The following is a 64,680-nucleotide window of genomic DNA, read 5'->3' on the forward strand; positions in this document are numbered from 1 at the left end:
GGGTCACCCCAATCTCAATTGCAGCCTATTTGGAAAGGACCGTACCCTGTCCTTATGACTACCACCTCAGCTATCAAGGTCCCTAAAGTCACCAGCTGGATCCATCATTCTTGTGTAAAGTGGGAGAAAAATTCAACAGTACAAAATCATGAGAACCAAGAATCCAGCTACACCTGTAAGCCTGTGGAAAATCTAAAATATCTCTTCAAGTGACAGCCACTTAAGAAAAGTGCTCCATAACTCCAATTCCATCACTCTTTCTGGTAATCCTTGTGAGAGTGGGACTTATTATTCATTTCCTATGCTATTGTGAAACTCCTTTCCTTTAGCCAGCAGTATTTCCATCCCTTTTGGGATTAAACCTTAAAAGAAATGGCCTTGAGAGGGGGATTCAAGATGTCAGCATGAGAGGTGAGACAGAGAACTCCAAAAACCACATATATTGTGCAAATATAGTTAATACAACTAATCCCAAAAGAGCAACAGGAAAGAAGGCTGCACCAGACTGCATACACCTGGAGAACAGAGCACACCTCACAAAATGGGGTAATGTACCAAAGCCTTGATCAGGTGGAAACCACGCCCTTCCCTCACCCCAGATCACTGACAGCAGGAAGAGAAATGGAGCAGGGAGGGGGTGCAAGCCTAGGGCTGCTGAACATGCAGCCCTGGAGATCTGCTATGGGAGCACAAACCTACACTGCATGGTGGTCTGGAGATTAGTGGGGTTGGAAAGCTAAGACAGGTGGAATACTTGAGGAGACTGAGATTCCAGCCATTTGTGGAGGACAGGGATCCACATCCAGCTGCTCTGGGACAGAGGAAAGATGGGCAATCTGAGAGGCTTCCTAACAGCGAGAGGGCTACGGAAGGGATGGGGTTTGCACGGAGCTCGCTACACGGGAGAAGGGCTAGGTGGACAAACTTGTCTGGGTGTGCTCTGCCCAGCAGGTTGGGAACTTTCAGGAGCTTCAGGCGCTCCATCTCCCTGGCTGGCTACTAAGCTCAGAGGCACCTCACTGTGATATGCAGCCTACTGTGCCTTCCTCCTGGCCTCCCAATATCAGCTCACAAACCGGAAGTCACTGATCTGGTGTCAGGCCAGCCAGAGGGAAGCCCCACCTATGGCAGCTACAGAAGCACAGAGACTTACACCTATGTGCTGGCCCACTGGTTCTGACGGTGAAGACAGGCACTGCAACCAGGAAACAGGAAACAGCTCTTTCCTCACTCCAGGCACCAGTGCTGCTCCCGTGCAACCCCCAACATCACTCCAGAGGCTGAGCAGCTCCAGAGACTAGAGCTACTGGGCACTAGAGGGTGCCACATACAAATATGAAACATCAAAGGAACCTGATTCAGACCAAAATCTCAAAAACACCAGAAAAAGTCCCAAATGAAACTGAACTCACTAATCTTCCTGAAAGTGACTTCAAAATAATAATCATAAACATGTTCATGGAGGTACAGAAAAATATTCAAGAACTCAGGAACGAATTTAGGATGGAGATTCAATCATTAAGAAATTCCATATCTGAAATGAAACACACAATGGAGGGATTTAAAAGCAGATTAGATGTAGTAGAAGAGATGGTAAATGGAATAGAAATTAGAGAAGAGGAATACAAATAAGCTGAGGCACAGAGAGAAAAAAGGATCTCTAAGAATGAAAGAATATTGAGAGAACTGTGTGATCAATCCAAATGGAAAAATAGTCATATGATGGGGGTACCAGAAGAAGAAGAGAGAAAAAAAGGGAGAGAAAGTATCATTGAAGAGGTAATTGCTGAAAACTTCCCCCATCTGGGGAACAAGATAGCCTCTCAGGCCTGGAGGTGCACAGATCTCCCAACACAAGTGACCCAGGGAAGACAACACCAAGACATATAATAATTAAATGGTAAATATCAAAGATAAGGACAGACTTTTAAAAGCAGCTAGAGAGAGAAAAAAGATCACATACAAAGGAAAACCCATCAGGCTACCATCAGACTTCTCAGCAGAAACCATACAGGCCAGAAGGGAATAGCATGATATATTTAAAGCAATGAAACAGAAGGGCCTTGAACCAAGATTACTCTACCCAGAAAATTATCATTTAAATTTGAAGGAGGGATTAAACAATTTCCAGATAAGCAAAAGCTGAGAGAATTTACCTCCCACAAACCATCTCTACAGTGTATTTTAAGGAGATTGCTCTAGATGGAAGTGCTCCTAAGGCTAAATAGCTGTCATCAGAGAAAATAAAACCACAGTAAAGGAAGTAGACCAATTAATTACAAAGAAATGGTAAAATTAAATCAACTACCCCCAAAGTCAATCAAGGGATACACAAAGAGTACAGAATATGATAGCTAATATATAAAAAATGGAGGAGGAAGAAAAAGGAGGGAAAAACAAAAACTACAAAAGAACCTTTTGATTGTATTTGTAATAGCATAAGTGAGTTAAAAACTGTTACATGGTAAAAAAGTTACTCTTGAACCTTCAGCAACCACAAATATAAAGCCTGCAATGGCAATAAGTACAGATTTATTGATAATCACCCTAAACATAAATTGTCTGGATGCACCAAGCAAAGGACATAGAGTCACTAAATGGATAAAAAAAATAAAAACAAAATCCATCTATATACTGTCTACAAGACACTCACTTCAATTGCAAAGACACACACAGAGTAAAAGTGAAAGGATGGAAAAAAATATTTCATGCAACTAATAAGGAGAAAAAAGCAGGAGTTGCAGTACTTGTATCAGATGAAATAAACTTCAAAACAAAGAAAGTCACAAGAGACAAAGAACATTACATAATGTTAAAGGGGTCAGTCCAACAAGAGGATATAACCATTGTAAATATCTATGCACCCAACACAGAAGCACCTACATATGTGAAACACATACTAGCAGAATTAAAAGGTGAAACAGAATGAAATGCATTCATTTTAGGAGCCTTGACAGATCAACCAGACAGAAAATAAGAAAGGAGACAGAGGCACTGAACAACACATTAGAACAGATGCACCTAACAGACATATACAGAACACTCCAGCCAAAAGCAGCAGGATACATTCTTCTCAAGTGCACATGGAACATTTTCAAGAACAGATTACATACTAGGCCACAAAAAGAGGCTCAGTAAATTCAGAAGGATTGGAATTTTATGAACCAGCTTCTCAGACCACAAAGATATGAAGCTAAAAATAAATTATGCAAAGAAAACAAAAAAGCCCACAAACACATGGAGGCTTAAAACCATGCTCCTAAATAATCAATGGATCAATGACCAAATTAAAACAGAGATCAGGTAATATGTGGAGACATATGAAAACAATAACTTGAACACCACAGAATCTGTGGGATGCAGCAAAGGCCATGCTAAGAAGGAAGTATATTTAGTACAGGCTTACCTCAGAAAAGAAGAACAATCCCATATGAACAGTCTAAAATCACAATTAATTAAACTAGAAAAAGTACATATGTGGCCCAAAGTCAGTAGAAGGAGGTACATAATAAAGATCAGGACAAAAATAAATAAATTGAGAATAAAACAATATAAAGAATCAATGAAAGCAGGAACTGGTTCTTTGAGAAAATTAACAAAATGGTAAACCCTAAGCCAGACTTATCAAGAAAAAAAGAGTCTACACACATAAACACAATCAGAAATGAGAAAGGAAAAATCAGTACAGACACCACAGAAACAAAGAATTATTAGAGAATACTATGAAAAATTATATGCTAACAAATTGGATAACCTAGAAGAAATGGACGACTTTCTAGAAAAATACAACCTTCCAAGGCTGACTCAGGAAGAAAAAGAAAAATATGAACAGGCCAATTACCAGCAACAAAATCGAATTGGTAAACAAAAAACTACCTAAGAACAAAATGCTTGGTCCAAATGGCTTCACTGATAAATTTTATGAAACATTTAGTGAAGAACTAATACCCATCCTCCTTAAAGTTTTCCAAAGAGTAGAAGAGGAGGGAGTACTTCCAAACTCATTCTATGAGGCCAGCATCACTCTAATACCAAAACCAGCCAAAGACACCACAAAAAAAGAAATTACAGACCAATGTCCCTGATGAACATAGATGCAAAAATACTCAACAAAATACTAGCAAACCAAATTCAAAAAAGTATCAGAAATATCATCCATAATAACCAAGTAAGATTTATTCCAGGGATTCAAGGATGGTACAATATTTGAAAATCCATCAATATTATACACCATATCAACAAAAGGACAAAATATCACATGATCATCTCCATAGATGCCGAAAAAGCATTTGACAAAATTCAACATCCATTCATGATAAAAAGTCTCAACAAAATGGGAATACAGGGCAAGTACCTCAACATAATAAAGACCATATATGAAAAACCCACAGCCAACATTATACTTAACAGAGGGAAGCTGAAAGCTTTTCACCTAAGATCGGGAACAAGAAAAGGATGCCTACTCTCCCCACTTTTAATCAACATAGTTCTGGAGGCCCTAGCTGTGGCTGTCAGACAACACAAAGAAATAAAAGGCATCCAGATTGGCAAGGAAGAAATCAAACTGTTCCTGTTTTCAGGTGACATGATATTGTACATAAAAAACCCTAAAGAATCCACTCCAAAACTACTAGATCTAATATCTGAATTCAGCAAAGTTGTGGGATACAAAATCAATACACAGAAATCTGTTGCATTCCTATACACTAACGATAAACTAGCAGAAAGAGAAATGAGAAAAGCAATTTCATTCACAATTGCATCTAAAAGAATAAAGTACCTAGGAATAAACCTAACCAAGGAGGTGAAAGACCTATACCCTGAAAACTACAAGACACACATTAAATTGAAGAAGACACCAATATCTTGTGTTCATGGATAGGAAGAATTAATACTGTCAGAATGTCCATCCTACCTAAAGCAATCTACAAATTCAATGCAATCTGTATCCAAAAATGATGGCATTCTTCAACAAACTAGGGCAAATAGTTCTAAAATGTATATGAAACTACAAAAGGCCCCGAATAGCCAAAGCAATCCTGAGAAGGAAGAATAAACCTGAGGGAATTATGCTCCCCAACTTCAAGCTCTACTACAAAGCCACAGCAATCAAGACACTTTGGTACTGGCACAAGAACAGACCCATTGATCCATGGAGCAGAACAGAGAGCCCAGATACAAACTCAAGCATATATGGTCAATTAATATACAATAAAGGAGCCAGGGATGTACAATGGGGAAACAACAGCCTTTTCAAGAACTGGTGTTGGAAAAACTGGACAGCTACATGTAAGAGAATGAAACTGGATTATTGTCTAACTCCATACACAAAAGTAACCTCAAAATGGATCAAAGATCTGAATGTAAGTTATGAAACCATAAAACTCTTAGAAGAAAACATAGGCAAATATCTCTTGAATATAAACATGAGCAACTCTTTCCTAAACACATCTTCTCAGGCAAGGGAAATAAAGCAAAAATGAACATGTGGGACTATATCAAACTGAAAAGCTTCTGTACAGCAAAGGAAACCATCAACAGAACAAAAAAGCATCCTACAGTATGGGAGAATATATTCGTAAATGGCTAATCTGACAAGGGCTGATCTGCTGCCAAGGTCACCACTCAGCCTCTCCCATATTAAAGGCCTGTCCATTTGTAATTAATAAAATAACACACAACTGTAGGCTCCATGGAGCTGCCCCTCCCCAGGTTGTGGAGTACTCCATATTTCACACCTCTACCCAGGAAGGGCTGATGGACATGAGCATCCAGTTAGGGCAGAAGCCATCAGAACCTCTGCCTACATGTCTTTTGCATCTCTGAAATATATGGGTAGAAAACATTGTTGTCAGGTTCTGAAATGGGTAGACTCGCTTCCCTGACAACTCATCCTTCTCTCCGGCAGCAATTGCAAAGGCCCATCACACCTCAGGGAATCAAGCACTTCTGGATTGGCTGACAGCAGCCCCGGGGCAGTTTGGCCTAATCAGGATGATTTACCCACTAGCTGGAAAATGTATGCAGAGCTCCAGCAGATGTTTCAGAAATTGGGCATGAAAAATATCATCTATAATATGACCCCCAGGGCCCCAATGAGGAATTGTTCATCATACGAATGAGAAATCTGCTGCTCCATACAGCTGCCCCATCTCTGTTTGGGTCCCTTGTGAGTATTCTTGCTCCCCACAAAGGACAACCCTTAAGTGAAGCTACTCATACTTTAGCAGATCTGGGGGATGTTGAAACAATAAGAGCACGGAAGGAAGTATGAGCTACGACTGAAAGGAGAGGTGCAAAAGGGCCCCGTGAAGGTCTCAAGGACCCAGATGTGGGTTGATTTGATAAAGGCCAGGGTAGTGAAAGAAAAAGTTGATGGGCAGCCCAATAGGATCTTGTTAGATCTGTGGCACCAATTAAAGCCAGAGCAGCAGTTCCAGAAGCTGAGGTCCAGGACATGGAAGCAAGAGACAAAGTCCCATGTCTGGCCTGTGTCCCTGAAAGACTTCCTGGGGGACAGAACTCAGGATCTGCCTGGGCCCTCACCCCCAACAAGAGGATGATTGGGCATCACAGTTTGACTGAGTAGGGAGTCAAGGCCCCCACCCTCGGGGACGTGGTGGGGACCAGAGGCCACATTTAAAAGTAGGATTTCATTGGTCCCCCATGAATGTACAATGTGTCCTGGCACTGGTGGACACAGGAGCTTTGAATATTCTCTGATTTATGGCAACAGAGAGTTTTCCCAAGACCCCTGCTGTGACAGATGGCTTCACTCTAGGACAGTTAGAGTGAAGAAAGCCCAAATCCCATTGGGTATAGGGCATTTACCCTATATTGGGATACGCTGTCTACATTTCTCCCATCCCTGAATATATTTTGGGAGTCAATATCCAGAAGGACCTGTGTTTACAGACCAGTGCAGGTGAGTTCAGATTGAAGGTGCATGTACTAAAAGCAGTTCTGAGGGGACATGCTAAGCACCCCTATAGCTCTGCCTGTACCTTGGCAGGTGATAAATACTAAGCAATATAAATTGCCTGAAGGGCACAAGGTAATTGGAGAAAGCCTACAGGAGCTGGAGAAGGCGGGCATCATAAAGCCCACTTGTAATCCTTTTAATTCCCTAGTGTGGCCAGGCAAAAAGCTGGAGAGCTCCTGGTGTATGATGATGGAATACCTGAAATTAAATAAAGTCACACCCCCCTTGCATGCTGCTGTCTCCTCTATAGCTGCCCTTATGGATACACTCAGTCATGAACTAGGGATGTATCATTATGTTGTGGACCTTGCTAATGCTTTCTTCTCTATTGACATAGCACATGAAAGTCAGGAACAGTGTTCCTTCACGTAGGAAGACTGGCATTCACTGCCCTTCTACAGGGATACTTCCACAGTCCCACCATGGATTTGTAGCCCAGGATTTGGCTACATGGCAGAAACCACAAATGGTGAGGCTATATCATTGCATTGATGATATGATGCTCACATCTGGGCTTTCTTCACTCTAACTGTCCTAGATGCTCACATCCACAATATGGATGAAGGATGGAGAGGGGAAGAGTAGTCAGTGGGCTGAGTTGTGGGCAGTATAGCTTGTGATCACCCAGGAGCCCTCCCCTATAGTTGTCTGCACTGACAGCTGGGCCCTCTATCAGGGCTTGACCCTGTGGCTATTGACATGGTGCCATGCCAGCTGGATGGTTAGTTACAGGCCCTTTGGGGGCAAGAGTTATGTCAAGGACCTAAGGGCCTCTGATCAGAATAAGACAGTTATTATTGTTTATCATTGATTTTCTTGCATATTTAGAAGGGGCAGTTCCCAGTCTGCTGCAACATCTACAGGAGAAAGGATGGGCTGGGAACAACACTAAGGTTCAGGGAACTGATTTGTCTGTAAAGTTCTTGGGGGCTGTCTGGTTGAGTAAAATTAAAGTTATTCTGAAGCAGTCATAGACAGGATCCAGGCTTTCTCTACCCCTACCACTGTGGCAGTATTACAAGAGTATTTGGGTCTTTGGGGCTATTGAAGAGTGTTTGTGCCACACATGGCACAAATTCTGAAGCCCTTGAATTGGTTGGTATGAAAGGGCATCAGGTAGGACTGGGATGAAACATGTGCAGCTGATTTACTGCTGCCAAGCAGGCAGTCAAGGTCATACAGGCCTTGAGTGTAATGGATTCATCAAGGCCCTGTGAGCTAGATGTTCATATAACTGAAAATGGTTATGGATGGGGTCTTGGCAGCAGCTAGAACAGACATGCCAACTTACTGGATTATGGTCACAACTATGGAAAGGAGCAGAGGTCCAGTATAGCTTGATAAAGAAGCAACTGGCTGCTGTGTACCATGCCTTTCTGCCTAAGGAGCCCATTGCTGGAACAGCTCCAACCAAGGTAATGACCACCTATCCCATCGCGAGGTGGGTGCAAGACTGGAAACAATGGCCATGGAGTGATGTGTCACAGACACCTATACAGGCCAAATGGGGAACATAGTTATAGCAGCATAACACCCTCTCCAATAGCTCCTTAAGTGAAGAACTCCATAGCTTATTGGGCCAGTGTTGTATACCAGTGGAAAGCAGGAATAACTTGCTGTTCAGCCCTTGGTAGCAGAAACTCCTTATCAGGAGGGAAAATCCCCTATACCTGAAGATGCTTGGTATACAGATGGCTCCAGTCATGGGCAGCCCCCAAAGTGGAGGGCTGTGGCTTTCCATTCTAAGACTGAGACAATATGGATGAAGGATGGAGAGGGGAAGAGTAGTCAGTGGGCTGAGTTGTGGGCAGTATAGCTTGTGATCACCCAGGAGCCCTCCCCTATAGTTGTCTGCACTGACAGCTGGGCCCTCTATCAGGGCTTGACCTTGTGGCTATTGACATGGTGCCATGCCAGCTGGATGGTTAGTTACAGGCCCTTTGGGGGCAAGAGTTATGTCAAGGACCTAAGGGCCTCTGATCAGAATAAGACAGTTATTATTGTTTATCATATGACTGGTCATTTGCCTTTAGCATCCCAGGGAATGATGAAGCCAACACATTGGTCCAGGTGGCTTGGCTGGAAGGAAAGCTTGCCTCTGATGTGGCCCAATGGTTACACCAGCAATTTTGGCACACAGGGTAAAAGACAATGTCGACTATAGTCTGTCAGTGGGGCTTGCCATTGACCTTTGAAGAAGTCATCAGAGCCCAGAAAGAGTGCCTTGTGTGCTCTAAGAGGGACTTACACTGAGTCCTGAAGCAACATGGGACAATAGTAAGGGGGCCAATACCCCTTGTCAGGTGGCAAATAGATTATATTGGGCCTCTGCCCATATCAGAAGGATATCAATATGCCGTGACTTGTGTGGTCATGGCTACTGGCCTATTGGTTGCTTTTCCTGCATGTCATGCATATCGGCAAACCACCAAAAGGGGCCTAGAGTGTCTCTTTGCAGTCTATGGTCAGCCGCAAGTGATTGAAAATGATCAAGGCACCCACTTTACTGGACATGAGTTATAAGGATGGGTGCAGCTATTAGGGATAAAGTAGAAGTTCCATGTACCATATAACCCTGTTGTGTCAGGCATGATAGAGAAGTACAATGGTTTGTTGTAATCTGACCTGAAGTAGGACACCAATAGTCTACGGGCTGGTCAGTTCACTTATGGACAGTGCTATGGCATTTGAATGAGAAACCCTGAAAAGGAGCCTTGAGCCCTGTGGACATGCTAACACACCTTGCTGCCTCTCCTATATAACTGTGCAAACCAAAGCGGAGTTATTGAAGTCAGGATATGACCAGAAAAGCAACATCCTGCTGCCAGCCCCAACTGCATTAAACCCTGGAGACTGTTGAGTGGACATGGCCCTGGACATTTTGACACATGGACCAGCGATGGCTGGCCCTTCTGGCAGCTTGGGAAAAAGGCCTGGAAGCTGGCCTCATGTGTGTTACTGGGATAACAGTAGAGTGGCCCCCAAAGATCATGGTAGTGTAGCCAAAATGTCCAGGAGGTAAGAGCGTCTTACAGGAAAGTTTTATTTTATCTTTATGGCCAGTGCATGTACCTCCCATAGCCCTATATATTGACCCATCAGTAACTCCCACAGGGAGAAGGGTGAAAGTCTGGTATACTAGACCTGGAAGGGACCCCCTTCCTGCTACAGTCCTATCACAGGACCACTCTTGCATGCATCCTTCTGATGGACAAGATTTGCCTATGCTGGTGTCATTAAAATGTGTATCTTATCACCCTTAAGGTTATTTTCTTCTATAGTCCCTTTAGCCCGGATCCAGACCCACTCCCTGACTGCAGCTGCTGCATGATGATTTTTCTGAAGTCCCTACCTGTTCTGCTACTGACCACCTGTGGAATGGGAGAGCTGTGGACTTAATCTGCATAGGTCTTTGAACTTAGCTGAATCCTCCAACTTGAGGATTATCATGATTTTATTGCTGTTGCTGTTGTGTGTTATTAGTCTGGTTACAATGCTCCAATTTTCTCACACAGGGGCCATTGTGTAAGATGGATAATGAGTAGATTGTGAGGTGAGATTTCTGGAGGGGTGAGCTGTGGGTAAAACTGCTATATTTCCAGAATCTCTCACCTGCCTTTAGTGCACCTCTATATCAATAGGTGCTTCCAAGGAGTGGAGAGAATAATCCATCTCCATATCAACAGGTAATTACATGGGGGAGAGAGGCATATCTGGATCATAGAGGTTAGGTGGGGCCCTTTTCCTGCAACAGGGTCAAGAGAGACAGGAGTGAGCAGAAGTGGACCACTGCTTGTAAGTAATAAAAGTGGGTTTCTCCCACTTTATTTCTCCTTTTGACTGATTTCAGTTTCAAAGGTAATTTGTCCCTGGCTGGGTACAGATTTTCCCCCTGGAGTTACACATTTCATCACTCTTTGTAATAATAAAAGCAAGAAGCTGATCTAGAGGATGCAGCCTGCTCTTCCCTGTTCATTTCCCCCCATGAAACAGTGCACCAGTGGGAGGACAGTGGCTCAGCACAGACATGGTGGTGGGGGCTATCTCATTGTGTGGGTGCCCAGAACAAAAGGTTTCTGCACTTTATGGACCTGGTTTCATAGAGACCTTCAAATGGAAGTGCTGGCCTTGAAATGCAGCTATGCAGAAGCACATGGCAGGCCAGGGGACCTACATCCCTGACTACAACTCCCTTCACAGACTGCAGTGCACTAGAAGTGTATTAGCCAGGGTTCTCCAAAAAACAAAACAACTAAACAGAGTGGATAACATAAATATATACATACATATATAAGATACTGACTCATGTGATTATGGGGGCTTCCCTCTGCAAGCTAAGGTGTCAGGTAGGCCAGTGGTGTAGTTTGCAGGCTGCAAACGAGAAAACCCATGACACAGATACCAGTCTAAGTATGAAGACCAGAGAACCAGGAGCACCCAAGGCAAGAAAAGATTGATGTCCCAGCTCAATCAGTGAGGCAGAGAGAAAATTCAACCTTCCTCTGCCTTGATGTTTTATTCAGGCCTTCAATAGATTGCATGATGACCACCCACATTGGGGAGTTCCATCTGCTTTACTCAGCCCACCAGTTGAAATGCTAACCTCTTCTGATAACATCTCCACAGACACACTCAGAAATAATGTTTAATCAGATATCTGGGCATCCTATGGTCCAGTCAAGTTGACACATAAAATTAACCATCACAGGGTGTAATTTTCCTCCATGAAGCCTGCTAGGTAAACTCTCTGGAATTGCCTGTGGTCTGGCCTGAAAAAATTCACACATAAATTTTTTTGGCCAGTAACTGGACTCCTCCCTTGTGATAAAAGCAACTTCCTAAAAAGGGGCAAAATTGAATGATAGGTGCTTGCTCTTTAATGTAGCCTTTTTAGGAAAGCATTCTGATTCAATGAATGACCCAAGAAAAGTCTCTTGAAACACAGGTGTTTGAAGAACAACAAATAACACCATTTAGGAATTTCAACTCAGAAACAAATGTAAAGTCTAAGAATAATTTGAACAAAATGACAGGTTTTTTTGAATTATGATATGAGGTGATATAGCAAAACTCTTCCTTTAAGAAATACTTTTTTAAAAATTCCAGGAACTACAGACTTGGTTATTATAACTTTCCACATAATATTTAAAATTATTTGACTAGGAAAATACAGACACAGACCCAGAATTCTCATTAGCTCTACCCAGTGAATTTATTGGTGTGGATTCTATCCTTGCCACTTCTTTTAGTCTCTCATCATCGAGAGGGACCTCACCAAGATAGACAGGGCCAAAAATGTGTGTGATTGAGATAGTAAAGGATAAAAATTGGGAATCTTTAGCTGGAAAGAGATTCAGAAGGGTGAAGAGATGATGGCATGATAGCTATCTTCAATATTTCCTGGATTAGACATATTCAGAGAGAAATTAACTGAGGCCAATGAATAAAAGTAACAGGGAAGCATATTTGAGTTACATACCCAAACACACACACACACACACACACACACACACACACACACACAAATATTTTAACGTAGGATCATCCAAAAGTTTTTAACAATGGGCCAATTGATGAGAAAATCAAATATCTATAGCTCCATGAATTTTTTAATGGTAACAATGGTGATGGATAGATTAAAACATGAATGAAAAAGCAATATACACCAAAAGTTTTATCAACTTTATTCATTTAAAGTGTATATTATTTATCAAGTCAATGAAACTCATGGCACTAACAGTAATAAACTGATCTCAAGAAAGTTGAGACCTACTCAAAAATCATGTGTCTAAATTCTGACTCTAGATTTATCTCATAGTTAGTAGCTCTTAACTTGTATCTCAACTTGCATTTAACTTGCATTTGAACACCTTCATGAAAAATAAATATTTTCATAAAATTAGGTGTAAACAAATGTTGCCCAAACTTTAGCCATATAACTATCATAACAGTTCTGGATTTAATTATGACCTTGTAGTATTACAGAGATTCTGTATCACCTTTAAAGTCATAATTATCCCTAATCTCAGCTGAGTGCCCTCAAAACTAAACCAAATTAATAGGATAGATTCTTGAGAATTCATCAAATCCTGAGGTTTATACTTGAAAGCCTATTGCAGAAATTTAATGCATAATTCATACTCCTCAAATATCTGTGAATTTCTTCTGAAATTGTGGCTTCATTTCCATAAAACAGCTCTAGAATTCCACAAAGCATGTGATTCTACTGAGCTTAGGACAGTTCAGAAGAGGAAATGAGCATAGTCTCCAATTACCATCTGCTTAAAAGACATGTGAGCAAGTTAGAATGTCTTCTGTAGCTGGAAACAGAGAACTCAACTCAAACTGGCTCAAACGTTAAACACAATTTACTGGCTCACACAACTTAAAGTTCAAAGGTAGCACAGACCTTAGCCATGAAATGTTCATGACTCCAGCTGAATTCCACTGCACCTCTCTTGACTTTATCATTATCTCTTGTGTGAACTGCTTCCTCAGGATGGCTTCATAGTATGACACCATGATGGCAGCAAGTTCAGTCTTTATATCCATATTCTTCATTATCTAAAAAAGAGAGATAGGTATCCTATGTCCCAGAACACCCAGTAACTTTCCAAGTATCACACTGAACCAATCCCTGGGATTAAGGGAATGTCATGCACTGAATGGCTTAGAACTGGGTTACCTGAAGCAATTATTATGGGGGCAGAGGGGGCAGAGGAAGCAGAGCAAAAACCTGGATTTGTAACACTTGCCCATTTCCATGATGTAATACTTCCACAATAGCCAGCAAAGTGAGAGAAAAAAAATGGAAAAACTATAAAGAATGCCAGTAACATCATCAAAGATGGAAGGAAGAAATAACAACACATTTGAATGGACTGGGGGGAAAATATTTTATTTTCCTGCCTGTACTCAACTAGCCTTCTTGATAAAATGTTACATACATAAAAACTACAATAATAGATATAAAAATATTAACAGTTGTTATTTCTTGATGGGTGGAACTGAGTAACATTCTTCTTTGTGATTTTAAATATATGTATGAATACACAACATATTTTTGTAATAGGAAAAAGTAATATGTTCTTAATAATATTTGCCAAAACCAAACCAAAGTACATCAAGGAACAGATGCCAGCACTCCTAATGCAGCATTCTCTATTTTTATGTACAATCAGTCAATGAGCATTCCTCTCTGGAAACAAATAGAATGAAATTGTTTAGGAATGAAAATGCTACTTTTTCGCATTATATGTTTTCTTCTTCTGCAATTGTCATTCAAATATTTATTGATCACCTTTATCTACTGATAATTTTCATGAATTGTTCTAAAACAGTTTTGTAGACATTCATCTTTTTAACAACATTCCAAAATTTTAATTGGAATAAAAATTCTCAAAATGGGTGTGTGTTTTATAGATTAATCATCTTATTCAACTACTTCTATGGTGCTTCCTCAGAGCTGCAAGACACAAAAGAGTAGAACAAAATGATGTAGTTGATGGAACAGCAAAAATATCTATTAATGAAATGAGGAGTTTAAATTATCAAAAACTAAGTGGTTCCCCATGCTTAAAAAATTATTTCTGAGTAGCGAATGAAATGAAATAAGACAATTCATCTTTCTTCCTCTGCTCCTGATTCATAAACCTTTTTGTTAATTTCAAAATGTAAAGTATGAAGAATTAATGATATTCTGCCTGAAGCACATGCCTCTGAGCCCCTATCCATTTAAACTGGAAATTCACCAACACGGTGTGTGTTTTTTAGTGATTCTTGAAAAACAGTAGCATCCAAATAATCATAAAAGGTAAAGAAATTATACAAATATATTTAAGAAACAACTTCCTTTTGAGTCTTTTTCTAAATTGAAGTGTTCAGATTAAATGTTTGGTAAGTCTATTCCACTTATTTTTGTACATAGCATAAGATCATATTATTTTTCCAGAAAAGCAGCAATAATAGGACTTACAATAGCATGACCTTGAGAGTAGAAGGTTATTTTTCTCCCTAAGTATATGTCTTCCATCTCCTTGAGGCAACAGATCATCCTTATCTAATCAGCATCTTTGCACCTCTACTCTGAAATCTCAGTGAGCCCAATGGCCCAGCAAGGACAGTGGCCCACTCTTCAAGAAATCAGGCCAGTTTCATGGGATTACCATCAACCGGCACTTCATCTTGCACCTGTGTCTCCCACTCTTATCCCCTTCCCTAGGGTCTCACTGCAGACAGAGAGGCATGAGACATCATGGGACCCACTGGCACCCATACACATGTAACTCATGAATAATGAGGGAAACTATGTCCCATGAAGCAAAACATTGATCCAGAGAAATGGAGATGGCAGATAAATTCTTAACCATCCTCCCCCAAAGGACTATTGCAACAAACATTTTTAAAGCCTTCAACCATCACTAGAACCAAGTATTTACTCACATTAATGGTCTCAGCTGACATACCAGGTGGAAAATTGAGGCAGTGACCTGATTAATACAAGGAAAAAAACCTTTCACTTCAAAAGATAATGCAAGAACAGATGATTAAAGATGGCAGCATGAGGTGTGAGACAGAGCAGCATGAGGTGTGAGACAGAGGCTTCCTCCTAAAACCACATATAATATGAAAATATAATTAATACAACTAATCCTGAAAGAGCAATGGGAAAGAGGACTGTGCCAGACTGCATACAACTGGAGAAAAGAGCAGACCTCACGGAATATGTTAATGTACCAAAGCTGTGGCCTAGCGGGACACAAGCCCTTCCCCCATCCCAGCTCACCAGCAGGAGGAAGAGAAATGGAGCAGGGAGGGAGTGGAGGCCTGGAAATGCTGAATACCTAGTTCTGGAGATCTGCTCTGGGAGAACAAACCTACATTCGAAGATGTTTGCATGATACTCTCATGATTATGGGATTGGAAAGCTAAGACAGGCAGAATTCCTAGAGAGACTGAGATTCCAGCCTGTGGAAAGCAGGGATCCATATCGAGCTGCTCTGGGACAAAAGAAAGGTCGGCAGTCTGAGAGACTTTCTAACAAGGAAGCCCTTAGCAAGAGAGCTGCTAAAAGGGCAAGGGTTGCACAGAGCACACTGCTAAGGAGTAAGGACAGGTAGACAAAATTTCCCAGGTGCACTCTACCCAGAATGTTGTGAGCATTCATGATTTTCAGGTGCTTCACCTCCCTGGCTGGCTACACAGCTCCAAGGACCCCCTCAGTGATACACAGCCTACTGCACCTTTCTCCTGGCCAGTCCCACCTGGTTCGCAAACCGGCAAACCCTACCCTGGCGTTAGGCCAGCCAGAGGGAAGATCTGTCTACAGTAACTACAAATACAAAGCACAGAGGCTTATACCTGTGTGCTTAGTCCACTGGTTCAGTCAGTGAAGAAAGGCATAGCAGCCGGGAAGCAGGAAACAGCTCTTTCCTCACTCCAGGCACCAATACCACAACCCTGAAAGAACTGACATTGCTTAAGGAGCTGAGCAGCTTCAGAGAGCAGAGTTTCTGGGCACTAGAGGGCTTCATATACAAATACAAACCCCCAAAGGAACTGGGTTCAGAGTAAAATTAATATAACACCCGAGAAAGATGACGTGGAGCTCATGATTCTTCCTGAAAGGGAGTTCAAAATAAAAATCATTAACATGCTCATGGAGATAATTCAAGAAATAAGGAATGAATTCCGGTTGGAGATCTAATCATTGAAGAGCACAATAGAGGGCACTAAAAGCAAATTAGATATAGTGGAGGAGACGATAAATGAAATAGAAACAAGAGAAGAGGAATACAAAGAAGCTGAAGCACAGAGAAAAAAGGATCTCTAAGAATGAGAGAATATTGAGAGAATTGTGTGAACAATCCAAACAGAACAATATTCACATTACAGGGGTACTAGAAGAAGAAGAGAGAGAAAAGGGATGGAAAGTGTCACTGAGGAGGTAATTGCTGAAAACTTCCCCAATCTGGGGAAGGAGATAGTCTCTCAGGCCATGGAGATCCACAGATCTCCCAACACAAGGGACCCAAGGAAGATAACACCAAGACATAGAGTAATTAAAATGGCAAAGATCAAGGGTAAGGACAGACTATTAAAAGAAGCCAGAGGGAGAAATAAGATCACATACAAAGGAAAGCCTATCAGGCTAACATCAGACTTCTCAGCAGAAACCTTACAGACCAGAAGGGAGTGACATGATGTATTTAATGGAATGAAGCAGAAGGGCCTGGAACCAAGATTACTTTATCTGGATAGATTATCATTTAAATTTGAAGGTGGGATTAAGCAATATCCAGATAAGCAAAAGCTCAGCGAATTTACCTCCTAGAGACCATCTCTATAGTCTATTTTGGAGGGACTGCTATAGATGGAAGTGTTTCTAAGGTTTAGTAGGTGTCACCAGAGGTAATAAAACCACAGTAAAGAAAGTAGAACAACTAATCACTAAGCAAATGCAAAATTAAATTAACAATGCCCAAAGTCAATCAAGGGATAGACAAAGAGATACCTAATACATAAAGAATAGAAGAAGAAGAAAAAGGAGGAGAGAAAAAAGAAGAACCTTTAGATTGTGTTTGTAATAGCATATTAAGAAAGTTAAGTTAGACTCTTAGATAGTAAGGAAGCTAATATTGAACCTTTGGTAACCACAAACCTAAAGCCTGCAATGGCAATGAGTATATACCTATTGATAATCACCCTAAATGTAATTGGACTGAATACACCAATAAAAACACATAGAGTAAATGAATGGATAAAAAAAATAAGACCAATCCATATGTTGCCTACAAGGGACACACTTTAAACCCAAAGACATACACAGACTAAAAGAGAAGGGATGGAAAAAGATATTTCATGCAACTAATAGGAGAAAAAAGCAGGAGTTGCAGTACTTGTATCAGACAAAATAGACTTCAAAACAAAGAAAGTCAGAAGAGATGAGGACATTGCATAATGATAAAATGTTCAATCGAAAAAGAGATATAACCATTATAAAAATGCACCAAACACAGGAGCACCTACATATGTGAAACAAATACTAACTGAATTAAAAGGGGAAATAGAATACAATTCTAGGAAACTTCAACACTCCAATCACTCTGAAGGACAGATCAAACGGACATAAAATAAGTAAGGAGACAGAGGCACTGAATGACACATTAGAACAGATGGACCTAACAAACATCTACAGAAATCTACACTCAAAAGCAGTAGAATATACATTCTTCTCAAGTGCACATGGAACATTTTTAAGAATAGATCATATACTAGGCCACAAAAAGAGCCTTGGTAAATTCAAAATGATTGAAATTATACAAATCAGTTTCTCAGAACACAAAGGTATAAAACTAGAAATAAATTATGCAAAGAAAGTGAAAATTCCCACAAACACATTGGGGCTTCACAACATGCTCCTAAATAACCAATGGATCAATGACCAAATAAAAACAGAGATCAAGCAATATATGGAGACAAATGACATCAATAATTCAATACCACAAAGTCTGTGGGATGAAGCCAAGGCCATGATAAGAGGAAAGTATATTGCAATACAGGCCTACCTCAGGAAAGAAGAATAATTCCATATAAGCAGTCTAAACTCAATTAAGGGAACTAGAAAAAGAAGAACAAATGAGGCCCAAAGTCAGTATAAGGAGGGACATAATAAAAATTAGAGCAGAAATAAATAAAATTGAAAAGAATAAAACAACAGAAAGAATCCATGAAACAAGAGCTGGTTCTTTGAGAAAATAAACAAAATAGATAAACCCCTATCCAGACTTACAAGAACAAAAGGGAGTCTGTACACATAAACAGAATCAGAAATGAGAATGGAAAAATCACCACAGACACCACAGAAATACAAAAAATTATTATAGAATATTATGAAAAATTACATACTAACAAACTGGATAACCTAGAAGAAATGGACTTTCTAGAAAAATGAAACCTTCCAAGGCTGGCCAAGGAAGAAACAGAAAATCTGAACCGACCAATTACCAGCATTGAAATTGACCTGGTAATCAAAAAACTATCTAAGAACCAAACTCCTGTACCAGATGGCTACACCACTGTATTTTATCAAACATTTAGTGAAGACCTAATACTCACCCTCCTTAAAGTTTTCCAAAGAGTAGAAGAAGAAAAAATACTCCCAAACTCATTATATGAGGCCAACATCATTCTAATACCAAAAACCAGGCAAAGAACCCACAAAAAAAGAAAATTACAGACCAATATCCCTGATAAACATAGATGCAAATATACTCAACAAAATATTAGCAAACTGAATTCAAAAATACATCAAAAAGATCATCCATCATGATTAAGTAGGACTTATTCCAGGGATGCAAGGATGGTACAACATTCGAAAATCCATCAACATCATCCACCACATCAATGAAAAGATGGACAAAACCACCTGATCATCTCCATAGATGATGAAAAAGTATTTGACAAAATTCAACATCCATTCATGATAAAAACTCTCAACAAAATGAGTATAGCAGGCAAGTACCTCAACATAATACAGGCCATACATGACAAACCCACAGCCAACATCATATTTAACACCAAGAGGCTGAAAGATTTTCCTTTAAGATCGTGAACAAGAGAAGGATGCCCACTCTCCACACTTCTATTCAACACAGTTCTGAAAGTCCTAGCCATGGCAATCAGACAACACAAAGATATAAAAGGCATCCAGATTGGCAAGCAAAAAGTAAAACTGTCCCTGTTTGCAGAGGACATGATATTATGCATAAAAAAACCCTAAAGAATCTACTCCAAAACTACTAGATCTAATATCTGAATTCAGCAAAGTTTTAGGATACAAAATTAACACACAGAAATATGTGGCATTCCTATACACTAACAATGAACTATCAGAAAGAGAAATCAGGTAAACAATTCCTTTCACAATTGCATCATAAAGAATAAAATACCTAGGAATAAATCTAACCAGGAAGTGAAAGACCAATACTCTGAAAACTACAAGACATTCATGAGAGAAATTAAAGAAGATTCCAACAAATTGAAACACTTATTGTACTCATGGATAGGAAGCATTAATATTGTCAAAATGGCCATCCTGCCTAAAGCAATCTATAGATTCTATGTAATTCGTATCAAAATACCAACAGCATTCTTCAACAAACTAGAGCAAATAGTTCTAAAATTCATATGGAATAATAAAATACCCTGAATAGCCAAAGCAATCCTGAGAAGGAAGAATAAAGTTGAGGGGATTACACTCCCCAACTTCAAGCTCTACTACAAAGCCACAATAATCAAGACAATTTGGTACTGGCATAAGAACAGACCCATAGACCAATGGAACAGACTAGAGAGCCCTGATATAAACCCAACCATATATGGTCAATTAATATATTATAAAGGAGCTATGGACATACAATGGGGAAATGACAGCCTCTTCCCCAGCTGGTGTTGGCAAAACTGGACAGCTACATGCAAGAAAATGAAACTGGATTACTGTCTAACCCCATACACAGAACTAACCTTGAAATGAATTAAAGACTTGAAGGGAAGTCATTAAACCATAAAACTCTTAGAAGACAACATAGGCAAACATCTCCTAAATATAAGCATAAGCAACTTCTTCCTGAACACATCTCCTCAAGCAAGGGAAACAAAAGGAAAAATGAACTCATGGCACTATATCAAACTAAAAAGTTTCTGTATGGCAAAGAACACCATCAACAGAACAAAAAGGCTTCCTACAGTATGGGAGAATATATTTGTAAATGACATATCTGACAAGGGCTTAACATCCAAAATATATAAAGAACTTACATACCTCAACACCCAAAAAGCAAATAACCCAATTAACAAATGCACAGAGGATATGAAGAGACAGTTCTCCAAAGAAGAAATTCAGATTGCCAACAGACACATGAAAAGATGCTCCACATCACTAATCATCAGGGAAATGCAAATTAAAACCACAATGAGATATCACTTCACACCAGTAAGGATAGCCAGCATCAAAAACACTAGGGACAATAAATGCTGGTGAGGATGTGGAGTAAAGGGAACCCTCCTACACTGCTGGTGGGAATATATGCTAGTTCAACCATTGTGGAAAGCAACATGGAGGTTCCTCAAGAAACTAAAAATAGAAATACCATTTTATCCGGGAATCCCACTCCTTGGAATTTACCCAAAGAATACAACTCAGATTCAAAGAGACATATGCACCCCTATGTTTATCACAGCACTTGTTACAATAGCCAAGATATGGAAGCAACCTAAGTGTCTATCAGTAGATGAATGGATAAAGAAGAGGTGGTACATATATACAATGGAATACTATTCAGCCATAAGAAAGAAACAAATCCTACCATTTGCAACAACATGGATGGAGTTGGAGAATATTATGCTCAGTGAAATAAGCCAGGTGGAAAAACACAAATGCCAAATGATTTCACTCATTTGTGGAGTATAACAATGAATCAAAACTGAAGGAACAAAATAGCAGCAGACTCAGAGACTCCAAGAAGGATCAGTGGTTACCAAAGGGGAGGGGTGTGGGAGGGCAGGTGGGGAGGGAGGGAGAAGGGGATTGAGGAGTATTATGTTTAGTACACATGGTGTGGGGCATTACAGGGAGTACAGTGTAGCACAGAGAAGACACATAGTGGATCTGTGGCATCTTGCTGCACTGACAGTTTCTGCATGGCGGCATGGGTGGGGACTTGATAATATGGGTAAATGTAGTAACCACATTGTTTTTTCATGTGAAACCTTCATAAGAGTGTATATCAATCATAACAATAAAAAATTTAAAGAAAAAGAAAAAAAGATACTGCAAGAATTTTTGCCTATAATGAGATTTTTTTTCTTTCCTCAGTAGAGGCAGCATTTTTCCTAAAGAGTTCTCTCTTAGTCAACTTTGAATTTTTCCCAGTCTCTGAGCAGCACACAGAAGCAATTTGACACCAATCCTTTCATTGAAGTTGTAAGGCACTGCTCTAGTCTAAACGAGTCCCAGATGAACAGTAAGTTAACAAACATTAACTCCTTTGTTAACTTCATATAGGCTGTCATTTCTGTAACTTCCATGGAGTGAGAACTACCTTGTCTCAACAGTTGAATCAGGAACCTAGTAGACTTCACAACAAAGAAAGCATCAAGCATAAGAAGCCAAATGTATATGCCTTAAATGTGTAACACCTGACGTCAAAAATAAAGTTCAAAATAAAAATTATTCTCTCCACCCAAAGGAAGAAATACATATTCCCAACTACACTTTCAAAAAAAAAAAAACCTTCTGCCAAATGTTCCATTCATTCCACTAAGATCATCAAAAAAAAAAAGAAAAAAATCAGCATGTTCTTCAAAAGAAAAGAATCTGAAGCATAATTTATCCAATTTGCACTGTCTAGTTATAACAATGTTCAAACTGACTTTCAAATAATAGTAAGCCTCTTATTAAATATGGCAATGGTTCAAGAATATAAATTCAGCCTCTTTGAAGATACTCTGATTCCCCTTACCATAAACTCTTCCTTTTCTAACTTAAGTATGCCATTTTAATTACAGAGGAAATGACTGTGAAAAGTTAAGTTTTGCCTATTTTTGTATACTGAAACCTCCTAGGACATAAATTACAGGTGCAGCCCACATGTGCTGTGCTAACAATAGACCTGGCTTAGCAGCAAGAGAGGAACATCACTGAGACACAAATATATCTCAAAGATGTTAGTGGTTACTAAGAAACAAAGCAAAATCCATCTGGCCTTTTTTCTTTTCTTACAAGTCCCACTACTGTTGAAGTTACGAGTGATGCACTCATTTTTTATTAGCATTTAAAATGGGCAGAAGATGCATTACTGAATTTCCTTGCTAGAATATAAGATACAAATCTTACTTGTGGAGTGGATTAAAGTTGGCGGCATGAGAGGTGAGACAGAGGCTTCCTCCTAAAACCACATACAATACGAAAATATAATTAATACAATGAATCCCGAGACAGCAACAGGAAAGAGGACTGTGTCAGACTTCATATACCTGGAGAAAAGAGCAGACCTCACAGAACATGGTAACACACCAAAGCTGTGGCTTGATGGGACCCAAGCCCTTCCCCCACCCCAGCTCACCATTGGGAGGAAGAGAACAGGAGCAGGGAGGAAGTGGAGGCCTGGGACTGCTGAATACCTAGCTTGGGAGATCTGCTCTGGGAGCACAAACATACATTCCATGGTGCTTTCATGATACTCTTGTGATTATGGGGTTAGAAAGCTAACAGAGGCAGAATTCCTGGAGAGACTGAGATTCCAGCCACTTGTGGAAAGCAGGGATCCATATTTAACTGCTCTTGGACAAAAACTCACACCTGTTTGCTTGGCCCGCTGGTTCAGGCAGTGGAGACAGTCATAGCAGCCTGGAAGCAGGAAACAGCTCTTTACTCCGCCCAGGCACCAATACCACTCCCCTGCAACCCCTGACATTGCTTCAGGGGCTGAGCAGGTCCAGAGAGTAGAGCTTCTGGACACTAGAGGGCGATACACACAAATATGCAACACCAAAGGAACCTAGTACAGAGTAAAATTAATATAACCCCTGATAAAGATGATATGGACCTCATGACTATTCCTGAAAAGGAGTTCAAAATAAAAATCATTAACATGCTAATGGAGCTATGGGAAGATATTCAAGAACTCAGGAATAAACTCCAGTCAGAGATGGAATAATTGAAGAGCACAATGGAGGGAATTAAAAAGATGTGCTGGGTACTCTAAGGGAAATAGAATAGTGAGATGTAAGCCCTTCCCTCTGCTAGTGGGTAAGTTCAAGTGTGGACACACATAACCACAAAAAGAGAAAGAAGCCACAATGTGCAAGAGAAATGTGCTAGGAAGGGCAGAGGAGGAGGCAGAAAGCACTGGGGCTGGTTTAGAAGCCTTTCACAGAAGGCTTAATATAGAGGACACCGGAGGTCAGGGATACACATTGTTGAAATATGAAATAAGTTTTGAAGATGGAAAAATTGTGGACACCTCCCATGTACCAAATATTATACATATTCACTTATTTAATCTCCCCAACTTCCATCTTTAATAAGTGGAACAAAAGAATTAGGTAAACACCCAAAATCACAGTTAGTGGATAAGTCATGGTTCTTTCATTTCAAGCAATAAAAATAACACCTTTAACACAAACAGGAGCATGGGTAGTAATTTAAGAATTAAAGGGAAAGTTTCAGAATTAGACTCAGAAATTTCAGTCAAGAACCAAGGTGGTAGCTGCTGAGATGAATTCACCTCAGCTGTTTTTAATCTCTTGGTCACTCTACTCAGGATACAAAATCTAGGCAAAAATCATCTGTACCATTCTTAGCCACGGGAAGGGAAGGCATCTGTATTGCCAATGGGTTTCAGCCCCAGACAAGTTTAGTATGGATCCAGTGAGACCAAGGAATGACAATGGAATATTTTTGGGATGGAAGGCTTTATTACCCAGCTTGTTTTCCCAGCTATAGGTCAAGCACTAGGATTACATCTGTAATCCTCCATCATCTCTGCCTCCACCCAGAGCACTGGACAGAGCTCTTTATATAGTAACTCAGTCAATAAAGCTTATTGCCTACGGGTGTGGAAGCAGTAGCCTAGCAGCAGGCCAGTTACATCATCAAGTAGTTTAGGTTCAGGTGAGGATCCTTCCCATTGGAACCTTCACATTATCCACACTCCATCCCTCCAGGATTCTTGCCTCACAATCTACATGTTCTCAGTCTTCTACAATGGTCCCTGAGCAAGAGAGCTGGAGCATTGTAACCAGAATCCACAACAACAAGAGAGGATAACAACAACATAGAGATAATAACAAAAATTAAGATGCAACAAGATTTTGATACATGTAACAAAAATTTTAATAATCCTCAAGCCTGAGAATGTTATTTCAGCTATATTCAAAACCAGTTCTATTCAGATGAGTTCATCAGTCACACTTAGTAATGGGACAGATAGGGAGTTCCATGCACCCCAGCAAGTAGCAGTTTTTTGCAAGGGTATGTGTCCAATCCACAAAGACCTTAAGGGCAATAAGAAACATGTTTTAATAACACCAAAATAGACAAATCGTCCATCACATAGGATAAATGCAAGAGAGTGGCCCTGTGATAGGATGTAGACCTTCCAGGTCTAGTATACCACAATTTTACTGCTTTCCCTGTGGGGGTTACTGAAGGGTCTATATATAGTGCTACTGGAGGTGCATGCACTGGCCATAATGATAAAATAAAACTCCCTGGTAGGATGCTCCTACCTTCTGGTCATTCAGGATATACTACTGTGATATTTGAGGTCCATTCTGCTGTTACTCCAGGAATACACAGGAGGCCAGCTTCCAGGCCTTGTCCCCAAGGTGCAAGGAGAGCCAGCCATCATTGGTCCATGTGTTGAAAGGTCCAAGGCCACGTCCATTTAATGGAGTCTCCAGGGTTCAGTGCAGTTGGTGCTGGCAGCAGGATATTATTCTGGTGGCCAAACCTCAGCTTCACTGATTCTTCCTTGGTTTGTACTTGCAGTTGTATAGGGGAGGCAGCAATAAGTGTTAACATGTCTACAGGGCTCAGGGCTCCTTTTTGGAGTTTCTCATTCAAACACTGTATCATGGTCCATAAGCAGACTGACCATCCCCACAGACTACTGGTGTCTGTTTCAGTCCAGATTTTAAGAAACCATGGTACCTCTCTATCATGTCTGCCATGGTAAGATTGTATGGCACATGAAACTTCCATTTACTTCCCAGCTGTTGCACCCATTCTTGTAGTGCATGTCCAGTAAAGTGGTTGCCTTGATCACTCTCAATTACCTGTGGTCAGCCATAGGCTGCAAAGAGACACTCCAGGCCTCTTTTGGTCATATGTTGGTCTGTACAATGTGTAGAAAAAGCAGCCAGAAGTTCAGTAGCTGTGTCCACACAAGTCATGGTATATCAGTACCCTTATGACATGAGCAGAGGCCCAATATATTCTATCTGCCACCTGACAATGGTTATCAGCCCCTTAGCTATTGTCGCATATTGCTGTGGAACTCATAAGTCCCTTTAGAGCATATGATGCACTCTGACAGGCTCTGCTGACTTCAAAGGTCCAAGGCAAGCCCTACTGATAGACTACAGCCCACATTGTCTTTTGCACCACATGCAACAAATGCTGAGTAACCACTGGGCTACATCACAGGCAGGCTTTCCTTCTAGCCAATATACCTGGGCCAATTTGTCTTCTTCATCATTTCCTGGGGATGGCAAAGACAAATGGCCTGTCATGTGATATACTATAACTATTTTCGTCAGACTGTAAGCCCATATGTCTTGCCACAATTCTTGCCCCCAAAGGGGTCAGTGAACAACCAGGCAGTTGTCATAGTACCAGGGTGGTAGCCACAGGGTCAAGCCCCAATAGACAGCCCAGCTGTCAGTGCAGAAAACTACTGGGGACTGCTCCTGGCATATCACAAGCCACACAGCCCAGAACTCTGCTTGGCTACTCTTCCCCTCAGCATCTTCTGTCCATATTGTCTCAGTCTTAGGATGGAAAGCTATGGCCATCCTTTTTGGGGGCTGCCCATGGCTGGAGCTATCTGTGTACCATGCATCTTCAGGTATAGGAGCACTTCTCTTCTGATAAGAACTCTCTGCTACTAATGGTTCTAAATTAAATTCTTCCTGCTTTTCATTTATATATGTCACTGGCTCCAATAAGCTCTGGAGCTCTTCACTCAAGGGACTATGAGAGAGGGTGCTATGCTGCTATATATAGGCATGCAACTTGGCCAGTGTAGGCATTTGTGCCACACAACTACTTGGCTTTGGGTCCAGTCCCATACCCACCCCATAATGGGATAGGTGGTTATTACCTTTATAGGGGCCATTCCAGTGATGGGCTCCATAGCCAGCAAGGCATGATATATGGCAACCAATTGTTTTTCTACCAAAGTGTATCATAGCTCTGCCTCATTCTAGAGTCATGAGCAGAATCCAATAGGTTGGTGAGTTCATTCAAGCTACTGCCACAGACCCCAGCCATAACCGTCTTCAGTCACATGAACATCCAGTTCACAGAGCTTTGATGGGTCTATCACTCTGAAGGCCTGCACAGCCTTGACTCCCCATTTTGCTGTAGTAAAGGCAGATGCACATGTCTCATTCCAGTCCCACCTGACGCCCTTTCATAACAGCCAGTAAAAGGCTTCAGAATTCATGCCAAGTTTGGTATAAACACTTTCCAGTAGCCTAGAATATCAAAAACTCCTGTAACAATGTTCAGTTGTAGGGTTAAGAAAGGCCTGGACTTTATCTATGACTGTTTCTGGTATAACGTTGGTCTTACCTGAACAGATGGCCCCAAAAATTTGACTGACAAACCACGTCCCTGAACCTTGGTGCTGTTAACAGCCCATCCTTTCTCCTGTAGATGTTGCAGCAGTCTAGTTGCTGTAGCTTCCAGGTCTGAAAGAGAATCGGATGTGAACATGACATCATCAATATAAGGGTACAGCCATACTGTTGGTGGTTTCTCCCATGTAGCCAAGTCCATGACAGATGGTGGGGCTGTGGAGGTATCCCTATAGAAGGATGGTGAAAGTCCATTGCCATCCTTCCCACATGAAGGCAAACTGCTCCTGAGTTTCCTGCTCAATGTCACTGGAAAAGAAGGCATTAGCAAGATCTACCACATAATGGCATGTTCCTAGTTCATGACTGAGGGCATCCATCAGGTCTTCAACAGAGGGGACAGCAGCATGCTTAGGGGGTATGACTTTATTCAGTTATCTGTAGCCCACAGTCATACACAAGGAGCCACCTGGCTTTTTCACTGGCCACACAAGATAATTGAAAATACTATGGGTGAGACTTATAATACCCACCTTTTCTAGCTCCTGGAGAGTTTCTCCAATCTCTTTATGCCCTCCAGGCAGTCTGTATTGTTTGGTATTAGTCACCCACTGAGCCACAGGCAAATATGGGTGGGTGCCTAGCATATCCCCTTGGAACTGCCTTCACCACACATACTCTCAGTCTGAACTCACCTGCAGTGGTCTGCAACCATATACCCTGCAGGATATCAATCCCCAAAATATATTTGGGGATGGGAGAAATATACACAGTATACTTCTTTGGGGGTAAATGCCCTATTCCCAAAGGGATTTGGGCTTGTTTCACTCTGATAGCCTTTCCTCCGTATCCATCTATGATAGTGGGGGTCCCGGGGAACAGCTCAGGGTTACCATGAATCAGTGAACATTCAGCCTCTGTGTCCACCAGAGCCAGGACACGTTGTATGTTCACTGGGGACCAATGGGTAGCTATTTCAACATGTGGCCTCTGGTCCTCCCTGGTCCCTCAGAGCAGATAACTCGACCTTCCCCTAAGTCAAACCGTGTTCCCCAATCACCTTCCTGTGTGGGCTCAAGTGAGGTTGGCTCACTCTCCAGCAGGAAGTCTTGCAAACACACTGGCTGGATTCATGGCTCTGTCTCTGGCCTCTACCTCTTTGTTCTTATTGGCAGAAACTGATGCTCCAGTGTCAGTTGTTGCAGACAGATTCTATTTGACTTCCCATTTAATTTCCTTCTTCCTGCTCCTGCCCATTTTAAATCAACCCACATCTGAGCCCTTGTAACTTTCATGGGGCCCTTTAAATTCTTCCTCTGAGTAGAAGACCTTATTTGTTATCATGCTGTCATTGCTTCAGCCTCTCCTAACTAAGTTTGCTACTGTATGTGTCACCTTGCTTATGGTCTTCCCTAAGTGAGGGGAAAGAATGGCCACTAGAAGCCCAAAGAGGGATGTGGGAGCCATTTGAAACACAACATTTCTCACCCCTGCAGTAAAAGTCTCCTCATCTGGACCATAATTCTCAGACTATAGATGGCATTTTTTATGCCTACCTCCTATCACACCTGTTGGAGCTCAGCATTCATCTGCCATCAAGGAGGGAGAATGGTACATCACCCTGATTGGGCCACACAGCACGAAGTGCAGCCATAAGCCAATTGACAAAGGAGTGATTTCCTGGGGTCTGATGTGCATTCTGTAATCGCTGCCTCAGGGTAGAATGTACTATCAGGGAAGCCAGCTTTCCCATCTCTGATCCACACAAAACAATTCCATCCACCTCTAAGTCCCACAGATGCAGCAGCCAAACTGATCTTGACTCTGACGGCTTCTGCTGACCGGGGAAGCCCAAATCTACCAGCTCAGCCTCAGTATAGGGTGGAGCATAGAGTGCACCATGACCTGGGGAGGGGGCTGCACCTCTCCTGGAGGAAACCTCTGTTGCTGTGTCTTTATTTTCTTTACATCCACTGGGCGTGTTTTCAACAGAGGAGGGGTCAGTGCCTCCAACACTGTCCCTTCATCCTTCGCCAGCTCCTCCATTTCCAGGGCTGATGGCACCTTTCTCTTCTCTCCCCCAAGTGCCTCCTCTGCTACATCCTTTACCTTTTCTACACAGCAATGCTAGCTCAGTCTTCAGCAGCTCTCTTAACCTTCACCTCAGTGCTTCACATCTGACGTTCTTGTGCCACCTCCACCTGTGCTTCCCTCAGGAATATGTCTCTCTCCTCCACTGCCTTTGCCTCCTTCAGAGCACCTGGCAGCACTGCCATTTCATTCTGTAAGGAATCTTTTACCTCCTTTACTGGACCTCACAACCCACATTCTCACACTGCCTCTTCTTGTGGTTTTTTTGCAAGGATCCATCCTGTTCCTTCATGGGCTTTACCTCTTACACAGCACCTCTTAGTGATGCCCTTCTGTCACCAATAAATTTTTTACCTCCTCAATAGCACCTCACATTCTTGTGCTGCCTCCTCTCACATCAGTGCCATTTCCTTCTTCAGGGAATCCACAAAAGTTTGCAGCTCCCGTTCTTGTGCCACTGTTGCTTGTGCTTTTTTTCAGGAGCATTTCCTTCTCTTCTGTAGACTTTTTTAGTACTGTGAGAAGCAGCCAACCCACTGTCCCTGCTGCCTCACAGGCACTCTGTTTCTCAAAAGACCTACTTACCATACCAAAGGCCATTCCTACTGCCTCAGGTATCGCCTCCACTTGCCTCCAGGCCTGGGGTGAGGCCAAGCCCTCTAGGAGGAAAGACACCTCAGACCACATACCCATTGGGGGACAATCCACTGTCTCTCCTTTCATAGTGTCAGCCCACTGAAGCACCCTTCCTGTAAGGGCAGCCTGTTCTTTTCCTTAGTCAACAATGAACCCTGTTGATGTCACTAATTGTCTTGCCAATGGGTTTCAGCCCCACCCAAGTTCACTATGGATTCAGTGAGACTGAAGAATGACAGTGGAACATTCTTGAGGTAAAGGGTTCATTACATGGCTTGTTCTCCTAGCGATAGGTCAAGCATTAGAATCTGCAGCCAACAGTCTGCAGGTCTGTAATCCTCCTTCATATCTGCCCAGAGCACTGGACAGAGCTCTTTATATAGTAACTCAGTCAATATAGCTTATTGCCTACGGGTGTGGAAGCAGTAGCCTAGCAGCATGCCAGTTACATCATCAAGTAGTTTAGATTTAGGTGAGAATCCAGGTCATGGGAACCTTCACTTTATTCACAGCCTCCCAATATGATTCCCATCATATTATATCCATGGGGCTGTAAACACAGAATATGTTTTTAGACGCTGTGTGCCCATGAAAACAAGCCACTCAGATCATCTGCTTCAAGGATATCCGGCAGCCCCTGCTGCTGTCCTCTGGACCCAGCACCATGTTTCCTCACAGTTTCTCCCAGCCAACCACTGAGCACGCAGTGGATACCAAATAATGCAAAAAAATGTAGTCATTTCTGTGAGACACAGGATTCCACCACCAACTCCTTAAAAACTCCCCATAAACCTGGCCAAAATTCCCTTTCAGGATGGCAGTTCACACTTCCCATGCAGCCTTTCTTTCCTCTCCTTCTCCAGGTGTCAGACTTGCATAATATCTGCTCTGCTCCACCTGCCCCTGCTCCCTCTCCCATTAAATCTTTCTACAGCTAATCCTGCCTGTCATCTGATTCTCAACAGATCAGAATTTATGCACCAGTAAAGTGACCTCTAATGTATTGACCTTAAATCTATGCTTTATCCACTATCCTCACAAGTAGTTGCAGGGAGGAAAAAAAAGTGGCTATTTTAATAATTACAGATTAGACCCCACTCTCTCTTACGTGTCAAAATAGAGGAGGAACTTATTCATAACAATAAAAAGCTACATATGAAACTCATTTAAAAAGTAAAGACCAATAGAGAGGTAATTTTTATATTTCCCAAAGTAATTGGGCAGGGGATTGTTTCAAAATACAAGCTCCCCAAATACCCAGTGACTTACCACTACTCTCCTAGCTACCTGTCCAGTGGAAATTCTGCTCCTGAACTTGTAACAGTAGGCAGGAAAGGACAGTACTGATCTCTCTCTCTCAAACCAGAAACAGTTGCAAGAGTCAAGTCCCATGAAGGACAGAGAAAAAAAAATGGCAGGTATCAGACAGCCTCAGCCCTGCTGCCACTGTCAAGGTAGAGGTTAAAAAATGTCTTTCAGACAAGGGAAACCACTGTATTGTATCTCCAAACAATCCAACCAGATCCCAGTGAGGATCCTGCGCCAAGAGACTGCAGAGACATCATTCAGAAAGACCCTTGAATGCGTCACTCACCTCGGCAGTGGGAGGCCCCAGAATGGGAAAATCATTTTTCACTGGTCACGTGGGAACTTGTTTTGCCAATGGGTTTCAACCCCAGGCAAGTTCACTACAGATTCAGTGTGACCAAAGAAATGACAGTGCAAAGTTTTTGGGGTGAAAGGGTTTATCACCCAGCTTGTTCTCCTGGTGGTAGGTCAAACACTAGCATCCCTGCCTCCACCCAGAGCACTGGGCAGAGCTCTATATACAGCGCAATAATAACTTATTGCCTACGGGTGTGGAAGTAGAAGCCTAGCAACAGGCCAGTTACATCATCAGGTGGTTTTTATCCTGGCCATAGGAACCCCAACTGCTGCACAAAACTACATTTAATGCGCTATTTTAATTTGTTAGTCTTTTCCACAAAATCCAACCAATAAAAGATATTTTTACTACTGGAGCTTTGCTTGAGGAAAACTGAAGGTATTCATAACAGAACAAAATAAGAATTGAGAAGTCTTAATAGAAAACCTTGATTAAAATCAGGAACTTTTATCCATTCATTTACATAGCAAATATTTATTGAATACTTCCTAAGCATATAGCTACATAAAGACTCCTTTCTGCAAAAAAATTTTAATTCAAATAAGGATGTGGGGAAAGGGGAATGGAGCTAACGTTTATTGAGCAGATAAGGCATAAGTGCCAGAGAAGATACCTACATATGAAAATTTCAATAGCAGTATTCTGAAATGTCTCCTAACCTGAGACATTTACAATTAAACACAAAACACAGGGCACACAGATCAAGTGCTCTTGAAGTCCGGCTTGGGCACCATGCCAGCAGCATCACAAGGGACTTCGTCAGAAACACAAAGCCTCCAGCAACCCAGACCCCCCAGCACTTAGGGTTGGGCCCAGAAGTCTGATTTTTCACAAACAGTCTGGGTGACTGTGGTGCAAGCTCAAGTTTGAGAACCACTGATACAAAGAACAAGGACACTGAGCCTCCAGGAAGGTAAACCTCTGAGAGTGGAAGTGGTCAGAGAAGATGTCTCAGGATCTGAGTTATGCTTGGGAAATGGGGATGAGAGGTGGAGGGGAGGCAGCAAACCAGGGTGGGGAATGGACACTGCTGTCCCTGGGTCTTGAAGGCTTTGTTTTGATCATGCAGCAAATCTTTAACACTTTAAGCATGATTTTACCCACTGAATAACCCAGTCCAGTCCTGGACCCTGATACTAGATCCAATTAATCTCAGTTAAAAGCATTCAAGGATTCCTTAAAGGCTAACAAGATGACATTATAAATTCCTAACCCTACAGATGAAATTCTCATCCCAGCCAGCCTTCCAGGCTATTCCTACCTTGGTTATGTTGCAAACTCCTTTCAGTATCTCTTGCTCTCCTCAATCCAAGTGGAAGTGAGTTTTAAAAGGAAAATGTTCCAAAGTATAGAAAATAGCATGAATTTTAATCTACCATCCCCTAGAGAATTGCACATTTAAACGATTTTTTAAAACTTGGATGGGAGCTTGTTCCACAGTTGCAGCTGCAACTTAATAGCCAATCACAGTGCAGCACTACGTGGGAATTTCTAACAGTTTTGCAAATAGTTCTAAGGCTCATAAACCTGCTGCCCGAAAATGCCTCTCCACTCTCCCAGTAAAATTTGCATTCCATCTGCCAATGTCCTAGCCTCCTACACACCCATATTTCTTCTAGCACTCCTCAGGGTCCCAAGGATAGTGAGAAGTCACAGTTCAAATTGCATAGTTAAAACTACACACTACAAGAGAAACAAGTTTTCCATTCCAAGCCACCCAGTGAAATCTGATGAAGTACTCCCACTTTAAGAAGAGCCCACTATTCTCATTTATTCATTCAACACTTAAGAACACCTCCACCTCCTGTTGGGAGAGGCCACCCATCCTGGGTTATAAGCATCCTGTATGTTCTTCCTGACTGTACCAGACCACAGGGTTCTCCATGGCTTGATCCTGAGCATGATGAAGGTGTGGCCAAGTGTAACTACCTTACAATGGCTTGCTTGCTCCCCTTGGTGAGAAAGGAATTAGCTTGTTTCTCGCTGAAATATTTACTGCTTGCTCAAAAACGTGCTGGGCATTTGGCCCTGGGTTGCTCAGCTACAATGTCCATTGTGTGTAGCACCCATCAGACTCATCATACCCCATAAGAGACTCAGGGCTGGGGAACTGGTCCCACATTGCTAATGCTACAGCTGTTTGCTCTGCAATGATTTATAAACCATGTTGCACTGATCCCTTAAGTCTGGTTTGGTTTGGGCATCCAGATAGTGGCAGTAGTTTTGCTCCATGTAATCCTCTGTGAGATTGGGGTATGTCTTTGACACGCCTTTTATGCCAGGATCTGTGACAGGTGCTGCTACCCAGCACCCCAGCACAGAAGGACTATGGACCCCACCCTCCAGGAACCACAAGGCTCCACAAGGGATGCTTGGATGAGACTTGGACTGATAGGCAACCTCTTCCAAATAAATCTTCAAGGAAGGTCTTAAAAAGAAAAAGAGTGAGTAAATGCAATGGGGATCTTCCTTGTAGAGAAATTTTATATTTTCATTTATGTAAAATTATCAGCAATATCTTTACTGCTTCTGGGTTTTATGTCACAATTTTGGAAGTCTTTCTCACCAAGATGATTTTTTTAAATTCTTCCATAGTTTTTTTGAGTACTTTCATTTTTTTAATTGAGATCTAATTGTCATATATCATATTATTTACAGATATACAACATAATGATTTGATATTCATATATATCACAACATGATCACCACAGTCTTTAAACATCCATCACCATACATAGTCTCAGAATATTTTTCTTGTGATGAGAACTTTTAAAATTTACTCTCTTAGCAACTTTCAAATATGTAATATGCTGTGCATTTCATCCCCAGGACTAATTTATCTTATTACTGTAAGTTTGTATCTTTTGACCACCTTTACTCTCACCCTCCCCCTACCCAAGCCTCTTGAAACTATCAATCTGTTCTCTGTATCTATGAATTTGGTTTTTTTTCAAGTATTTTTATGATCTCATTGGTTAAATTTAAGTATTTGCCCACTGAGAATTTATTCTTGGTATAATGGTGTGTCCCAACACCACTTGTCCATCTTTACTCCACTGATTAGAAACACCCACCTTTTCATGTTATAAAAATGAATAATGTTTTATTAATTTTATAATTATTTTATAACTAAAACAGCTACATCCTCATGTGTTAAAATATTTCCTTATTAAATTTAAACATGTGAACTTACAAGTTTCAACACCACATCTTGGTGTCTCTTCACTTTTAAAGATGCCCTGGGAGCCTCACACAGGAACTGGCCACAGCTTCTTGCAGCTGCGGAGGGGCCCCTGAGAAATGTGACCAGCACCTCACAGCTCCACCTACACCAGGTCACCTACATTCCTCTCCTCCTTTTTCCATTCTCAGCTCAGAAATATGGAGAGAAAGTCCAGTTGTCATAGAGAAAAAAAGTCTTGGCACCAGAGACTTTTGAACGAAACCAAGGAATTCATGTCACAAAGGCAATGATTGTGGAAACCTCAGAGTCAATGATGGCAAGGGATGACATGTCAACGACTGGAGGAGAGCAATAAAGACCATCTACATTGCTTATGCTTCTGTCCACCACTAGGAAGCCCTCAGAAGTCAGAACAGCAGAATGGAGGGGAGAAGGTTCTGACAAGCACAGGATTCCTGATGTAGAAAGTGGTCAGCCCTCAGTGGGATGGCAGGAGATGAGGGAGCGACAGTGCTTCTGCTGGTTGGTTGTGGTTTGGGGCAGGTTTTTTGGTTTTGGGTTTGGGTTTTGCTGTTTCCTTGTTCCATGAAGGGGTCTACACCTGCATGTCTTTCTTATTATCCCGAGTTGTTTTGACTGGATCCCAAGATGCTTTCCCCAGGCGCTGCTTTGGGAAAGCGCTCAGAATAGTTCATTTGGATCTACTTTTCTTGATTATTAAGTGACAGAGATAGGATAATAAAAGTTTGCTTTTTATTTTTTGTTCTCTTGAATCTGAAACAAGTTTACTGCCAGAAGGAATGCAGATAAAAACATATTCAAGTGACTGGGACTTGGAATAGCCTGCATAAAAGATTCTATTTAATGTCAGAAAGCAAAACAAGAAGAATGTTGTTTTTTTTCATAATGAATGTTCAGCTGAATTATGTCCATTCCCCACGGGGGTGGCTGAATAAAGGAGGCAGGATAAACACTCCAGTACCTCCCGCTCCCAAGGAGGAGTTAACATTTAAGACACACTGGTGAATAAAAACAATGCCTTGACCTCTAGCTTACATTCCAGGGGATGTTAGGATATAAGAAATGGCTTTTATTTTTCATAACATAATAACTAGAAGAACATTAGAATACCCATCTGAACAGCCTTCTTTTAATAGATGAAGAAACAAAACCATCCCAAAATAGTTCATGAGCATGGTGAGACTCCACAGGGAGCCCTCTTATGGAGTACTCATTCACTCATCACCACAGCCACATGGAGTAGACCATGTCGTCAGGCCCACTTTCAGAAAGGTTCAGTCATTAGGTGGTCAATAAATAACTGATGAATGAATGAATGAATGAATGAATGAATGAATGAAGAACTCTAATGCATTTACTCTGTTGATGTATTATTGTTATGTTCTTTCTCCAGGAGCTCTGGATAAGTCATCATTCTCCCAAAAAGCCTCATCCTCTTCTGGGGCTCCCTGTCCCTGTGAATGGTCCACATGCATCGTTGGCAAAAGCCATAAACCAAGGAGTCCCCCTATTATCTCTTTCTCTGACATCTGCCTTCAGAATCCCTCACTATGTGCTGATGGCTTCACCTCCTAAAGTTCTCCTGACTCCGTCCACAGCTCTCTACCTCCACCACCTCCTCCTCATCCAAACTGCCGTCCATCACCTGAAGTCAACAGCCACCTCCTGACTGGGTCCCCACATGGATTCTGGGTCCCTTCAATCTGCCTTCCACATTGGAGCAAGACAACTCCAAAAGACAAATCCCTCCATTCTTTTCTTCTTCCTCTTCCTTTATCCTTTTCCTTTCCTTCCTGAACAGTTCAGGCCCAAAGCTACTAGGTGGAATGAAATAAGGCAGACATCTCAGATCCAAAAAGCCACTGAAAAGAGGATGCAACACTCACACAGATAGGTACAGAGGACCCAGACCATCTCTAGTCTTATTTCTAACCCAATAGGATTAAAAATCAAGGATTTCAACAGCAAAGGGACCTGCTGACAAGGCTCTTGGAGGAGAAAAGATGGCAGAACCCAGCAACAAAGCAAAAGCTCTACAGACATTGGTTTTTTTCCGCCTCTTGGTGCTGATGCCATCTATAGCATTCCCTCTCGTTTTTAATTTCTTGCCCTTCCTACCAAATGCTTTGCAGATGCCCTTGCCACCACCTTTACATTCAACCCAGAGGTGACAAAACTCACAGTAGGCAGCAACACCTGTCCTCCACCCAGCCCAAAGACAGACATTTGAAGATTAGTGAGTCAACCCTTACACCCCATAATTTGTATTTTCAAGGCCTTAGTCTTAGGTGAGGGCTAATGGATGAGGCAATACGTACTCTCACTTACATTTTCAAATACTAAAGAACTATTTGGAAGGATGCACAGGAGACTGATGGCAGTGGCTGCCTCTGGGAATGGAAAAGCTGGGCTGGGGCATAAGAATGTGTGGAAAACTCCATTGGCATTTTCATTGCAGCAATAAAAACAACTCTGACTGATATAAGCAGGAAAGGAGATTGTTGGAAGGATATTGGATGGCTTAGATGCTGCCGAACCAGGTTTGAGGGACTAAAGAGTCAGGGGCAATGCCCAAAATCAATTCTCCCTTCTGCAATGAAAAGCAGGCTTTGCCAGAAGGAAGGGAGACTCCTCCACAGCAGCATGGAAGCTCAGAACCTGAGTAGCCAAAAGGAATTGCAACCCAGTATTTACACTTGTAGGTATACATTCAAAATAATTGAAAAAAGAAACTCAACAGTTATTTGCACCAATGTTCATAGCAACATTATTCACAATAGCCAAAAGGTGAAAACAACCCAAATGTCCATTGATGGAAGAATGGATCAACAAAATGTGGCATATACATATTCAGCCTTTAAAAAAACGAAATTCTGACACATGCTATAACATGAATAAACCTTCAAGACGTATTAAATGCAATAAGCTAATGACAAAAGGACAAATACTATATGATTCATCTTTTATAAGCAAACTCCTAAACACAGAAAGTAGAATAGGGGTTACCAAGAGCTGGAAGGAGGAAAGAGAAATTATCTTTTAATGGGTTCAGAGATTTGTTGGAGATAGTGAAAAAGTTGTGGGTATAGATAGCGATGATGGTTACACAACCTTGTGAGTGTACTTAATGACATTGATTGTACATTTGTGAGTGGTTAAAATGATAACTATTATGTATTTTTTTTACCACAGTAATAAAAAAAGAATTGCAAACACCATGACACTCACTTTCCCTGTATACTTCTGGGCTGTATACATTTATATTCCTGGGCTTGTGTTAGCTATATAAGTCCTTTAAATCAAGGAATCAACTTTATACAGTCACAAGATGTGCTTTCAACTATATTAAAGTGGCTCTACTGTATTTTAGAAATGGCAAATTATTGAGAAAAAAACCCCACAAAAGCCAGAAACTGTATTTATGTGTAAATATATTCATCAATGTAAATAAATTCATCTATTGCTGTTGTTTCCCACAGAAGCAAAGTACAAACTCTCTCTTTTTCCCCTTTCCTCATAGCCCAATCCCTGCTCCTTGTCACACACACTGAGAATTTCATAATTCCAGCAATCTCTCATCCAAAAAAAGGTTCTTGGCACAAGATTTATCACTACCCCAAATCAAAATGAAAATTATATTTTTAATGCCTGGCATGTTAATTTGAGAATGTGAGTAATAATTACAGGACTGTCACAAAAGACTCTCGTTTTTTCCCTCAAAGTAGTGAACAATGGAGGCTGCCGAAGCTGTGACTGGCCTGAAGAGGGCAGACAGCCAAAATGGATTTCTAATAGTAGTAAGATGAGCCACAAAGGAATATGTTAGTCAGCTACTGTTTCTTGCCTACTACTCTGCCCCATGATGCCACAGTGTTCATCCAAGATATTATCAACAAAACTTCAGAAGCCTAGTATGCATTCAGCACTGTAAATTCGAGTATTTATTCTACTAAATCAATGACATCAAATGGAAAAGAGAAATTTTCCAGGTGGGCAATGTTCCATGTTGAACTCCTTGGGAATAGGAACTATGTGTTGTTCATTGTCCAATGACTAACAAACAGTAGGTGTTTAACTGATGTTTGAATTGATGAACGAATGAAGAAATGAAGTGCAGATCTGGAGCACATGTCTCTTAAGTTCATGGTAATAGATGATGATGGCATTGCCTTCAGTACTCAGACTGACAGCAAGCTGATCATCAGCCTAAGTCAAGCCGCGACTGTGCTGAGCACAGAAATTAGGGGTCTCCCTCATTCATAGGCCTCTGAATGGCTGCTTGGCTCCAGACATTGTACTGAACTCTGAGGGTGCAACAGCAAAGGGGATGCTGCCCCTGTGCTTCAGCTGCTTACAGTCCAGAGGGAGGCCATGCTGTCAGCCTGCAAATGCAGGGTGAGAAGTTCTATAAGGAGATGTGAGCCGAGGGCAGGGGGAGCAAGGGGAGCGCCGGATGTGGCACCACTGAAGATCCCGGTATTTGACACCCAGCCCGTGGGGGAGTTTGGAGTGGCAGGAGGAGACATGCTTGGAAAATGCCCACAGGCCCAGCCTGGTGGGGCTGAAACAGGAAAAGGCGCTGGGCAGGAAGGAGCTGGGAGGTGCCAGCAGAGGCGGAGAGCTAAGAAAATAAGGTGGGGGCGGGCAGCTCGAGGCAGTGTTGCTTCTTGCGTGCTTTCCCTGGGAGAGCTCTGAAGAGAAGTTGGTCTGGCTGGCCTGCTGTTCCGTGGGGGACGCCAGCAGCGCGAGAAGGTGAGGCGGAGAGGAGCATGCCCATGGGAGGTGGGAGGTGAGTGCCAATGCCCTCCTGCCTCTGGGCCACAGCAGAGGAGGTTTCTGAGTGACTGTCCTTGGTCTCCACAGAGGGCTTGTAACTTTAGCCTGAACTGCAGCCAAAACAGGTTGGGTTGTGGAGGAAGGAGGTTGTGATTTTTTTAATTCAGATTTTTCTAGCTCCCCTTCTTTAATTCAGGTTCCTCATCTGGAAAGTGAGCTGTAGGACAAAGTGTCTGAGGTCCATTCCAGTCCTAATAGTCTCTCACTCCTAGATTTAGGATCCATTCCAGGTACGGAGATGCACAGGGCTATGAGCTGAATTGGGTCCCTCTCACCCCCAAATTCATATGCTGAAGCCCTAACTCCCAGTACCCAAGAATGTGATTTATTTGGAGATGATGTCTTTAAGTTAACTAAGGTTGAATGAGACATACGGTGGGTCCTAATCCAGTCCAACTGGTGTCCTTATAGAAAGAGACTAGGACACAGAGACAGCAGGGGCACCCATGCACTAAGAAGAAGCCATGTGAGGCCACAGTGAGAAGGCAGCGATCCACAAGCCAAAGAGAGAGGCCTCAAGAGAAACCAGACTGACAATACCTTGATCTTGGACTTCCATCCTCTAGAACTGTGAGAAAATTAATTTCTGTTGTTTTACTCAGTTAGTGATATTTTGCCATGACCGCCCTAGCAAACCAATACATATGGTAATTCCAGGGGTAAAATCCCAGGGCAAGATACCTTTGAAACTGAAATCAGTCAAAGGGAGAAATAAAGTTTAAGAAACCCATTTATTGCCTACAAGCAGTCATCCTGCATCTCTTTCCACCCAGCTGCTGCAGCAGAGCAAAAAACTCCACCCAGCCTCTCCTGTCCCTCCCTGGCCCTTGTAATCACCTACTGATATGGAGATGGACTATTGCTCTCCACCCCTTGGGAACATCTATTGATATGGAGATGCAATAAAGCCAAGTGAATAATTCTGGAAATATTGCAATTTTACCCACATGGTGACAGATAAACTGTTAGAAGCTTAAATTGTCCAAGAAAAGGACTTCTCTACCAAAACAGCTTCTAATTCTTTTGACATTTGGCCAGTTCACCCGGGGCTCTGTGCCATGACTAGTAGTCGCAATTCAATGTGACAAACACTGATTGAATGACAGTCACAATAAAAGGCTTTGGCAGCACATGTCTAATTCTCCAAGGTCATGGGAATTGAGAGGAGAAGGAGAAAGGACAGGTCGATCAAAAACCTAACTCCAGCCAAAACCCCAAACCTCTCCTTGCCTCATATGTAACCTTAGTCTCAAACAACGATGGATTCTCCTCATTGGGGACTAGTGAGTCTCCCCTAAAGTGCTCATCAGCCACAGGGAAGCATGAGAAGGAAGAAAAGTATAGAAATCCACAAACTTGGATTAACCATCCCTAGACATGAGAAGCTGGGGCTGCTTCCTGTGACAGATTCGCCTTCTCAAAAGGAGAAGAAACTTAAGGGAGAAAATATTTGTGAAAACTTCCAGTGTTTACCATCAGAGCATCTCCCTGCATGAGGCCAGGAGTCTGCTGGTGATGTTGGGGTTCTTGTTCGAGGAGTTGAACAATGAACTTCATGAACTAGCAAGGTAGATTCACAGAGAAAGTTTTATTCAGGATAAGGAAAATTATGGAACTCCCCACAGGTGCAGGGAGGGTAAGGCTGCTGCTTGGGGACTCTGTGTCTAGGGTCTTAATGCAGTGAGAGCTGTTTGTTTTCTGTAGGTTCAGCTAGAATGCTAGTTATGCTTTAACCAGTCTCATTAAAGTTTACTCTGTTTTAAACTAATGTGCATACATGACTATGGTCAGCAAGCTGTTCCATAATAGTGCGTCAGGGGCTGTAGTCCTTTATACACTGTTACATTGTTTCAACCTCAAGCACCGTGTTTTTTTCTTTACATTCCTGAAGCCTTAGTAAAACTTTGTCCTTTTCCAGGGGCCACACTCTGCTCTAACTGGGCAGGGGTTACTTACTCCCTGCTGCCTCCCTATCTCACTGGTAGAAAAGGACAGGTTAGAAAGCCTTTAAATTGTCTTCCCCCAGATATACCCAGAAAAGTGTGAAGAAGAGATAAGGCTCACATCTGAACTATTTCTTTGGATAAAATATGTGATAAAATGGGACAGAGGGGACTAGAAGATGGCAAGAAGTAATGACAGACCTGGGCCTGTTTCACCTTTGTAACTAATGCCTGTCAGGGATGGACACCTTTAGAAGCCATTCTTTTATCACTAATATTCAAGCCACCAACAATATTAAAATAAAAACTCAGGGGCTAAATATTCTATCTCAATATCTTAAAAATCAAAGTCCCACAGAAAAAGGCTTGCAGTATCTCCCCTGAGAGCTTCAGCTCTACCAGGATCTCAGGAAGGTGACCTCTCATCAGAGCTCAGAGCTCTTGTTTTTCAAGTGACAAAGATCAGAGTTCAATTCTAGGAGCCTGGCGCTAGCAGGATTGTGTAGCATAAAGATATTTTTCTCAATGTTCCTTCTGAAATCCTCTCTCTCTATTTATATTGTTCCTCAGCAGAGACAGCCAGCTGCTCTCCTTCTGGGGTCCTCTCTCCTTTCTCAAGAAAAGGTAACAGCTGCTTCCAGGACCTGACTCTGCACTTCCCAGGCTCCATCCTTGGTCCACAACCCTGACTGGGGCCGTGGATCAAGACTTCACAGCACTCGGCAATCCCAGGCCAACCGTCACTGGTCTGCAGCCCGATGCAGGAAGGCTTCCCCTGTGGGAAACCAGGCAAGGCAGCAGCAAGTGGGATTTGGGATGTGCTGTGGACAGTCCTCTCACAGAATCGGAGACAGGGTCTAGGCCTTGTGCTGGTGTTTGGGCCTGAAAGAAACCCAATTGTTAAAGGAACATACAACAGAGACGGTGTTTTCCAGAGGGAAGAGACCTGTACTAGAAGTCTCTGGTGTCTCTAGGTCCATCTTTGCTGTGTGATCCTAGGCAAGTCACTTAGCTTGTCTGAACCTCTGTTTCTTTCACTGAAACACAGCAAGCTTCACATCATTTTCTAAGGTTCTTTCCAGCTCTAAAAGCACTATGACCTCAGTGTCTTCAATTCATTCTGGTTAATATTCATGGAAAGTAATCTTTAGCCCACTAAGATGGTGACTCTCATCAACAATAAGTTATTGAAGTGTCACAGATTGGAAATACCATTTTTCTGAATTTATTGTGAGTATTTATTACTCTTTTGGCTACCCTTCCTGCCCCGGAGGAGTGTTCCATCTTACAAGCTATGATGGGTTGAACTGTGTTTCCCCAAAATTTATACATTGAAGTCCTAACCCCTTCCTTGGAACATAACCTTATTTGGAAATAGGTTTGTTGCAGATGGAATTAGTTCAGATAAGGCTGTGCTGCGGTAGAGTAGACCCTGCTCCAATATGACTGGCGTTTATGTATAAAAGGGGGAATTTGACACAGAGACACATGCACAGGGAGGGCACCAGGGACTGGGCTGATGCCGCCACATGCCAAGGAACTACCAGAACTGGGACAGGGGCCTGGAACACCTCCGCCCCTGGCGCCTTCAGAGGGAAGCCCTTCATCCTGGACTCACAGTTTCCAGAGCTGTGAAATGATACATTCTATTGTTTAAGCCACTTACTTTGTGGTCCTTTGTTACAGTGGCCCTGGCAAACTAACAGAAGAGATAAAACCACTTCCCACCAGAGCTAAGAATGCCAGCTCACAGTCTCCCGGCATATGGGGTGGGGACATGTGGCCTGGGTTCTGCTGAAGGACACACTTGCACTGCTAGAGACACAGTGAGGGAGGATGGCACCAGGTTGTGATGGCAGACACTACATGCAGCAGAGGCAATTACAGCAGAAGCTGCAGCCTCCGCAACCAGCTGGGAATTGCAGAGCTGGCAGCCAGGTCTAGGCCTAAGAACAATGGCAATGGTGTCTCTGCAGGACAAGCTCTGCAGGCTGATTTGGGGCATCCTCTGAGCTGCTAGCCCTTCTGGATATTCCTGTTACCCAGTACTTTCTCATACATTTCCTTTCTACTTCAGCTAACCAGAGTAGATTTCTGTCACTTGCCTAAAACACTTCCTGACACAGAGTAGGTCCCTAGTATTTGTCCACATTGAATAAACCCTGAAATGGCATAAGTAATATCATAACTCACACAATTTTCTAAAATTCAATTTAATATGCATATATTTTGTGAATATCAAAATAACAATTACTGATCTTTAACCAACAAAGACCATGTACCCTAGCCAATCTCCTTACGTGTTACCTCAACATAATAACACATTGCAGTAGGCTTTCCCAACTTTCACAGATGGAGAAACCCACGTTTGGACACTTGTCAAGGTATGGAGGTAGCAGATGGCAATACAAGATTTGAATCCAGGCATTCTGAGGATAGTATTTGCGAATGGAGCACTCTAGAACAATATGAAAAGAAATCTTTTTAAATGATACGGTAAAGAAAAAATCCAAAGGTTCTGATTCTTAACTAGTTAGAGAACAATGGTTCAAGTTTGCCTTGATGTCTATTTATATGGAAAAAGTTACATGCACCTTTCCCGGAAGAAAAAAATCAACTAGGATCCCTCTGCCTTTCTGGTAATGCCACAAAGGAAACGGATGTGAATAGCTAAATAAAAAGGGCATTCAGACAACAGCAAAACTGGGGAATTAATTTATATGAAAAATCATGTTCTGTCAGCTTGATTTATTAAACCAAACTCATTTTTTACAATATTAGCCATTATAACTTCTGAAATATTTTGTAAAGCTTCTGTTTGGCAAATGAGAACAGTTGGGAAAATAAATATGTGCAGTGAAAAGAACTAAAATATCTTGTTCAAAAAAGAAATCATGATAACTGTGAAAACCAAAGTATCAGAACAAATGTCTATTCTCAAGTTTGTCAGGGACATCACCATCAGAACCACAGCATCATTTTTGGAAAAATGTTGAGGAGCAGCCCAAGATGTTGGTAATGGTAACAAATTTTCTATAGAAGCTTCTAAAGTGAAGATCAGCCAGGTTAGCTGGACCCTGCCTTCCCAATCTCAGGTAGAATCCTCTCAGGATTTACTGTTGAAACTAGGTACTTCCCTGTATGTTCCTCCAGAAGCATATCAAATTCATCACCTTCCACACTGAGCCTGAAATTAAACCCTCGGAGCTCTTTCTGGCCTGTCATGGATGGGGCACATTATTTCTCTGGATCTTGCTTTTTCACAAAGTCTGGGGGCCACCTGCTTTATACTTCCTGACCTCTGATGGCTGTCAGTGGAGGCTGGGGTTGTGCCTGAAGTCCCTGTAAGTTCCAACAGACCTGGCTAAGCCACTATTTAGCCCTCCTTGCTTCCTAGCTCAGAAATATCATGAGGGACTTGAGTATTCTGAAGCTCACCCAGGCAAAGGCTTAGAGTTCAAGGTTCAAATGTGGCTCAGGAAATCCACTTGACTGAATCTATTAAAGCTAAACATATGTTTACTTAATGACCTAGAGATGCAACTGCAAAGTACTGCATCCAAGAAAGACGTGTGCATATCTCCTCCGGAAGACATGTGCTCATAATGGGCAAAAGCTGGACACATGCAAATGCACACCAATAGTACAATGGATAAGCTACGGCATATTCATGTGTTAATACACAGCAATAAAAGTCATTTTTATATTCAACAATATGGATAGATATAACACTGAGTGAAAAGAGGCTACACACCAAAAGTGCATACTGTATGATTCCATTTATATGAAATTCAGTAACAAAAACACAAATCTGTGGTGAAGGTGCTCAGAATAAGGGTTCCTTCTAGAAGAAAGGGTGGGTATTGACTGGGAGGGGACATAAAGGAACCTTCTGGAATGCTGTAAATGTCCTATATTTTTGTCCTAATCATGATTATATGGGCATATATGTAGGGAAAAATTCAAATGATTTGTATATTTATGTATGTATATTATATTACATCAAAAAAAATTTTTTTTAATATGGAATGCTTCACGAATGCATGTCATCCTTATGCAGGGGCCATGCTAATCTTCTCTGTATCATTCCAATTTTAGTATATGTACTGCTGAAATGAGCATAACTATTGCATCAAAATTTTAAGGCAGACTTTTGAGACTGCAAATTTCAGTTGTAAAATGACTAGGAATAAAGAACCAAAGAAAACAAGATCCCAGATTCAAAAAGACATATGCACCCCTATGTTTATCACAGCACTATTAACAATAGCCAAGAAATGGGAGCAACCTAAGTGTCCTTCAGTAGATGAATGGATAAAGAAGATGCAGTACATATACAAATCCTACCATTTGCAACAACATGGATGGAGCTAGAGGGTATTATGCTCACTGAAATAAGCCAGACAGAGAAAGACAAGTACCAAATGATTTTACTCATCTGTGGAGTATAACAACATAGCAAAATTGAAGAAGCAAAACAGCAGCAGACTCACAGACTCCAAGAAGGTCCTATAGGTTACTAAAGGGAAGGAGGGTGGGAGGGTGGGTGGGGAGGGAGGGAGAAGTTGATTAAGGGGCATTATGATTAACACACATAACATAAAGGGGCATGGGGAAGGAAGTATAGCACAGAGAAGACACGTGGTGACTCTATAGCATCTTACTATGCTGATGGACAGTGAGCTCAATGGGGTATATGGAGGGAGACTTGATGGTATGGGTAAATGTAATAGCCGCAATGTTGCACATGTGAAACCTTCATAAGATTATATATCAATGATACCTTAATAAAAAATGATTAAGAATAAAGGAGATTTCAATTTGAGGTGCTCAGCTTGGAGCCCACAGGTCTCAGTGCTCAGCATTCAAGATAGCCCAGAATTCAGATACTAGAACTGAAATATATACAAGTGAATGATGATAAGCACTCCTCTCTGTGAAGCAGTTTCTGGAGGGCATGCTCTAGACAAAGCATTTTACAAATACAACCTCATTTAATACTTACAACAACTATATAAGGTAGATGTTGTTGTTATCCCCATTTTACAGAATAATCACATCTTGCTCAAGGTTGTGCTGCAGTAAGTGGCAATGTCAAAACATTAAAGTAGTCATAGAGGGACAGAATGGTATCAAGAGGGGAAATAAATCGGTATTCCAGGTCTTATGCTCTGGGCCTTTACATTTCTTGGTAAGAGATTAATCAGAGCTTCAGAAACAGAAACTCCTCTCCCTGAAATAAGCCAGATGGGGAAAGACAAATATCATAAGATTTCACCTATATGTGAAGTAGAAAAAAAACAAAAACAAAAAAACAAACACAGCAAAATAGGCTCATAGACCCTTAAAAGTGACTGGTGGTGTCTGTTGGGGAGGGGTTGGGATGGGTGGGTGAAATAGGTGAAGTGGATAATGAAGCACAAAATCTCAATCATAGTATTATATTAGTCACAGGGATGAAAGCACAGCACAGAGAATATAGTCAATAGTTCTGTAACATCTTTCTGTGTTGATAGATAATAACTACACTAGTTGGGGTGAGCATTTAATAATGTAGGTAAGTGTCGAAACACTATGTTGTATGCTTGAAATCAATATAATATTGTATACCAACTATACTTCAATTAAATAAAAACAGAGTTCCTTAGAGAAATGGCTGATTCAAGGGCTTGGAGCAGGAAAATACACAATGATCCTAGCATCTTGCAGTGTTAGAGTAGGGAAGTGCTGAAACTCAAACTCCCAATGGTGAGAACTGGAACAAATTGAGCCGCTAGTAAATAAGTTAATATTGGATTAAAACTAAGAATAAAGTAAATATCCGTAAGTCTGTTCTGATATAGATAGTCATTAAATAAACAAATAAATAAATAACTGAGAAGGGAAAAATCTTCCTTACTGAAGAGTTCCAAATAATATGTGTAAAATACTCTCCAGGAGGTGAAATCTAATACCTTTCCACTTGAGTGTGGTCTTATTTCCCAAAAACAGTATGGAAAGGGAAAAATAGTAACTTTATAGTGGAAAAAGCTAGAAGACACCACCTTAACCAAGTGATCAAGGTTAACCCCATCTGCAGTAGGTCATATTGACAACATATATTCCCTTTTGCAATGAAATACTTCATTGCTGTGTTCATTCTTCTCCAAATTCCTAGCTCCAGTCCAATCATGAGAACACATCAGACACACTGAAATTGTGGTGCCCTCTACAATATGCCATGAATTCTCTTAAAAACTCTCAAGGTCATGAAAACCAAGAAAAATATGAGAAACTGTCATGGACCAGTGAGAGAAAGGGAGACATAATGTGTAAATGTAGAGTAGTATCCTGGATTTGATCCTGAAACAGAAAAACTGAAGAAATCTCAATAAGGTCTATAGTTAGTAGTGTTATACTAGTATTAAGTTCTTGGTTTGACAAATGTACTGTTGTTATGATAACATTAAGGGAAGTTTGGTGAAGGGCATACAGGAATTCGCTCTACAATCTTTGCTGCAAATCTAAGATACTTCAAAAAGTAGAAAATTAAGTCCTGTTAAAAAAATAAAGATAATTGACCAAATTGGTAGGTGAAAATGTTATCTCATGATTATGTTTGTATTTCTTTTGTTCATGGTTGGATAGTTTGTGTTTTTCCTGCATTCATTGATTGTAAGAATATATTCTTTGATATGGTACATTAAAAAAAAAAGAAAGAAACTCTCCTTCCCTAGGCAATCAATCAGTACTTTGAAATGAAGAAAGCTCTGAGGGAACAAAATCAAGTCCAGAGACCTAGTGGCTTCTGCCTTTGTCAGCCGGCACCCTTCCTCCCCTCTTCTGGAACAAGGATGAACAGTGGCCCAAGAGGGCCCATTAGAGTCACCTCCTTGGGCACAAGAAGTTCCAGTGCTGACACATGCAAGAGGAAGGAGCCAAAGCCAAGTCCCTGAGCAAGACGTGGAAGCCCTGTGACAAGGCCAGAGGGCACCTGCTCCCTGCCTTTCCCATATTTCTTGTGCCCTCTGTGAACTGTCCCAGTATCTTTTCAGTAAATCTCATGTTAGTAATAGTCAGGTCTCTTGATTACAGTAGAAGGAACCCGAGTTACACCCGCTTAAGTGAAAAGATGCATTTTTTGGAAAGATCTGAGGTGTCTTACAAACATCAGTGATGGAGACAGCCCCCAGAATGGAGCCAGGGCCTGGAGCCCATAGGGTCCCTGTGGATCTCCCTGCATCTCACCCTATTTTTCCCTGTGCATATGCTTTCCTCTTCCCAGTTATTACAGATCAGCCTCCACTACTTCTCCATCCTTATGGTGGGATATGGCCACCCTGCTCCCTGGATTTGTATGTTCCAGTTCATGCACCCAGCATGAAGCTCATCTCTAGCTCTTACACCCAAAAGCAAAATTTCAAGGAAAACATAGATTGGTCAGCTTGGATGAAATGCCCCTAACCAAAAAAATGTGTGGCAGGGAGTCAGGATCTTATAAAATCATGGCAACTTCTACCACACTCATGGGGATGGATGGGGGAAGAAGATGGTGAATAACAATGTGATGGGCATCCACCACATGGCCTAACTTAATCAGTCCATTGACCATGGAGAAAACATCAACTTTGGAGTTAAAGGGCTCCAACACTTATCAGCTTTGTGATGCTGGGCAAGCCTCTGTTTCCTCATCTGCAAATTGAGGATGATAATGCCTATTTCATGATGTCATCAAGAGGATAAAGCAAGAAAGAATATGTAAAGCATCTAGTATACCTCCTGACACCTAAATGAGGAATAGTTCTGATCTTTTGCTGAAATCAAAACAGTCACAGTGCCTTACCTATACCAAATTGTTTGGCTGAAGTGGAGCTTTTCCTATGCACTGCAGCCTGCTAACTTACGGCATTTCACAGAGGCATCTCATGCTTTCAAAAACATTTTTCAAAAAAATACATGTAATTTACCTTAGTGCTTGCTGCAAAAAAGTAAGAGCTAGAGACATAAAAAAGATAGCAGAGTAGGAAGGCAAGATGGAAATCTCCTCCTTTCCAACACACCAAGGAAGCAACTACCACAAACACAACCAAATCTGAAAATGACCTGGACTGCAGAACAGATCACCTACACCTGGGGAAGAAGAGAAGACCACACAGAAAAGGGTGAAGTGGCAGAGCCATGATCAATTGGGACCTAAGCCCTTCCTCCATCCCAACCCACACACAGGAGGAAGAGGAACAGAGCAGGGAGGTTACAGGCATTGAGGAACTCTGCACACCTGGCCCTGGAGATTTTCTCTGGGAGCATGAGTCCACATTACATTGAGTTCCAGTGCTTAGCAAGGCTGGACACCAGGCACAGTTGGAGCACTCTGGGAGACTGAGATTCCAGCCGCTTGTGGAGGACATGCACACTCCACCAGTCCTGCCGATACCCAAAGCAGAGATGGCAGTTCAAAAGACTTGACAGCAGTGTGAGGGGTACCAAAGGGGTGAGGATTGGACAGAGCTCTCTCCACAGGAGAAAGTGCAGGTAGACATACCTCCCAAGCCCTTCCTTGGCCCAACAGGTCGGGCACTCTCAGGAGTGCCAGACACTCCATCTTCCCTACTGGCAATCAACCCTGAGGAACTTCCCTGCACATTGCCAGCCCACCAGCCCACTCAGCCCAACAGCTTCAATCGTTGTTGCCTGGCAAGCAAAGGAAGACTTTCTCGGTTTTCTTGGCCCTGTCTCAGCCCAACTCAGAAGGCACCTGCAAGAGCCAGCTCTGAGTGCTCCTTCTCCACCTCCATAGATGGCCAAACCCAGTGCTACACAACTCGCTTGTGCAGGGTGCGCTACCACCACACAACTCATGCCGCCCTGCCCTAGAGCCATGTAACGGCCCCACACCCTGTTAACCCTGTGCGCCATCATCACTACAGGGCAGAGGGTGGCCCTGCCTGAAATGATCCCATCAGAAGCCATTGCTCTGGACATATAGGGCCAGCTGAGGCAAACTACCAACCTCACTGGACTGAGACCACTGCCGGCAGACAGAAAGGCAGCCTCACCATTGCCCACCAACAGCAACTGGGGCTCCACTGCAAAGGAGAACCAGGCACTGGACAATAGGGAGTCTTGAGCTTCTGGGCACCACAGAATGCCTTCTACATAAACCATTATTCTCTAAACTAGGAAGCAGAGCAGAACAGAGCCATCTAATACAAAGGAAGAAACATAGAAACCCTGACAAAATGAGGAGGCAGAGGAATATATTCCAAACAAAACTACAGGATAAGACACCAGAAAGAAGGCTGAATTAAAAAGTGATTACCAAAATTCTTGATAAATATTTCAAAGTAAAAGCCTTAAGTATGCTCATGGGTCTGAAGAGAAGTATTGAAGATATAAGGGAGGAGTTCAACAAAGAGATACAAGAGCTGAAGGAGAGCTACTCAGAGGTGAAGAATACAATAACTAAAATGAAACATACAATGGAGAGAATGAAAAATTTATTGCTGCAAGTGGAGGACACAATGAATGACATGGCAATTAGAAACAGAAACACCACAAAGCTGAGGGACAGAGAGAGAAAATAATTTCTAGGAATGAAAGAAAGATGCAAACCAATCCAAACAAAATAATATTTGCATAAGAATGGAAGGAGAAGAGAGAGACAAGGAGATACAAAGTCCCCTTGAGGAAAAACTTGTTGAAAATTTCCCTAATCTTGGGAAGGAAATAGACACTTGGGTCATGAAAGCACAGAGAGCCCCTAACAGAACCCCAAGAAGACAACACCAAGACATAGAATAATTAAAATGACAAATATTAAGTATAAGGAGTTAGTATCAAAAGCAGCCAGAGAGAGAAAAAAGATAACTTATAAGGGAAACCCAATCAGGCCATCAGTAGACTTTTCAGCAGAAACTTTACAAACCAGAAGGGAATGGCATGAAATATTTAATGTTTTGAAACAAAAGGACTTTCTACCAAGAAATCCTCTACCCTACAAGATTATCACTCAAATTTGAAACAGAAATTTAAAAATTCTCACATAAATGAATATTCAGGAAATCTATAACCACTAAACCTGCATTACAAGATATGTTAAAGTGACTAGTGTAGAAGGAAATGTTACTAAGGTTTAATAGTTTTCACTAGTGAAAATAAAATCACAGTAAAGGTATTAGGTCAATTAATTACCAAGCAAATATGAAATTAAAACAAAAGTAGTAAAACCAACTATACATAAAATCAGTCAAGGGATACACAGTAAGTGCAGATTATGACATCTAATATATAAAGTGTGGAAGAGGAATAAGAAGAAAAAAGAAGTAGTTTTAATAAAGAGGAATTTAATCACAGTAGTAAAAAAAAGCTATAAAATAGCAAAAGAAGAGTATAAAAGAGGAAGAAAGCAACAGAAAGGAAATATAAAAACAACCAGAAAACAAATAATAAAATGGCAATAAGTACATACATACGAATAGATACCTTAAATGTAAAGGGACAGAATGCACCGATCAAAAGACATAGAGTGGCAGAATGGATAAAGAAACCAATCTATATGCTGCCTACAAGAGACTCATTTCAAACCCAAAGACATACAAAGACTTAAAGTAAAGGAACAGAAAAGATATTTCATGCAAATTATAGGAAGAAAATAGCAGTACTTACATCAGATAAGATAGACTTCAAACAAAGAAAGCAACAAAAACAAAGAAGAACATTATATAATGATAAATGGGTCAGTCCAACAAGAAGACATAACAATTATAAATATCCAAGCACCCAACAAAGGACAACCTAAATATATAAAACAAATACTAACAAAATTAAAAGGGGAAATAGATCACAACACCTTCATTTTAGAAGACTAACACATCATTCACATCAATAGATAGATCAACCAGACAGAAAACAAATAAGGAAACAGAGACACTGAACAATACATTAGATCAAATGGACTTAACAGATATCTACAGAACACTTCACCCAAAAGCAGCAGCATGTACATGACATTTTTCTCAGATGTACATGGAACATTCTCCAGAATAAATCACATACTAGGACACAAGAAGATCCTCAATTAGAAAAGATTGAAATTATATCAAGCAGAGATTAAAGATAGCAGCATGAGAGGTGAGACAGACAGTTCCTCCTAAAACTGCATATAATATGAGAATATAATTAATATAACTAATCCTGAAATAGAAACAGGAAAGAGGACTGTGCCAGACTGCATACACCTCGAGAAAAGAGCAGACCTCACAGAACAGAGTAATGTACCAAAGCTATGGCCCAGTGGGACCCAAGCCCTTCCCCCATCCCAGCTCACTGGTGGGAGGAAGAGAAACAGAGCTGGCAGGGAGTGGAGGCCTGGGACTGCTGAATACCTAACTCCAGAGATCTGCTCTGGGAGCAGAAACCTATATTTCATGGTGCATGCATGGTACTCTCATGATTGGAAAGCTAAGACAGGCAGAATTCCTGGAGAGACTGAGATTCTAACCACTTGTGGAAAGCAGGGATCCATATCTGGCTGCTCTGGGAATAATGAAAGGCGGGCAGTCTGAGAGACTTCCTAACAGCAAGAGGGCTGCTAAAGGAGCAAGGATTGCACAGAGCTTACTGCTCAGGAGAAAGGACAGGTAGACAAAATTGTCCGGATACACTCTGCCAAGCAGGTTGGGAGCTATCACGGTCTACAGGCACTCCAGCTCCCTGGCTGGCTACACAGATCCAAGGACCCTCTCTGTGATATGCACCCTACTGCGCCTGCCTCCCTGCCAGCCCCACCTGGCTCACAATCAGGCAGACCCTACCTTGGTGTTAGGCCAGCCAGAGGAAAGACCTGTCTACAGCAACTAAAAATGCAAAGCATAGGGGCTTATACCTGTGTGCTTGGCCCACTGCTTCAGGCAGTGGAGGCAGGCATAGCAGCCAGGAAGCAGGAAACAGCTCTTTCCTCCCTCAGGCACCAATACCACTGCTGTGTGAACATCCAACATTCCTTCAGGGTCTGAGAAGCTCCAGAGATAATAGCTTCTGGACATTAGAGGATGCCATATACAAATATGAAGTACCAAAGGTACCTGGTTCAAAGTAAAATTAGTAATACAACTCCTGAGAAAGATTTAAATGACATCCACCTCATGAAGCTTGCAGAAAGGGAGTTCAAAATAAAAATCATTAAGATGCACATGGAGGTATGAAAAGATATTCAAGAACTCAGGAATGAATTCTGGTCAGAGATCCAATCATTGAAGAACACAACAGAGGGTATTAAAAGCAGATTAGATATGGTGGAGGAGATGATAAATGAAATAGAAACTAGAGAAGAGGAACACCAAGAAGGTGAGGTATAGAGAGAAAAAAGTATCTCTAAGAATGAAAGGATATTGAGAGAATTATGTGACCAATCCAAATGGAATAATATTTTCATTTTAGGGGTACCAGAAGAATAAGAAGAGAGAGAAAAAGGGATAAAAAGTGTCTTTGAAGAGGTAATTGCTGAAAACTTCCCCAATCTGGGGAAGGAGATAGTCTTTCAGGCTATGGAGATGCACATATCTCCCAACACAAGGGACCCAAGGAAGACTACAGCAAGACATATAGTAATTAAATGGCAAATACCAAGGATAAGGACAGACTACTAAAAGAAGCCAGAGAGACAAATAAGATCACATACAAAGGAAAGCCCATCAGTCTATCATCAGACTTCTCAGCAGAAGCTTTATAGGCGAAAAGGGAGTGGCATGATGTATTTAATGCAATGAAGAAGAAGGGCCTCGAACCAAGATTAATTTATCCAGCAAGATAATCATTTCAAATTTGAAGGAGAGATTAAACAATTTACAGATAAGCAAAAGCTGAGAGAATTTACCTCCCACAAACCATCTCCACGGTGTGTTTTGAAGGGACTGCTATAGATGGAAGTGTTCCTAAGGTTTAATAGCTGTCACCAGAGGTAATAAAACCACAACTACTTACTAAGCAAATATAAAATTAAATTAACTATCCCCAAACTCAATCAAGGGATAGACAAAGAATACAGAACATGATACCTAATATATAAAGAATGGAAGAGGAAGAAAAAGGAGGAGAGAAAAAAAAAACCTTTAGATTGTGTTTGTAATAGTATATTAAGTGGGTAAAGTTAGACACTTAGATAGTAAGGAAGCTAACTTTGAACCTTTGGTAACCACGAACCTAAAGCCTGCAATGGCAATAAGTACATACCTTTCGATAATCACCCTAAATGCAAATGGACTGAATGCACCAATAAAAAGACATAGAGTCACTGAATGGACAAAAAACAAGACCAATCTATATGCTGCCTACAAGGGACTCACTTTAAACCCAAAGACATACACAGACTAAAAGTGAAGGGATGGAAAAACATATGTGATGCAATTAATAGGGAGAAGAAAGCAGAAGTTGTAGTACTTGTATCAGAATAAAATAGACTTCAAAACAAAGAAAGTCACAAGCGACAGAGGACATTGCATAATGATAAAAGGGTCAATCTAACAAGAGATATAACCATTATAAATATCTATGCACCCAACACAGGAGCACCTACATATGTGAAACTAATACTAACAGAATTAAAAAGGGAAATACAATGCAATGCATTCATTCTGGGAGACTTCAACACTCAAATCACTCTGAAGACAGATCAAACAGACAGAAAATCAGTAAGGAAACAGAGGCACTGAATGACACATTAGAACAGATGGACCTAACAGACTTCTACAGAACTCTACACCCAAAAGTGGCAGAATACACATTCTTCTCAAGCGCACATGGAACATTTTCAAGAATAGATCGTATACTAAGTCAGAAAAAGAGCCTCAGTAAATTCAAAACGATTGAAATTGTACCAACCAGTTTCTCAGACCTCAAAGGTATGAAACTAGAAATAAATTATGGAAAGAAAATGAAAAATCCCACAAACACATGGAGGTTTCACAACATGCTCCTAAATAATCAATAGACCAATGACCAAATAAAAACACAGATCAACCAATATATGCAGACAAATGACAACAATAATTCAACACCACAAATTATTTGGGATGCAGCAAAGGCCATTCTAACAGGAAAACATATTGCAATACAGGCGAACCTCAGGAAAGAAGAACAATCCCATATAAGCAGTTTAAACTCACAATTAATGAAACTAGAAAATGAAGAACAAATGAGGGCCAAAGTCAGCAGAAGGAGGGACATAATAAAGATTTGAGCAGAAATAAATAAAATGGAGAAGAATAAAACAATAGAAAGATAAATGAAAGCAAGAGCTGTTTCTTCAAGAAAATAAACAAAATAGATAAACACCTAACCAGACTTATGAAGAAAAAAGAGTCTACTCACATAAACAGAATCAGAAATGAGAAAGGAAAAATCACTATGGACCCCACAGAAATACAAAGAATTATTAGAGAATACTATGAAAAATTATATGCAAACAAACTGGATAACCTAGAAGAAATGGACAGCTTTCTAGAAAAATACAATCTTCAAAGACTGACCCAGAAAGAAACAAAAAATCTGAAAAGACCAATTACCAGGAATGAAATTGAACTGGTAACCAAACACCTACCTAAGAACAAAACCCCTTAACCAGATGGGTTCACCACTGAATTTTATCAAACATTTATTGAAAACCTAATACCCATTTTCCTTAAAGTTTTACTAAGAGTGGAAGAAGAGGAAGTACTTCCAAACTCATTCTATGAGGCCACCATCACTCTAAAACCAAAACCACACAAAGACAACACAAAAAAAGAAAATTACACACCACTATCCCTGATGAACATAGATGACAACTACTCAACAAAATATTAGCAAACTGAATTCAAAAATACATAAAAAATATCATCCATCATGATCAAGTGAGATTTATTCCAGGCATGCAAGGATGGTACATTCAAAAATCCATCAACATCATCCACCACATCAACAAAAAGAAGGACAAAAACCACACGATCATCTCCATAGATACTGAAAAAACATTTAACAAAATTCAACATTCATTCATGATAAAAACACTCAACAAAATGGGTGTAGAGGGCAAGTATCTCAACATAATAAAGGCCATATATGACAAACCTACAGCCAACATTATACTTCACAGTGAGAAGCTGAAAGATTTTCCTTTAAGATTGGGAACAAGACAATGAGGCCCACTATACCCAATTCTATTCAATGTATTACTGGAGGTCCTAGCCAGGGCAATCAGAAAACACAAAGAAATAAAATCCATGTAGATTGGCAAGGAAGAAGTTAAACTGTCCCTGTTTGTGGATGACATGATATCGTACCTAAAAAACCCTAAAGAATCCACTCCAAAACTATGAGCTGTAATATCTGAATTCAGCAAAGTTTTGGGATATAAAATTAATATGCAGAAATCTGTGGCATTTCTATATACTAACAATGAACTAGCAGAGAGAGAAATCAGGAAAACAATTCCATTCACAGTTGCATCAAAAAGAATAAAATACCTACTAATAAACCTAATGAAGGAAGTGAAAGTCCTATACTCTGAAAACTATAAGACACTCACAAGAGAAATTAAACAAGATACCAATCAATGGAAAGACATACTGTCCTTGTGGATAGAAAGAATTTATATTGTCAAAATGGTCATCTTTCCTAAAGCAATCTATGGATTCAATGCAATTCCTATTAAAATAAAAACAGCATTCTTCAAGAACTAGAGAAAATTCTTCTAAAATTCATATGGAAGTACAAAAGACCCCAAATAGACAAAGAAATCCTGAGAAGAAAGAATAAAGCTGGGGGCATTATGCTCCCCAACTTCAAGCTCTACTACAAAGCCAATAATCAAGACAATTTGGTACTGTACAAGAACAGACCCATAGACCAATAGAACAGACTTAGAGAGCCCTGATATAAACCCAAGCATTCATGGTCAATTAATATATGATAAAGGAGCCATAGACATACATTGGGGAAATAACAGCCTCCTCAACAGCTGGTGTTGGCAAACTGGACAGCTACATGCAAGAGAATGAAACTGGATTTTTGTTTAACCCCATACACAAAAGTAAACTCGAAATGCATCAAATACCAGAATGTAAGTCATGAAACCATAAAACTTGAAGAGAACACAGGCAAACATCTCCTGAATATAAGCATGAGCAACTTCTTCTTGAATGCAGCTGCTTGAGCAAGGGAAACAGCAAAAATGAACCCATGGGAGTACATCAAACTAAAAAGTTTTTGTATGGCAAAGGACACCATCAACAGAACAAAAAGACATCCTACCGTATGGAAGAATATATTTGTAAGTGATATATCTGGCAAAGGGTTAACATCCAAAATATATAAAGAATTTACACACCTCAACACCCAAAAAGCAAATAACATGATTAACAAAAGGGCACAGGATATTAAGAGACAGTTCTCCAAAAAGAAATTCAGATAGGCAACAGACACATGAAAAGATGCTCAACATCACTAAACATCATTAGAAAGCAAATTAAAACCACAATGAGATATCACCTCACACCAGTAAGAATGGCCAGCTTTGAAAAGACTAAGAACAACAAATGCTGGTGAAGATGCAGAGAAAGGGGAACCCTCCTACACTGCTGGTGGGAATGTAAGCTAGTTCAACCATTGTAGAAAGCAATATGAAGATTCCTCAAAAATTAAAATAGAAATACCATTTTACCCGGGAATCCCACTCCTTGGAATTTACCCAAAGAATACAACTAAAAGTCAAAAAGACATATGCACCCCTATGTATATCACAGCACTTTTTACAATAGCCATGAAATGGAAGCAACCTAAGTGGCCATCAGTAGATGAATGGATAAAGAATATGTGGTATGAGGTGGAGCCAAGATGGCAGCATGAGTAGAGCAGCAGAAATCTCCTCCCAAAACCACATATATTTTTGAAAATACAACAAAGATAACTCTCCCTAAAAGAGAGAGACCAGAAGACACAGGACAACATCCAGACCACATTCACACCTGCGAGAACCTAGCACTGCACAAAGGGGGTAAGATACAAGCTGCAGCCCAGTGGGACCCAAGCACCCCACATCCCAGCTCTGGGCGGGAGGAGAGGAGTCAGAGCAGGGAGGGAGAGGGAGCCCAGAACTGCTAAATAGCCAGCCCTAGCCATCCACATCAGAGCAGAGACACACAGTGCATGGGGTGCTGGAAACTAGGGAAACAGGACAGTAAGACCTGTGGGCAGGTCCCTGCAGCTGGTGCCGCAGGGACAAAGAAAAGCGAGTGATTTTTGGAAGTCTAAAAGGGACAGGGACCCCACGGCCAGATGGAATCATCCTGGGACACTTAGTCCAGTAGCAGGGAACCATGGGCACCCTAAACCCCTGGATAGGAGGGCAGCTCAGAGGCCCCTCACGGAGATAGACAGCCTCCCGACCATTCCCCCTCCAACGAGGCTCCACCATACCATAGCAAAAGCCTGAGGCAGGCCACCCCCACAGAAACAGTGGAGATAAACTCCATAGAGGCCGGGCAAGAATCAGAAACCCCATCTGCATGCAGCTGCCCAGCACAAGCCACTAGAGGTCACTGTTCTCCCAAGAGAGGAAGGCCACAAACCAAGAAGAAGGGAAGTTCTTCCTGCTATCACTTGTGCCACCTCTGCAAACTATCTCTATTGCCATGAAAAGGAAAAATTTGAGGCAAAGATTACAGAGACAAAACCTGAGAAGGAGACAGACCTAACCAGTCTTCCTGAAAAATAATTCAAAATAAAAATCCTAAACATGCTGACAGAGATGCAGAGAAATATACAAGAGCTAAGGGATGAAATCCGGAGGGAGATTACAGACATCTGCAGGGAGATTACAGAAGTAAAACAAACTCTGGAAGGATTTATAAGCAGAATGGATAAGATGCAAGAGGCCATTGATGGAATAGAAAACAGAGAACAGGAACCCATAAAAGTTGACACAGAGAGAGATAAAAGGATCTCCAGGAATGAAACAATATTAAGAGAACTGTATGATGAAACCAAAAGGAACAATATCCATACTACAGGGGTACCAGAAAAAGAAGAGAGAGAAAAAGGGATAGAAAGTGTCTTTGAAGAAATAATTGCTGAAAACTTCCCCAAACTGGGGGAGGAAATAATCGAACAGACCATGGAAAAACACAGAACTCCCAACAGAAAGGACACAAGGAGGACAATACCAAGACACATAATAATTAAAATGGCAAAGATCAAGGACAAGGACAGAGTTTTGAAGGCAGCTAAAGAGAAAAAGATCACCTAAAAAGGATAACCCATCAGGCTATCATCAGACTTCTCAACAGAAAACTTACAGGCCAGAAGAGAATGGCATGATATATTTAATGCAAAGAAACAGAAGGGTCTTGAACCAAGGATACTATATCCAGCACGATTATCATTTAAATATGAAGGAGGGATTAAACAATTCCTAGACAAGCAAAAGTTGAGGGAATTTTCCTCCCACAAACCATCTCTACAGGGTATTCTAGAGGGACTATTCTAGAAGGAAGCACTCCTAAGACTAAACAGATGTCAACAGAGAAAATAAAATCCCAGCAAAGAAAGCAGACCAACCAAATACTAACTAAAGGCAAAAAATAAAATCAACTACCTACTAAAAGCAGTTAAGGGAAACATGAAAGAGCACAGAATAAAACAACCAACATATAAAGAATGGAGGACGAGGAATAAGAAGGGAGAGAAAAAAAGAATCTCCAGACAGTGTATATAACAGCTCAATAAGCGAGCTAAGTTAGGCAGTAAGAAATTAAAGAAGCTAACCATGAACATTTGGTAACCACGTATCTAAAGCCTGCAATGGCAATAAGTACATATCTTTCAATAGTCACCCTAAGTGTAAATGGACTGAATGCACCAATCAAAAGACACAGAATAATAGAATGGGTAAAAAAGCAAGACCCATCTATTTGCTACTTACAAGAAACTCACCTCAAACCCGAAGACATGCACAGACTAAAAGCCAAGGGATGGAAAAACATATTTCAGGTAAACAACAGAGAGAAGAAAGCAGGGTTTGCAGTACTAGTATCAGACAAAATAGACTTCAAAACAAAGAAAGTAACAAGAGATAAAGTAGGACATTACATAATGATAAAGGGCTCAGTCCAACAAGAGGATATAACCATTCTAAATATATATGCACCCAACACAGGAGCACCAACATACCTGAAATGAATACTAACAGAACTAAAGGAGGAAATAGAATGCAATGCATTCATTCTAGAAGACTTCAACATGCCACTCACCCCAAAGGAAAGATCCACTGGACAGAAAATAAGTAAGGACATGGAGGCACTGAACAACACACTAGAACAGGTGGACCTAATAGACATCTATAGAACTCTACATCCAAAAGCAACAGGATACACATTCTTCTCAAGTGCACATGGAATATTCTCCAGAATAGACCACATACTAGGTCACAAAAAGAGCCTCAGTGAATTCTAAAAAATGGAAATTCTACCAACCAACTTTTCAGACAACAAAGGTATAAAACTAGAAATAAATTCTACAAAGAAAACAAAACGGCTCACAAAAACATGGAGGCTTAACAACATGCTCCTAAATAATCAATGGATCAATGAACAAATTAAAGTAGAGTTCAAGGAATATATGGAAACAAAAGACAACAACAAAACAAAGCCCCAACTTCTGTGGGACGCAGCAAAAGCAGTCTTAAGAGGCAAGTATATAGCAATACAGGCACACTTAAAGAAGGAAGAACAATCCCAAATGAGTAGTCTAACATCACAATTATCGAAACTGGAAAAAGAAGAACAAGTGAGGCGTAAAGTCACCAGAAGGAGGGATATAATAAAGATCAGAGAAGAAATAAACAAAACTGAGAAGAATAAAACAATAGAAAAAATCAATGAAACCAAGAGCTGGTTCTTCGAGAAAATAAACAAAATAGATAAGCCTCTACCCAGATTTATTAAGAGAAAAAGAGAATCAACACACATCAACAGAATCAGAAGTCAGAAAGGAAATATCATGATGGACCCAACAGAAATACAAAGAATTATTAGAGACTACTATGAAAACCTATATGCTAAGAAGCTGGAAAACCTAGAAGAAATGGACAACTTCCTAGAAAAATACAACCTTCCAAAACTGACCAAGGTAGAAACACAAAATCTAAACAAATCAATTACCAGCAAAGAAATTGAATCAGTAATCAAAAAACTACCCAAGAAAAAAATACCCGGACCAGACTGATTAACCTTCAAATTTTAACAGACATACAGACAAGATGTAATACCCATTCTCCTTAAAGTTTTCCAAAAAATAGAAGAGGAGGGAATACTCCCAAACTCATTCTATGGAGCCAACATCACCCTAATACCAAAACCAGTCAAAGACCCCATCAAAAAAGAAAATTACAGACCAATATCCCTGATGAATGTAGATGCAAAAATACTCAATAAAATATTAGAAAACCGAATTCAAAAATATATCAAAAGGATCATACACCACGACCAAGTAGGATTCATCCCAGGGATGCAAGGATGCTACAACATTCAAAAATCCATCAACATCATCCACCACATAAACAAAAAGAAAGACAAAAACCACATGATCATCTCCATAGATGCTGAATAAGCATTCAATAAAATTCAACATCCATTCATGATAAAAACTCTCAGCAAAATGGCTATAAAGGGCAAGTACCTCAACATAATAAAGGCCATATATGATAAACCCACAGCCAACATCATACTGAACAGTGAGAAGCTGAAAGCTTTTACTCTGAGATCGGGAACAGGACAGGGGTACCCACTCTCCCCACTGTTATTCAACATAGTACTGGAGGTCCTAGCCACGGCAATCAGACAAAACAAAGAAATACAAGGAATCCAGTTTGGTAAAGAAGTTAAACTGTCACTATTTGCAGATGACATGATATTGTACATAAAATACCCTAAAGACTACACTACAAAACTACTAGAACTGATATTGGAATACAGTAAAGTTGTAGGATACAAAATTAACACACAGAAATCTGTGGCTTTCCTATACACTAACAATGAGCCAATAGAAAGAGAAATCAAGAAAACAATTCAATTTACAATTGCATCAAAAAGAATAAAATACCTAGGAATAAGCCTAATTAAAGAAGTGAAAGACCTATACCCTGAAAACTATAAGACACTCCTAAGAGAAATTAGAGGGGACACTAACAGATGGAAACTTATCCCATGCTCTTGGCTAGAAAGAATTAATATCATCAAAATGGCCATCCTGCACAAAGCAATATACAGATTTGATGCAATCCCAATCAAATTACCAACAACATTCTTCAAGGAACTGGAACAAATAGTTCAAAAATTCATATGGAAACACCAAAGACCCCGAATAGCCAAAGCAATCCTGAGAAAGAAGAATAAAGTAGGGGGGATCTCACTCCCCAATTTCAAGCTCTACTATAAAGCCATAATAATCAAGGCAATTTGGTACTGGCACAAGAACAGAGCAACAGACCAGTGGAACAGATTAGAGACTCCAGACATTAACCCAAACATATATTGTCAACTAATATTCAATAAAGGAGCCATGGATATACAGTGGGGAAATGACAGTCTCTTCAATAGATGGTGCTGGCAAAACTGGACAGCTACATGTAGGAGAATGAAACTGGATCACTGTCTAACCCCATACACAAAAGAAATTCAAAATGGATCAAAGACCTGAATGTAAGTCATGAAACCATACAAGTCTTAGAAAAAAACAGGCAAAAAATCTCTTGGACATAAATATGAGTGACTTTTTCATGAATATATCTCCCTGGGCAAGGGGGAAAAAAGCAAAAATTAACAAGTGGGACTATATCTAGCTGAAAAGCTTTTGTACAGCAAAGGACACAATCAATAGAACAAAAAGGTATCCTATGGTATGGGAGAATATACTCATAAATGACAGATCCAATAAAGGCTTGACATCTAAAATGTGTAAAGAGCTCATGCACCTCAACAAACAAAAAGTAAATAATCCAATTAAAAAATGGGCAGAGTAGCTGAACAGACAGTTCTCCAAAGAAGAAATTCAGATGGCCAACAGACACATGAAAAGATGCTCCACATCGCTAGTTATCAGAGAAATGCAAATTAAAACCACAGTGAGATATCACCAATAAGGATGGCTACCATCCAAAAGATAAACAACAAATGTTGGCGAGGTTGTGGAGAAAGGGGAACCCTCCTACACTGCTGGTGGGAATGTAAATTAGTTCAACCATTGTGGAAAGCAATATGGAGGTTCCTCAAAATGCTCAAAATTGTCTTACAATTTGACCCAGGAATTCCACTTCTAAGAATTTACCCTATGGATGCAGCACTCCTGTTTGAAAAAGACAGATGCACCCCTGTGTTTATTGCAGCACTATTTACAATAGCCAAGAAATGGAAGCAACCTAAGTGTCCATCAGTAGATGAATGGATAAAGTAGATGTGGTACATATACACAATGGAATATTATTCAGCCATAAGAAGAAAACAAATCTTACCATTTGCAACAACATGGATGGAGCTAGAGGGTATTATGCTCAGTGAAGTAATCCAAGCAGAGAAAGACAAATACCAAATTATTTCACTTATCTGTGGAGTATAAGAACAAAGGAAAAACTGAAGGAACAAAACAGCAGCAGAATCACAGAACCCAAGAATGGACTAACAGTTACCAAAGGGAAAGAGACTGGGGAGAATGGGAGGGTAGGGATGGATAAGGGTAGGGAAGAAGAAAGGGGTTATTATGATTAGCATGTATAATGTGGGGGGTGAGGGAAAGGGGAGGGCTTTGCAACACAGAGAAGACAAGTAGTGATTCTATAACATCTTAATATGCTGATGGACAGTGACTGTAATGGGGTTTGTGGGGGGACGTGGGTAGGGGAAAGCCTAGTAAACATAATGTTCTTTTGTAATTGTAGATTAATGATAACAAA

General features: G+C 41.0%; 1 non-coding gene across 1 annotated transcript; it reads right to left on the reverse strand.

Annotated features, from left to right (window-relative positions):
* Window positions 1-45,740: 45,740 nt before the first annotated feature.
* Window positions 45,741-45,845, reverse strand: LOC118968041 (U6 spliceosomal RNA). Its single transcript, XR_005055418.1, has one exon. It is a non-coding gene; the product is annotated as a U6 spliceosomal RNA (small nuclear RNA).
* Window positions 45,846-64,680: the final 18,835 nt, after the last annotated feature.

The sequence above is a fragment of the Manis javanica genome, chromosome 9 (assembly GCF_040802235.1).
Source record: "Manis javanica isolate MJ-LG chromosome 9, MJ_LKY, whole genome shotgun sequence".
Classification (NCBI taxonomy): Eukaryota; Metazoa; Chordata; class Mammalia; order Pholidota; family Manidae; genus Manis; species Manis javanica.